Below are 72,089 nucleotides of genomic sequence, written 5' to 3' on the forward strand. Positions count from 1 at the left end.
TATGAATTATTCTATTTTTGGGGCAGTATTTAAACATCAAAATGAATTTATTATAGTTTAGTAAGATTGCCAAGTTTCAGGCGGACAACACACTTGATAACTGATAACCTTTCCATTTCTAGGTATCATCACTCATGGTCACAGCGATTTCCTTAACATATTTCAGAATTTAACAGAGTTCCATCATACCCTTATAGTTGCTTGCCCATTACTTATCATGATTGTGGTGAACGCTAATGAATCATTATTATTGTTGTTAAAAGTTATGCTTTGCTTTACTGGTTCAGATTATTTTTTAATACACAGACTTCTGTTATTCTCTTATTGTGATAAGCACAGCAAACACCCAAAGGCTTTATTCTTCATCCAACTGATAGATTTTCTAATGGAAAACTGAACACCTGACCTGGGCACCTGAGTTAAAACTGTACTGAAACAACAGTGAACCTTTAAAACCAAGAACAGGAGGCACTGCTTTAATAAAGGGCTGTGTGAGTATAGTCATGTTGTTTAATACATTAGCTTAATACGATTGTTGGATTTATCAGTTGCTAACTACAAAATAGGATAAATATATGTGAAAGGCTTTCTCTTGTGTTATTTCTTCTGTTCTTAATTGCTCTTGGGTCTAGGTAGATGCTGGATTCCTGACCTTAATCTTCAGGCATGCCTGTGTACACACCTAATTCATGTAGGAACTTGCTTCTTATTATTAGCCATCTCATTGACAAGGCAGACTCTTAAGAGAGATTAGATTTAAAAAAGGACTTACATATATTGACAGGAAACCTGGATATTGACTGCGTAATTATTCAAAGAAATATTTAAAGTAAAGATTAAAATTATTATAAGATACAAATGCTAACAGTTAAGCACTTCTCACTGCATAGGAAACAAACTTTAAAAAATGGTCATATAATACTGTTAATTTAACGTTATATTAAGTTTTGACAACAGTACTACAATATAGCACGATAATTTTAAAAGATAGCACTGCTATTTGACACTACAAACCAAACATTCTGGGTCATGGGTCATGACCCGATTTGTTGGGGTATGATCATTACATACAGTACATTCATTGTGAGGTTTGCTCAGAGGAAAAAAAACACACACACCTTGGTCATTAAGAGCTTTTAATTCAGTCATACACAGTATACATTTTCACATGCTGAATTATCTCTATCAATATCCATAGTTACTTCCCACAGCACCTACACAATGGACCTTTGTATTGCTTTAACTAATTAGTTTCAGGAGTTTAGCTGATCCAGTACTGTACATAGCAGGCCTAAGTGATTTTCCTGCATGATGTCCTTTAACCTTTTGAATATTTTAACAAGATTGTAGGGAAAAGGCCATATGAAATGGCTCAAGAGATACTCTAAGAAGCTATTACAAAACTGCCAATTACATATAGAAATCCATGGCTTTTTTTTTATAAGGCACCCTGACCTAAGATATTTACATGTGCTGATCCCATCTATGTATACTTTCTGTCTAGTGCTTATGTGTTACTCTTTAACACTACCATTGAGCAGTTTATAATACAACGTCCATGTCAACACACATCATATTTTAGAAACTCATCTGCATGTCACTTGCTGCAGTTACCACAGAAACTGTCTCATCTCATTGCCAAAGTCAGGATATATTCCAAGACCAAATCACAACTAAAACAACTTCCATTTTATTTCATGTTGTTTTCCTTTTCTTTGACAAAAGAGTTGCTCGTAATGTAGCAGAATTGCTCTGTGTTAGGCTTAGAATTCAATGAAAAAGGAAGGCTGGTTTAAGGTTAAATAAATTAAGAAAATATTTACAATGGATTTGCTGCTATAAAACCCAACTAAATTAAATAATCTTTGATGGAACAACATATAACGGTCAATATAATGTTCTAAATAAAAACAAATGATTTTTAAAATAATCTACATAAACATTATTGCGAAATTAACACATTTTATATCTGGCTCCTGTTAATTTCAGCTGTGAATGTTCATCTTATGTACAGTTCCTTACAGCATTAACAAGTATTCTTAAATACAGTGTGAAACAGCACATTACCAGCACATTACAGAATGTGCCTTTTCCTAGCTCTGAGGTGCTGAAATGCTAAAACAGCTACATGGGACAAGTGTGTACTATAATCCTAACGAAATTAGTGTAAAAATGTGAACATCACAGCAGCTTACTGAGAAACTATAAAGTGACCATATCTGTGCTTCATCATTTAGTCTTGCTCACTTCTCTGTAAGAAACAGTTTGAAGTTTGCTGTAAACATCAACCTTACTTTTTTACTCACTTCATATGCATCACTGACAAAAGCTGAAATGTCTGCAATTCTGAACTCTATCAGCTTGAACATAAATATTGCTGTTACAGTACGTACAGGATACAGACTGGTTCTAACACGCAAGGATCTGTCTGTGTCTAGCAGTGCTACTCTGGATGTCATAACAAAAGGGTGTCCTGCTAAAAATGTTACTAAAACAAGTTTCTTTCTTAGAACGTATTGTCAATTCATTTATTAATATTGTATCTTAAAAACTGAAATGTCAGTAGTCCAAGAAGCTTTTCACCAGATCACTCAATTCTCAACAACATTTGGTAATGTATAGCCAGTGTACATTTGTACAGAACACCCTCAATTATTTTTAATATTGATTAGGAAAGGTATTTTCTGCTGTATTCCTATAGAATAAGGCTCAACATTCTTTTGAATCCTTCTGAATAGTTTCTTTTCATGTATTTAAGCCACAAGAACAAATGTATTCTAAGGTACAAATCCAGCCTACAGGAGACTTTATGGGTCTCTTTGTCAGTAGCTTAAGACCTGGACAGAGGGTTAAATAGCTACAGTTAAGCACATACCTAGTTTAATTCTTTAACTAAGAGCTTAAGTGAAAAGAAAAATCAAGACACCGTGCTTCTTGCTGGCCAATTATGTGATATGTATTAAAATTTGAAAATGTAAAAAAATGTGAACACATATAAGCATACTTTTGCTGGAAAGCAAGATCAGTGGATAAAAACAGAAGAGAAATGTTGATTTTTTTCCCCTAGACAAGGATCTTTAAAATATAAAATAGAAAATCGTACAACATCAGGGCCTGAACACGTGAAACACTATTTTCAAATCCAAGTCCTCTCAACAAGAGTGTTATCATTCCCAGACACTGAAACAAGTCTGAATTTGACTTTAAAATGTCCTTTATTTGCTCTGAGATGAAGGAGATTCATTCCTTGCAGAAAAAAGTGCATTCAGCCCAAGAAAAATCTGTTTTTGATATGTCAACGTCTTATTTTTTTCCATGTAATTTAATTTGGCTCAGTATTAATCCATTGTCCATACTCCAAACCATAAACTAAATCTACTGGGTCTCTGAAGCACAAAACCTCGCTGGAAAAAAAAGGCAATCATGGTGTTTTTCACATTCACTGCTAACCTTCACTCATTCCACCATGAACACCACTCTGACAAAAACATGTTTTTTTTTAATGCTTTCTCGGATTGAGAGTCCTGGAGCTGTCATCGTTCATGTTTGGGAATAATGTCACCGCGTTCCACCACAGCAACTCTGTTTCCGTTGCGAATGAGCTCCTTTTGATGGATGTCAGCATAAAACTCTGCGATCACAGGGCAGTGATCTGAAGCTACACCACCCCAGGACCAGTTATCTGGGATCCAGGGATTAGTGAGACCTTCCCTCACGACAGCCCAGTGACCTACATTGGGGGAAGAAACAAGAGTATGAAGTAGAAATGGGTTACATCAAACTCTCAATTCTCATTTTTACAGCGTTATTTTAAATACCGTCGATCAGAGCTGGACATGACTTAATTACAACATGGAAAAAGCAAAACAAGGTTTCAAAAGCAAGACAGAATGTGTCACGGTCAAACAAAACCAAGGTTTTGTTTACATTTTTTAGAGATGACAATAAATAAAATGAGCTAGTCAAGTGTGTAACTTTAAAAAAAGACTGATCTAGAAAGCAGAAATGCCTTTAAAAATGTTTTAATCTATGTGAGTGAAAATCTGGACACTCATACGCACCTGTGCAAATCTTCTTGAGCGAGCGGCTAACCCAAATGTTGTCCAAGCAGCTGGACCCTTGTGGATTCCTGGTGCTGATGTTGGTGAAAGTGCTTGCAGGTATGAGTGGAGAGAGCTTTTCCTTCTTTAACACATCGAAATCACTGCTGTCTGGAGGCAGGCTGAAATCACCCAGTATAACCAAGTCCTTTTCTCCTGCGCAGCAACAACAAAACGTCAGCTAGGCACTCTTCACAAATTAGTAAACTCATGACATGTGTCAAGGGTTTCTGCTATAGAATCTTGTTCGTATTGATAGAGCAGTATACTGTATATACTAGTAGTGACCAAAAGAAAGGACACAGCAATGTTAAGTCACTTAATAGTGTGTTGAGCCAGCACATGTGGCCTATATGCACAGGGGTAAAGAGTCAACCAGCTTCTGGAACTGTGCAGGAGTGAACTTCCACTCACTCTTGTCCTGTGCTGGTGATGTCTTTTCCTCAGAGATCCATGCTGACATCTCCTTAGACACTGATCTCTTGAAACATCAGAAAGTGGAGCTATTTTGTACGCTGAAGCTCCTGCCAAATGCTCCCTAGAAATCACCCTGCTTCAAAGACACCGAGGTCTCCTTTGCAGTCACGGTTATAGGCCATGACCCAAAGCATAACGGAATGATATTTTCTTAATTAATGCCACATCTGTGTGGAATCCCCTCATTTTAATATACACGATGTCCCATATTCATCCAAGTGTTTCCATTTTTGGCTGTATGTGCGAGTCTAAATGCCTGAGAAGGAAAGTTTTTCTTGAAAAGGAAATACATTTCCTTCATTGCACAAACTGTAAAATGATAGCCTCCCTATGAGGTATCACAAAATTGCTCTGAAACCATGCTTCCGTTGAATAACGAGCCTCTTCATGGTTACAGCTGGCTGTTGTTAAGTGTAATTAACTATCTACCCTTGTGAAGTTAATGACCATAATCCTGCTCCTCTCCAGGCACGAAGCACAGAATTGATTTCCAGGTAATGATGATCTCCTGATATAAAAAGGTAACGTCGTTGAGACATTAATTGGTTGCTTTTCTATTGCCCCTTTCTCATAAGCACTTTGATCCAAGTTACTAATATGCAAATCTCAACATGAGTCAAAATTTTTGCCAGTGTGAAGGTGTCTACTGGGGTGGAAACTGGGTTGGTCAGGGGGAAAATAACCAGTTTCAAGAGATGGGTTGGAAGGAGTCGAGGCAGACAAAATGCTACTCTTCTACTCATCAACATACTGGGAAGATGATTCAGTGCATTGAAATTTAAAGAGGCTGCAATTCAGCATCAGAGCAAATAAACCTCTATTTTGCGATATGTTGCTTGTAGGATATGTTGCTTGAGAGAAACCTTGTTTTTTTGTAAAGCAGACGCCTGAACTTAATGGAAACATTAACAAGGGGAAAAAAGACAGAGCGAAACCAATCCACTAACCACCTGGAGTTTTACCTTTCAGTATCTCTTGTACCGTCTCCGTGAAAAAAGAAAACCTGAGGTTCTCAGAATGGCTCTTCCCATTGGCCTCTCCCTCCGTCACTAGTGCTTTCAAATGGATATTCACAAGTGTCACCTCAGATGCCCCGACCTGTAAAAAATGATCAAATGTCTTCCTTGTAATGCCAGCGTCACACTACACGACTTTTTCTAGGATTTTCGCAAGAAAATTAGAGTGAGGTGTAGAGTCGCAGCTCGCACCCTGTACCGCCAGTTGTGTAGTGTGACACCCCCTGCTACTCAGTCATAGCGCTCATAACAGCCCCTACGACAAAATCAAACTGGTTTGATTTTCTCATAGTGAGTTGCAAGTCGGAGGGGTGGGCAGTGAGCCAGATGTGTACTTGTGAGATAATGTGCTCATTATATTACATGTTATAGCGCAATACTAATTTGTTTAAAATATTTGGTTTAAAGGTGTGTCATATTTTTAACTGTGTTTTATTTTTGGAAATTTGTTCTATATTTCTAAAGAAGAATTATATTTTTGAAGATGTTTATTCGTGGAAAACAATGCCTGTGTTACATTTTTCAAGATGTATATGTGCTTGTTCTCCATGTTGTTTGTTTACTTGCGTGCGGTGCTCCTCCTCTTATTCCGGTTCCATGTTGATTGGCTGCCAAAGTGAAGCGACCTCGCGGTACTTTCGCGGCACAATACGAGATTTGGAACCGTGATGAAAAGTTGTGAGTGAATCATGTAATTAATCACCCCCTGTGATTCCTAGTCATATAATTTGACACCCTCAAGGACAGAAAAGGCAGCGAGACTAAATTTGACAGTCATTAAATTTGACATGCTCTCCAACTAGAAGTCATGTCGCGTCCTGTAGTGTGACGCCACCTTAACACCCCTGCAGCGAAGCCAATGAAATCAATCTGCAAGACTAGAAAGACAGGACTATGAAAATTCTTACACTGAAATGAGCCAGGTATGGTCTAGGATGTGCCTGTCTCCCATTCCCATTGACTGCTGGGCTCTCCAGTAAAGCTGCATCCTTGAGCTCTATTCCACAACTGCTGTCCCACAGGAAACCGGCAAACTCAGCCCCCTTCCATGAAATGAAGATATACAGGATTAGTTTAATGAAAAAGATGACAATTTATATACTGTATCTGCAAAAGTACACTTCACATTCTCGAATCAAAGATATATGAGTCATACAACATGCCTGTAAACACTAGCAAAACCACAGTTTAAGTGAACAAAAATCAAATTGGACACTTTAACCTGTGCCAATGTATACAGTAGGTTACCTAGAAGTGATTACCAAACCATAACTTAAATTAGCACCAGTAATAAGAACGGCATTGTCACAAAATACAAAAGCATTAATTCGATCTATTGGCTAAAGATTTGAAGGCACAGTATCACCATTTTATACAAAAACACAAACTTATCGAAACAGAACGATTGAAGCAGTCAAGTGTGAAGAGAGCCAATCAATTTACAAGTCAATTGTAAAAGGAGACCTGTCTAGAAAGAAAAAAGTACATTTAAAAATGTTTGTATCTACAGTATATTCACAAATGCAAATCCTACTCTCCTATGTGTGTCTCGTCGACACACATACGCTCCTGTGTTGGACTCCAAAGTATGTAAAATTGATTAGCTTAGTCTATCAGAATATGTTTCAAGTATCTTTTTTTGGCCACACAGACAATGGTGCAGATGGAAATGTAAAAAACAACCATTCATCTTCAATGTCTTGCTATCACTTTACCTTCCAGGACCTTTACCAACTGTGTGCCACATGAAAAACACAAAATTAAAAACCTGTAATCCATTAATATGACATTAAGTAAACACAAGTGTCAGAGAGTGAAGTAGTGATAAGCCAAATCTATTGGGGAAGTTGCATAACAATAGAGGTTATGACGCACAAATTAAGGACGGTTGCTTTAAAATTGAAATGTCAACATTTTTCATAGACTGAAAAAAGGAAACTAGGAATCACACATTTATGATCTGACAACTTCCTTTTGAAATGTCTTCTAGTCTGTTTTTAGTTTTGTCCATTTCTAACCCTCCTCTTGTGCAATCCTTACAGTGAGGCCCTGATGTTCAACTCACCACTGGCAACCCACTGAAGCTCAGCAGGTGTGAGCCTGGTCAGTACCTGGATGGGAGACCTCCTGGGAAAAGCTACGGTTGCTGCTGGAAGAGGTGTTAGTGGGGCCAGCAGGGGGCGCTCACCCTGGGGTCTATGTGGGTCCTAATGCCCCAGTATAGTGACGGGGACACTATACTTTAAAAAGGCGCCGTCCTTCAGATGAGACATAAAACTGAGGTCCTGACTCTCTGTGATCATTAAAAATCCTAGGGCGTTTCTCGAAAAGTGTAGGGGTGTAACCCCAGCGTCCTGGCCAAATTTCCCATTGGCCTTTACCAATCATGGCCTCATCTATTAATCCTCATCTATTAACTGACTTCATCACTCTGTTCTCCTCCCCACTGAGAGCTGATGTGTGGGGAGCGTTCTGGCGCACTATGGCTGCCGTCGCATCATCCAAGTGGATGCTGCACATTGGTGGTGGTGGAGGGGAGTCCCCATTACCTGTAAAGCGCTTTGAGTGGAGTGTCCAGAAGAGCACTATATGATTGTAAGCAATTATTAATTATTAGTTTAATTAAAAGGGAACCAGCCTTTGTCTATGGGGATCTCAGTAGGTCTAACAATCCTACCTTGTATGACTGTCCAGCAGGCTTGTCAGAGACGACACATTTCCACAGTCCCCTGGACCCTTTCCATTTCCGGACATTTGGCAGGGTTGACTGGTTGAGCTCCGCACAAAACTGAAAAGAGAAGCAACAGGCCGGTCAGCACACAGTCCAGCCATGGGAGAGCCGAGGTCGCTGCTATAGACTCACAGGCAGGGAGCTGAAGTTAGTCACGTATTTCTGTGGAACAAGGAGGTGGAAGAGTAAGTAAACAATGAGTGAATTATGGTTCAGTTCCACTGAAAGTAGCACATTCACCTGCTGTAACTGTAATGTACAGTTTAAACCTGTATCGGGATTAAGCTGATGTTTTGTTTTTAGTCCAGAAATCAAACCACAAAGCAAGTTTGCAACGAATGGGTAAAAACTGCACAAAGTGTGCAAATTGTCTACACGCAACTTTGCAGAATTATTTGCTGACTTTTATTAACAAGGGACCGAGGGGTGAACTCTTATGCAATCATCATACTTCAGTTTAAGATGTTTTCTTCGCAGTTTTTGCTGACATTTAACTTCTTTCACTCAAAAACGTGTTTGGTTTGAGCGTCAGTTTTTTTTATAAAAAATATTTACTACAAAATGTGAATGCATTACTTAATATTCAATGAAAGGGTGCATCATTGAAAAGTGGTGAATACTTTTGGAAAGAACTGTATATACTGTATTAGAAAATGTCACTGCTTTTTTTAAAGGGAGGTATTACAGGGAAACACCGTTGTACAGTATACCTTTAATTAATGGTCTATTTTTAGAGTATTTTTAGAAATGGCATGTAATGTCTATGTCTAAAAGACCAGTGAAGTTGCATATGCTTATCCAGGTTCTACAAGAGGAAGGGAACAGAATCCTACAAAAAATCAACTGCAACCTGGTGCAAAGTATGGATTGCATGTGTACAGCTTGTACTGCTTCCAGCAGTACAGTTAACGCACTAGGCTGTGACTTTCACAGTAGACCCCTCCGCCGACAGCAAATGTCAGCACATTGATCATTCCCTATGCCATGTTTGTTCACAAAATATCAGAGCAACTGCTACAAAAAGATGTTGCAATGGCCTTAATAACTTAATCAATCTTCTGCAGCTCTGCGCTTGATGCTCAGTGACAAGTAAAGCAAATTATGCCATGCCCCTTTTGCATTACAGTTGTCTAAATTAATGACGGCTGAACTTAAAAAAAACGTTTTAAAAAGTTTTGGATTACTTTGCCTATCAGCACACATGACTGGCATCTGCTCTAATCAGACCCAGATGTAATTATTCGTTAGGTCTATTGAGTTGACCAGTGTATTACTTTGATGGCGGTGGCTTGGAAACATAAAAAAGCATTTAAAATGAAAAGATTTAATACGTTTAAGCACATATTTGTTAGTCTACTTAGCAGATAAACAGAACAAAAATTATGTCTTGCACAAGCTGGCTTCAGCAGAGCCTCACAGACTAAAATAACTGCCATATAAGGTAATTTCGTTTTACATGCTACTTAAGTATCTAATGAAATGGTATTTTAGTGTACATGTGCAACTGCCCAAGCCCCACAGTGTTTAAGAACTCATACTTCATCAAACTTAAAACTAAAAAAAATATATAATGTACACAATCAAGTGGTTCTCTATACCTTTTGTGCACACAGAAAGCCCAAGCAAAGCAAGGCCTCTTATCTGTGGGTGTTGCTATGCTACAACACTCACTTGAGACCAGGCTGCATTAAAAATATCTAAAGCAAGAAAATCCCTTAAGCAGTGTTCCCAATCTGGAACACATCTAGTGAAATAATATAAATATGGAACATGGGAAACAAATCGATGGAATGAAACTGGCAGTTCATTGACAAGTATACTGCTTTCGCAATCCGTTCAGTTTAAACCAGATGCCATTTTCTCATAAGAAGGGGTTGTTCTAAGGTACAGTAACTCGCCTCTAAAAGACAAACATTCTCTAATACACAATTTGTTTCCAAGATGGGTTAAGAATATAAGGGAGTCTTACAACTCCTGTGGATCAAATTGCAATGGGCTTTCGTCCAGCCATCCTTTTTCGAACTGCTTCATCTAATTCAGGATCAGCAGGGAGCTGAAATCTATCCTGGCAAGCAACAGGTGCAAGGTGGAATTCACCCTGGATGGGACAAAAGTCTACTGTAGGGCACACACGGACACCAACACACACACTCTCACACCTGGGCCCAGTTTACTAGAAGCCAATTATCCCACCAGTATGTCTTTGGGCAGTGGGAGGAAATCAGAGCACGAAAAAAAAACCATGCGAACACGGGAAGAACATGCAGACTCCATGCAGATAGCACCTCAGATACAGAATTGAACCCAGGGCCCCAGAGCTACAATGCAGCAATCCTAATACCTCTGCCACTGTGCCGCCCGTGTGCAGTTTAAGATTCAAAGAGAAGGTCCCTGCATCTACTATCAGTAGATTTGGTGACAAGATAGGCTATCTACTACACTGCACATGACAGCAGCTTTCATTGAGAGCTGCCAAGTACTGATATTCTGCAGTTCACAAAACAAAGCACAAAAATGAAGTTTGTTTAACTAGATTTACATTACAGACGGTACCCAGTAAACCAATAGAAATGGGTTCAATGAGCAGCAGTAATTGAAACGTCAGCCCCTTCAGAAATTTACGTTTGGATGGCAATAAGGGCAGCCTCTGCAGTATTTTCATCGGAAGGGAAAATGGTAGATGTAAATCTACGTCGTTTCAGGACTCTCTTGCAATTACCATTTGAAATAAATGGTGCTTTACAAAAGCTGAATCAGCGTGCACAGTTGCAACACATCACATAATGAGCCCTCTACAAGCCTGGACAGCACTGCATCCTGACGGCTTTTGGAAACGCTGGATTAGATTCCATGATGTTGATGCAGCTTCCTTCAGCTTCCTTCAGGGAAAGCAACTCTCCATCTACAGTAAATGTCACCCTGGTAGTTCATGTGTGTGAAAGGAGATGGCAAACCTCTTATTGAATACCAGCGCTTTGCAGAATGTACTTTAAATCTGAATAAAGGTCATGCCACAAAGTGGTGATGTCTGACCAATGATTCCATTAGTCCTGCAAAATAGTTGCTGTCTTTTTTAAATCAAAACAAAACAAAAAGTAAAACTTTTTGTCGCCTGAGATCGGCTACAAAATCCTTTTGTTTACCTGTTTTTTCTACATCAGTGAGATCGAGAACCCAAGTTGGACTCTCAGCTCACTTTCTCTCCAATGAAAAATGAGCTGTGAGAGTTCCCCCACTCAATGTTAAATAAATAACAAAGCTCAACATCTGTTCAAAGTATAAAAATATCTGGGAGGCGGCAGTGTTGAATTCTATAAAGGCACTTCACGGGTTTTTTTTTTTAATGGCGTTTTCCTTGCTTGCATTTCAGACTGCATGTCGGCTGCTGGCTCTTGGAAACTATCAGTTTTGTAATTGTTTCTCGTCACACATACTGTACCAACCTCTTCAGACTGACACGGAGCCGTGATTTAACAGCAAACAGTGTAAAAGATGTTTTCCGTTAGTAGGACCCAGTGAGTCAGTAAAACCACAGCAAGCCATTGACGTACCACCAACTGACAGGACTTCCTTAGTAACCCCCCCGATAAACAGAAGACAATGCTTTATGGCCTTAAAAATTCAAAAGTAAATTAATCATGCTGCAAAGATTCATCTTTTTTAGAGAGAACCCAATTATAAGCTAAAAATGTGTACATTTGTAGCATTTTCTTATTTTTTAATGATACAATTTATTAATCCTATTTCAAAAATCTACTTTGAAGAACAGTCATAAAACGTTTCTTTGAGAATTAATGAAGAACTTTAGTTCGTTTTTTATGTTTTCCACTCCAATGTCTAAAAGGTGCTTGTGAATTACCATCAGACGTGGTGCTGTATCTGGAGTTTCTGAAGTTGAACCGACTTAATCATGGTTAACCTGATACCAGCTGTGTGAATAAAAGCACCAGAGATATCTTGGATTTTTTTTTCTTGTGCTTCTTTATTGCTTTAAACAATTTTACACAGGGAGTGGAAATGTATTCTTGTACATTTTCATTTTCACTTCAGGTAACTCTGTAAACTATTAATTTGCTGACAAACATAAGCACACAAAAACTATACAACTAATTGGCCACAACTAAAAAAGCACAAACCTTTGCAAACCTGCCCATACGGACAAAAGACACAAACTGATACAGAAAAAAATAAACTAATGGAAATTCTTGCTAGTGTATTACTTTGGCCTTCAGATGGGTTCAGGGTTTTCTTTACAGTCCCCACGCCTGGTCAACCCGATGACAGATGCATCTTGAACTTGAGAGAACCCAGCTGCAGTCTACAGCACTTCTGAAATCCAGTACAGAGAGTGTTCTTATGTCTATGTGTGGCCTGTGAGATCTGTAAGTCTGATAATGCAGACATAAGTACTGATGTGCCTTTTAAAAACATCAAAAACAGGAAGGAATTGACGTTAGTAAACCATTTTACTACCTGCTGTATATTAATTCTTTTTCCAACATGAGACTGCTAAACAGAGATTTTAGCATGAGCCATCTGGATCACCCAGATTTAGGCAAGCTTAAAATAAAGCCGATACATTAGACATACAATATTACTTGCTCTGAAATCACTGACCACTGGAAAAACTGAACAGAGGTAAACAAATTCTCCTTATTTACAGGTATTTTATTTCTTCTTATTCATCCTGACCAGCTAAATAGTTTTGCAACAAAGCCGAATACACAAATCTTAAACGCATAACAACTAATACAGTTGCCTTTTTTCTGATTCTACCTTTGGAAAACAGGCATATTCAATGGAAAGCCAATGACCTTACTAACAAAACAAACAGAGCAGACGGCCACATTGCCAGGTTTGGAAGCCCAGTGCCCTGACAGATCTCGCCTCACTTTCATCCTGACAATGAGCCAAGTGCTGAGCTTGGGAATCCCTCATGTGTCTCACTGACACTACAGCGACTTGAGCCACACCAGTGACTCACTCATCCTCGTGGAAAGTATGTGCGAGTTAAAAAAAGACTCAACTGATGGAGAACGCACATGAGTCCAACAGCTTTTTTAATAAGAGAGCGAAGTGTCATGGAGGTTAAAGACCTTTGCCATAAATAAGCCAGTGGTTTCGTGGAGGGAAGTAACAGCTATCTTCAAAGGATACACAGAATCCTTGCATCAATGACAGATATCTGTACATTTAGAGGATCTGATAAGGTAAAGCTCGTACCCTGCTCTTGTTATCCTGATCACTAATGTGCATTGCTAGCAGTATGTTCAATTATTATTATTAAATTACTATTATTTAATAGCTATTTTGGTACTTTTTTAATTTTTTGCTACATAAGCAATAGGTGATGGGATAAAAAGAACAGAAATGTAGTGAAGTCTTTGACGAAAGTTTGCAGACTTCCAAGCTGTTGCTGTGCATTCTGTGAAGCCTGCTTGCAGCCCGCCAGGTGGTACATTACCTGTGTTCAAGGAGTCTCTGTCTAAAATACACTGAGAGGCACTAAATCTACAGTGAATGAGTACTGGAACCTATTGAACTTCAGCACATACACTATCAATTTAAGATTCAACAACAATCTACAATGCACAGAGAGAATGCCTACTATGTTATCACCCTTGCACTGATAACATGCTGTTCTTTCAAACTGTGCTGAAGACAAAGGTGAAGCAGCCTCAGAAATGCAGCTACTGTACAATGTCTTATCCATTGGGTGTGAAAGTTGTACAGCCGGGCCATGTGTCAATGTTCAATATTAATCAACAGAACTTATTTCAAAGCAAGCTATTGGCCCTCTTAATCCCTCAATGAGAGTGTACTCCATCCATGAAATTACAAAGGAAAAGATATAAAGTATCCAAGGCATTAATGTCATCTGAACAGACCATATATCTTCCTGGTGCTGGAGCAGCTGTAATTGTCTTTACCCTTGCAAGGTGACTTAATATCTGCTTCTAGTTGCTGTGTAAAATGTAGAGCTCATCTACTTTTATTAACTCCTCTGTCCTCAGCAGCAATAGTGTTACTATCATGCCATCATGCTGAGATAGTAAAAACAGGTATTATGGAGAAGACAGTCATTTCTACATTGTTTAATAACGAAAGATAATAATTTCTTTATCCAAAATGGCTGTAACTACAAATAGCTTGTTTAAAAAATTGATAAAATATTTTTTTTTATAAAAACTGATAGAACAAAAACCATGGACTCTTGCTATACGGTAGGTTGAACTAGCAAGATTCTTCAGAAAGCAAGCTTCCAAAAGTTCTGAGAGTACATATGAGACTTAAATTTGCATCAGAATGTTTAGTTTTAGACTAAACCTTATTTCCTCTTAGTAGTAACACAGTTCTGCATTTATTTGAGTCTTTGTTAGGATGGCTTAAAAAACATATTTAAGGTCCTAAAGAATATATGCTTTCTGGAGTTCTGAGAAGTCCCTGCACAATTGTCTGTACAGTTTTTCTGTCTTGCTGCATCCATTTATGACCAGCTTAAATTCAATATATTACCCAAAACTGTATTCTCAACAACGTGTTTACCTGACTTAAATATTTCCCTAATATCCATTTATTTGGAGACAGAAATTATGCTGAATGCTAAACCCAAAATGTGGCTACACAATTTATTGCACAAAAAGAAGCAGGTTCCTAGTTACCTAATTCAATCATTTTTTGAAATGCAGGAACTGCAAATTAATTTTCTGTTTTATCTCCTCTAGATTCAACATTGCAAAGATGTTTTTAGAAGTACTATGACCTCTGGACTTCATGGGGAAAATAAGGACCTTTGGATACATCCCCTAATGCCCACCTGTCAGAAGCATTTGTCATTTGACACTCTGCAAACACCACAGAACCTTATAGGAGGGCTAACACTCACTGGAGGAATGCTAGGTACTTTCTGAATTTGTTTGTTGAACTGTAATGTTTCTCATAAAATAATCTCATATCTCATATAAACCTCTTTATCAATGTCAAAGGGAGCGAGAATGAGTAGGTGGAAAATGTATTTTAGGTTTCGCTGGCATTCATGAGAAATGCAGTGACTGCAAACTCACTACTATAGGGTGGCTTGTAATTTAAAACTGTATTTCACCTGGTACCATCATCACTAAGCTAAGCTGTTTTCATTCTGTTGATACCCCAACTCTATGTTAATTCTAGAACTTGTAGCTTTTTTACACAGAAGCAAAGAAAAATGCTCCTGTATGAAATATCTATTCTTATCTTATTCTGTAATATTTTTAAATATCATTAATAAATAATTATACCGAGACAAAAGTGGTGCTCAGGAAAATGTCCAATGGATTGTTCAAGCAAAGAGACAAAAATATCTCAAAACATATATCTGAATACAAGAACTGCAGATTTTTTTTCAGAGTTCCAGTGAAAAATGTAACACATTGGTCTTTGGCCAAATCAGATACACAGACCTAGTTGCAGAATAATGCAAAAAAGCTGCTTTCACAAGCCACTGTCACATTTACAGTAAAACCCAGATAACCTTTTTATCTTGTTTTGCATATAATTATACTTTAAACATACCGCCTCCCAAATATAAAAAAAAAACTGATGCTGACTTCAAAACATTAAATTAATCACTACAGACATCCAACCTCAAACAAATGGACACATCCACAAACATGCTTAAATCTTTAGAGGTTAAAAAGTCAAAACAAACATATTTTCACCAAAAAACAGGCTGTCCTCGAGGAATGATCCAGCTTGCTTGCTCAGTGGTGTCAACATCTGCCATCCATAACCTTCAAGAGAAGCATTAAGGCCGGATTCTCCCTTTATAAACCTCTTGGCTCACCCACACAAACAGAACTTAGCCATACACTCGCCCCCCTAAATATTTCTCACCCTTCTGTGAGTGTTCACAGCATTCTTGGCCATCTTTGTGAGGAATGGAATCTCGCCTAATGCAATTTCCATGCACAATGCCATTCAGTCTGGAAAGCTAATGGTCTATAATTAATCAGCAATTAGAAATTGCACCTTCATTACTTATTTGCTTGTGGTAGCCAACCTGACTGTTTGTGCCGGTTGTTCTTTTAATAATACGAATAATTCAGATACTGTCAAATGCCGCTTGAAACACCAACGCTGACCCAATCTTTCCAGCCGGATTTTGGTTAAGAGTATTTAGTTCAGCCAGAGAAATGATCTGTCCATTAATACCAATCAGCAAACAACTGTAGTACTGTATTTCCTGCCCATGTTACTTTGGACATATAAAGTAGTACATTAACTTCATTACAGCTGGAAGATTGAGGATGTTTAAACAGCACAATGTTATAGGTTATAATTTGTGTGTGATAAATCTAGTCTGTATCTGATACTGGAAATGGCATATCTGATCGTGGACAAACGAAAAGGAAAAAAGACTGTCTAAATTAAAATATTTTTAAGTGATGCATGTAAAGAGCATCTGCACAGAGAAGAACTGTTATTGAGAAGAGCTCTTTTTAAAATAAAGCATTAAAATAAAGTCAATGCAAACAACTACAACAGGGATCCATTTTCGTAGTATACACAATGAACTGATGCACATGCACTGATGTATTTAATTACACTTCTTACAGGGTTTTACAGATTATGTTTACTTCATACTGTATATTAACTACTGAACACACAATTTCTTTACTTCACAAATTTTCTTAACGAGGATAATGTCTTTTCTATGGTCGATTAATCATAAGCTACATCAACAAACGTAATATGCACTGTATGTTACGATAAAGTAGCCTTAAACTGAATTGTTAATGAAATGTGAGTCTTGTTTCTTGCTAATTCTTTGTGCTCTGCGTCCTTCTTGTCCTGTTATAATTAGCTTTATAAATGTATAAATTGAACTTTTTAAAAGAATATTATCAGAATGAACTGAAACACCCATTTCTATTTAATAGAAAACTTAAAGCTATGAGTTTCTAAATAAAAAAAATATGAAAATTAATGCTATTGGCAAAACTAGTCTGAAATGCACTATTGGAATATTGGTACAGCACAAAAACAAGTAAACTAAGCTCCCCATTATTGAAAGAAGGCAAAACAAAGGATGAACACAAAGACAAATTTGAATACAGCAAGGCCAGACTCATTTTGTTGATTTGATTAAAGTAATAATCCCACTCATCAAGATGAAATCATTTACCACAATTGAAATGTCTATTGATTTCGTTTTGGGGAAATATCATTGCAGTATTTAAGACTTTATTAGTTTACCATTCATTACAGTCTACACAGTAATGAATGGGACAAATGAGGAATCAATACCTTCTCCAATGCATCTCTGTCAGCCAGATCCTGAACTGCCAGAATCTTGATGCTGCAAAAAGAGAAACAAGCAAGCAGTGAGAGCACAGCCTTCGGGATGTGAAGCCGACAGCTTCTCGCCTTTCCCTGCATGGACTGGACGGAACTGAGTGGTGAAGAAACTCCAGGACCCAGCGTAAACCTAGCTGGCAGGTAGCTAAGATCCCAAAACAAAGCCATTTTTAATAATAATTCCTTAAACTTATATAGTTCTTTTCTGAACACTCCACTCAAAGCCCTTTACAGGTAATGGGGACTCCCCTCCACCACCGCCAATGTGCAGCCCCACCTGGATGATGCAACAGCAGCCATAGTGTGCCAGAACGCTCACCACACATCAGCTATCAGTGGGGAGGAGAAAAGAGGAATGAAGCCAATTCACAGAGGGAGATTATTAGGAGGCCATGATTGGCAAAGGCCAATGGGAAATTTGGCCATGACGGCGGGGTTACACCCCTACTATTTTCAAGAAGCACCCTGGGATTTTTCATGACCACAAAGAGTCAGGACCTCGGTTTTACGTCCCATCTGAAGGACGGCACCTTTTTACAGTATAGTGTCCCCATCATTATACTGGGGTATTAGGACCCACACAGACCATAGGGTGAGCACCCCCTGCTGGCCCCACTAATACCTCTTCCAGCAGCAACCTTAGTTGTTCCCAGGAGGTCTCCCATGCAGGTACTGACCAGGTTCACACCTGCTGAGGTTCAGTAGGCTGCCAGTTGTGAGTTATAGGGTGACATAGATGCCGGCAACTAACCCCACAGGGGGTGGCGCACTGGTCCTGGAAACACTGCAATACAAGGTCAATGTAGGAGTGGAAGAGGAAAGCCCCTGATCCAGCGCTGCATACAAAAAATCAATTTAATACACAGCCCCCCCCGGGGGCCTATCAGGTATTAAACTGATAAGAACAGAAACTACACTTGTCCTGAGCTGTTCTCCTACTTCCCACCTGACAATATTTCACAAAGGGGTGATGCATTTTAGAATTCTGCTCTGCTAGTAAGTTTTTCAAAGGATGTTAAGTCTTCTTTCCTCTCAAATTTTTCATTTTCTTCAACAGCACGACGAGGTGGCAGTGTGCTAAATGCAGTGAAGTGCTTGTGAACTTTGGTCTGGCATTGATGTCTGAATAATAAAAGAAATAATGTCCACAGTCTTCCCTCAGGGGGGTTTCTGTCATCACCTCTGCCAAACAGCACCTTGTTGTACATCAAGATAGCAACTCTGCACTCGTTTGAGATTTAGAACATACATTTGAACACCTTTCTACTGAGAATATGCATACACTGGTGGCAAAAAAAGCAGCAGTAAAAGGAAGGAACATAAAACAGAAACAATAAGACATTAAAGTACAGAGTTAAAGTGCTGCTACCTAAATGTGTTATTGTAGGCAAAAATGGCCATCAAGGGACTATAAGAATGTTGAGGCCAAAATGTCAAGATGATAAAAACTTGTTTTTTTCTGTATATGGTTATATGGCATTTAACTCCAAACATCCTATTTTACATTTTCAAGATTCATTTCCAGTTGAGATGATAACATAACTGTAAATGGCTATGATATATATGAGCAATATTTTAGTCCTATTGTTTATACTGTACACACTGGTATAAATGGTATAATGTGTACTTTACAGACTGTGTTCCATTCATTTTTGAAATAACAAAATAAGTGCTGGTAGACAGTACTACAGAATAGCCTTTTCTGTACAACTGAATGTCTTTAAAGTCACCTTTCATTTTCAAGGTACTTATGAAACTATTGTTTTCATTATAAGCAAGATCCGGGTGGCACTGTGGCAAGAGTGGTTAACATTGCTGTCTCATTGAACCTGGAGCCCTGGGTTCAATTCTGGCCCTGGGGTGCCATCTGCCTGGATCATGTATATGCTCATGGGATTCCTTTATACTGTAGCAGATAAAACAAGAGCATTTCTGCACGACCTTATTCCCTGTCCCCAAAACCACAAAAATCATTATGCCACATAGGTTTCACGCAATGTGATGTTATGGCTTATGGTACAAATGTGAATTCCTATAAGACACAATAAAGCACCGTTGGCATGATACTCGCTGTAATGTCTGATCTTACATGGTACGAAAAACTAAAAATATTCATTGTCGTGCAAATTTATTTTGTTCAGCTGGGGCCCTGGGATCGATTCTGGACCTGGGGTGATATCTGCGTGGAGTCTGCATGTTCTTCCCGGGTTCACATGAGTTTCCTCCAGGTGCTCTGCTTTCCTCCCATAGTCCAGGTAAACTGGCTTCTGGGAAAACCGGCCCTGTTGTGAGTGTGCTCCTATCTCCCCCTGAACCCTGAAATGGATGAAGCAGTCAGAAAATGGATGGGTGGATGTTCAGGCTTAGAGCAAAGGAATTACAGACTATTTGCAACGGAATTGTCCATTAGGGTTTATATTCTAAAAACCGTAAGGAACAAGATTTTCATGATGTAAAAACTGAAATGTGTGAGATCATCTGAATACTAAGGCTAAAATTTCCCCCAAGAATTTTTAGATTCTGGGAGCTGGCAAATGTTTCTTTCTGGGGAAAAGGTTGGGTTTCAGAACCTTTCTGTTTTCCCAAACAATTACAGCTACAGTATGTAGGGCAGAGGAAGGAATAACATTTGATTTCAGGAGTTGAGTATGACAACATCCAAAGGTGGACACCTCGGACTTGAAGAGTAGCCTGGAGGACTATGTTACTACAGTATGCCACTTTAAAAAGTGTGTTCAACTTTGCCAGCAGCAACTGCGCTAAAATTAGCTGACCACTGAGCCAATCTTTAGTTAGAAAAAAAATGAAATATATTCTCATTAGAAAAGCACGTTTTAAAGATTTACACACAGGATATTTAAAAATATATTTAGCAGTTGCTGAATGTAAAAAATCTGGCTGCTGAGTCAAATACTGTGCACTACATTGATTCAATTTTAAAAATGACATCTCTAGACGCTTATACAGCATTGTGTAGCTCAAGAAACCAATTAAAACCAGCATCAAGACAGCACACAATACAAAAGCCAGCATTCAGCACGCACTGAAATTGCTAAGCAGGTATCATTCTGTAAAGCCAAGTGCATTTTAATATCGCATTGCAGTGGGAAGGTTACATCAATTGACCATCAAAATCTGTCCTTTCAGCCTCCTATAACTGTGCTCTTAAAGTTACTACAAGATGTCAGATCTCTGCAGGAAAAACTCAGATGTTTGTATATGGAATACAATTTAGAATGATCTGACATTACAAAAAATGATTCAACTGGGAATCGTGAGAACTTGCATTTAATTACATCTGACGACACAAACATTAAAGACATAAATACATAAATTGTATTTTACACAAAAGCTTTAACCCTAAGGTAAGCAGGAGTTGTGTAACTTAAGATGTCTGCCAAACCGTGCCTTGCTTTTTTTCAGTAAGAAAATTCTCTAAGGACAAATTAAGCTCATTAAGATTAACAAAGCAGGAAGCAGTGGTGCAAACTGCCAATGCAAAATAAAATGTTATTCAGAAATATGCAGAAAAGTTACTGATGCTGAGGTTTTTGGGGCTTCAGCTGGACTGGAAAGATCACTAATGTTACATTTAAATGCAAAGAGCAGAGATTCAGGATCTAGCTGTGTGGAAATAATTCTAGGAAAACAGGAATTCCTGTGTGTTTTTTATTCGCAGATTGTACACCTTGAATTTTGGAAAAATTTCCAAAGAGACATATTCATGAAGAATGAATGAGAAAGCACTAAAGACCCCCCCTTTACAAGCTATTTACATATGAAGGGAATATTACAAAGTTTATTCATTTTATTTAATAATATAAGCATGAGGTTAGAGCAAAAAGTTGTAATTTATCTGGTATGTACTGTACTTTTTAATCATTTTTTATTCCTGTGTCATTACATTACATACTGTATCTCTTACCCACTGTAAAGTGCCTTCCTAAAGTATTCAGTCACTTCCTATGGTGTCTCACTATGTTTAGTGACAAAATGATGCATACATAGTTCTTAAACGTATTTTATTCAAACCCCGAATCCTAAAACTGAAGCCTTCTGAGGGTAAGATAAGTTACAGTAGATTTCAGCCAAAATGAGAAAGAAAAAATAAGGACGCTGATTGCATAAGTATTCAGACCCGTGAGCTCATTATGTGGTGAAACCTCCTTTGGCAGCAATTACGGCCTCAAGTTCTTTTTGGTTATTTACCGATTTTGTACATTGGCTTGGTGCAATGTTTGCTCACAGTCTCTCAAGTTGCTTTCAGGATCACTTATGTACAGCAGTTCCCCCCCCCCCACTCTCAGGGGGATTCAAGTCAGGGCTTTGACTGAGTCACTTAAGGACATTCACTTCCTTATTCTTTAGCCACCCCAGTGTAGCTTTGGTCTTGCGTTTTGGATCGCTGTGCTGCTGAGAGCCGGCTTTTCCATTTTTCTTTCATATCTATTGATTTCTTGTTGGGCTTTTTGTTTGAATGTGTGAAGTAGGCTGTATATATTCACAATATTAATTGCTAATTCAAAGTGTCATTCCTGCAAGCTTTAAAGCAAGAAAATGAGATAACTGTGCTTGGGACTGAATACTTTTACAAAACACTTATATCAGCATTTGGGCATCACATCATCACAGTGAAGTAATTCTGTTATTTATTTGTGCATTTATTGGCAAGCAGCGCACGCTACTGCAATCGTGGAATTTCATTTGGTTTGCAATGCAGAATTTTCCTTTGACTGGAAACTCAGTCAACTATATCACTATATCAACTATATCACTATATCAACTTTATCACATTCAACTATATGAATGTGATAAAAATACCCAGAAGACATAGTAAAAATTATTCTGAAATCCTAATTCTTAAACATTTTGCAGTGTAGTGCTAGTATTAAGTCAAACCAATTAATATACATGGTACTGTCAGTAGGCATTAACTAGCAGAGGCAACAAATTGCTGGACTGGTTGAATAATTTAAACAGATGCAAAGCATTTTATGACACAACAGAAAGGACCAAAAGACATTTGAATGAACCCATTTGACTGCATGATATTTAGAAACAAAAAACAAAAAGGTAATCTGGACATTCAACCAGCACCTACAGTACCTTTAAACCGCTTAGAGGGTACTAAAAGTAATCGACCAAATTTCAAAGCTCTTCAAGGTATTAAAATATTAATAATACTCAGTCTACTGCCTCATGGAAAAAAGTAGTGACGTGAGACAGAACAAAACCAAATTAAATATTGATGAGAGAATAGCTATTTCAATCTAATTAAGATTACAGCTTCAGAGCAATTGGGTTTTTTTGCAGTAGGAAACTTATTAGTATTTTGTGCTTTGGACCAGCACATACTTTATGAAGGACAACTCAGTGGGTTGGCAGTTAGCACTGGGTTTTCTCCAGCTTTTGTTTTATCCAAAGGACATGCTGGCTAGGTTAAGTGGTGTCTCTAAATTGTCCTTGTGTGCCTTGTAATGAACTGCTGCACTATCCAATGTGTGGTCCAGTCTTCTGTCCTGTGCTTCTGGGACAAGCTATGAGCTTCTGTGACCCTGACCAGGAATCATGGATGGATGCGCTGTTTATCATTCCCTAAGGCAGGTGAAACTGGTAGAACCAGTATAACACAGCAGTATTTAACCCATTTTCCTTATGTGCTCCACTTGACTTTCACTACCAATGTATACTCAAAGAGAGAGTAATTTGGCACATACGGTTCTGAAACAAATGAGCACATCAGCTGCTTGTTGTGACTAGAGAAGTTTGAAAGCTGAACAATGGAAACCATGTGATGAGGAACTATGACCACAATCCTTCTCTGCTGGATTGCTGCATGTGTACAAATTAAAACCTTAGCAATTCGGTCAGCTGGCTGTTTGAACTCAAATAGTACTTCACTGGCAAGGATCCAGATGGCTGCAATAGAGGTTACTGTCAGTCAGAGCTCCTGGTGAAGCATGGCTCTTAAGTGAAAAGGGTAAAAAAAACTGGAAGTTTATGTAGTCTATATCCTTAGAATCATCTGTACATTTTGCTTTAATATTATTCTGCAAGGTCTTCACAGAAATACAATAACAAAAGTATAAAAGGTCATAGAAAATCAGCAATATTTGAGAAGTTACACTTTTAAAGTTATTTAGAATAGGAAACCATCCTACCCTTAAAACATATTTATCCATACAAGGTTTGATGACTGCAGGTTCAGATGTGATTATCAGGAGCCCTCATGCAATGTAAATGGACCAATATGTACTCAAATAAGAAAGTGGGTCAGTTGTCAGATGAAACAACCATAAACAAACCACCGGAAACTGGAAAAATTACCCACAGCATTAGAAACCAACAACATGTACTGTGTATGTTTTTGTTTAAACAGCTTTCTTTACAGAAAGCTAACGTAAGGCAAATTACTGTATGTTTGGTATTTATAGTTCAGATTCAAGTTTTTTAATAATGTGTATACATTCTAATTTTCCACACAATGTATATGAAATCTAAGGATATGAAAATGATTTTTTTTACTTTGTTTCTTCCATAGTAAGATTTTTCAAATTGACAGACTTTCCTGTCCAGCACTAGCTATCAGATATGAAAGAACTCTCATGATAAATCTGTGCAGTTTTTTTTAAACCTTTACCCCAAAACAGTGCCATCCTATCACTGCTGGTGTAGATAGGAAATAAAAACTGACTTGTTTTGGCAATGGAAGTCAATTTAAAGAATTACAGTAAATAATCTACTGTGAAATATGAAACAGCTTTTTATTGAGGCGAACACACAAAAAACCATAAACCCTTCTATCTGCGTCTTCATTTCTACATAATGATAAAGCTGGCTGATGAACCAACATTTTTTTCTTTGATATCCTTTGATATCTTTGTGCTTTTCAGCTGAACTATTTTAACAGATCATGCAGTATAGCACACTGTTAAACAAACCGTTTCACAGGAACACATTTAACAATGCTCTGAAGGCTACACAACATTATTTTTTCTTTCCAGTTTAAAGTCAAATGCCAAAAAATAAAGCTTTCTCAATACAAAAATGCTGTACTTAATCAAAACCAAAATCCGAGTTCAAGATAAAACCAGATGGGCCACGAGTTACGAACTGTTCAACTGAAAGAGTTAAGAAAGAATTTTCAGAAAGGATGCTTCTTTAATTCTTACAAATGTGCTTCCATCTAATACAGTATCACTCTGATGTATACCTTTGTCCATGTCCAAGTTTGTTTGATGTTACAGTTTAAACATGCTTACAAAACAAATGCCGAGGGTAGTTAAATCTGCGATAAATGTCATTTTAGAACCACTCAATGAAATGCTAGCCAGAGTATTGTTGCAACAAATGCAAATGTTTACTACATTGCTGCCAACTTTAACAAGTGCCAACTGCTCCAGGACTCTGAGAAAAAGCACTAACCAAGTTGCATTATCAGCCAGGCTGCATTGTGTGACAGCAGTGTATCATCTGCTTGGTAATTAAAGTGCAGGCCACTGTCTGAATTCAAATGAAACAGCTGACAGGATCTGGAACACTGACCTACTGTATATGAAGCCTGTTTTTTTTTTTTGGTGACGCTTCTGTTTGTAGTTACTCTGCTCCCATTTCATCTTAAGAGCTTTGCTTATTTAGGTCAGACAGTGGAAAACAGGGATGAAGTGCCTTGAAAAAAACAAATATGACAAACACAATTTAATAAATATAAGATTTCCTGCATAGAATATCTGATGTTTAATTTTGCAGCATTCATTATTTTAAAAAATATTAAGTACATTGAGCATTTAAAGAAACGCACACTGAACTATATGCATGAGTAGTATGCATGTATAATCACTATACATGTATCCATCAATTTTCTCAAAGTTTAGGCCAATTCAGGGTCCCGAGAGAGCCGATTCCCATCAAGACAAGGAACAGGATACAACCTGGATGGGACACCAGCCCACCACAGGACACACACAGGCACAGATATGCACAGACACCAGGGCCATTTTCCCACATGTCAATTAACCTACCAGCATGTCTACGGACTGTGGAAGACTCCTCTTGTCATTTCTAGTGAAGTGCAACAATATGCAACCAAATAAGAAAGAGGGACAGTTGTCAGAATCACAGCCATAAAACAAATCACCAGAAACTGGTTAAAACCTGACAGGCCTAGTGTTCAAAACTAGAAGGCATCTATGAATGAAATATACCTGATGGAGAAAATCACCTACAGCATTAGAAATCAACAGTATGTACTTGTAAAAAGATGGACAAAATGGGAAAGCCAGAGAAACGTACTCAGTAATATGATAGTAACAAAGGTGCAGCAGACAAAAAGTTATTTAACACTTTTTTTTGTGGTTCTACATGCTCTCCTCTTTTTGTATTTGTCACGATCCTCCTCCCTCCTCTTAAGGGTGCTCCGACCCTTTCGTATTTTAGTTCATTTCGTGCACCTGTCCCCTGTTTGTCTGTCTTTATTTAAGCCTGGTGCTCCCGCTATTCCTGGCTCAACATTGAGAGATGGACACCCGGAAGTCCGCCTACCAGCGGGTCCAGGAGAGACCCGACAACATCGGCTTCATCATTGGCGTCCTGACCATCTGAGTCCGGGGCTCGGAGCGCCTGGCCTTGTTATCCTATTTTTATAGGATCTTTTTATTCCCTGTCCCGGATTTTAAAATTGTCTCATCTCGGATGGATCTCCCAGTTCCTGGACCCTGGACTGCGCCTCGGATTCCCCCTTGGACTGTTTGGACTCGTTTGCCTTCGCCACGCCCCCCGAGCACCAGATCACCACTGTCACGCCCCCCTGTCTGTCAACCCGTCCTGATCCTCTACGTCTTTTCCCTGTTGTCCTTCTCCACTTACTTCCGGATGATACCGTCTGCATAGGGTCCTGAACTAGGCTTCACGGGAGCCTGGACCTGCTCCCCTTACAGTATTGGTATTTTGTGTTTGTTACTGTAAAAAAATAATTACAAAATCTAATGTATAATGTGCTGAAGCAGGGCTCTCACTCAGTACAGGAAACATGGGCCTATAGGCCAAAACAGACAGGATTGTTGTGAAATATAATGGAATATATTAGAGTACCATGATAAAGATTAGACAAGACAGGCAAATACCACAGTGGATCACTGGACCAGAGCTTATCCTGTTTACAGAAGCATTAAATGGACAAAGATAGACAGGATAAGGTTAGGTTTCTTATTTACATTTTAGTTTCGACAGCCTTTCAACATTAGTGAATACATTTTGGACATGGATATCTTTAAAACCATGTGCGGTTTGGCTCATATAAAACATTAAAGAAAGATTTGGCTCATATAAAGCATTAAAGTAAGGCACACCCGTGCGAAAGCTCAATTCTTATCTCAGCTTCTTATAAGCAGTCAGTGTTTAATAATTGCCCGTCCATTCAACACAAGTAAACAGGCTGCTCTGAAACCTTGAAGGACGAACTATATAAATATTTATAAATGTGCAGTCATGTGGCTAAAGAACAGGATGCGTATGACGAGGCACTTCCAAGTCAGTGACATTTGATTGTAATCTAACTTTTCAAGAGCCTTTGTAAACAATAATGTTTTACGAGTTATTTCCCCTGTCAGTCATTGGCCTAGATGCTGTAGATATAACTGTAAATGCTCATATTTCATTAGACATATGTAGATATTTAATGTGAGTGTATCTAGAATTTGTAGGTTCAGGTATTTGTATAGTTCTGACAGGCCAAAAAAAAGACCAAAAACACAGAATCTGAAAGCTGTCATCGACTGTTCATCACTCTCTCGAACCTCTTTGTGGCTCTGAGACACAATTGTTCCAGCCAGACTGCTGTCAGTGCTCAGGAGAGGGCAGGGAATCACTGCTCACCGCTGCATGCCAGGAGCAGTGTACTGTAAATGACTGATGCCCGGCCGAATTCACACCGGAGCTTCGTGAAGTTGACCCCCCTACAAACAGCAGAAACCATGAAACCCGTCGCATTTGTGCTCCGTTTGTGCCGCTCACTGTAGCGTCTGAGCTGCTTTCGTTCCTGAGGTATGTCACCTTCTTTTTTAGGGGTGTCACTCACCCTCCCCCCACAACGGCAACTAGATTCACGTGACTCACTGAAAAAAAAAAGGCTCTTCATCTCGAAAAACGAAAGCATTTCAGATGCTACTTTCAATGGCACAAACCAGCACAAACACAGCATGAACCAGTGAGACAGGTTTGGTTCTCTCTTTGGTTTTGGGTGGGGGTGTGTGCTGAGTGGCATCACATCCCTGAAAAAAGAAGGCCCCATATTCTTGGGAACGAAAGCAGCACAAGCATTACCTTCAGTAGCACAAACCCGCACAATCAGAGCACCAATGGGGAGGCTTTCATTGTTCTTGCTGTTTGTAGAGAGGCTAGCTTCAGAGAGCTTCACACTGGCACTAGACAAGACACTTTTCTTGTCCTGCAGCCTCATCAGTAAAGCAGACACAACAAAGCAGTGCTATTGGAAATGCAATCCCCCCGTCAGACACTTCATATGGATCATGACTACTGTATGGAATTAAAGTGATAATCCAAAGGCAACCCAGTTTCCTTACTGCTACATTTGCTAGCCTTCTGGGAGACTGAGAGTCTAGTTGTATTAATCATAAAGCATAATATGACAGCTTCCGAAGCTGTTCACTCCACTGCAAAAGCTGCTTCCAGGTTTTCAAATCCAGGGGACAAGGTATTATTTTAGATTTCTATCCCTACTATATGTTGTCTGTTATTAGAGTTATCATTAGAAATGAGACAGTAAATAATAAATAATGTCATGTCATTTGCAAACCGCTTTATACCATACAGTGTTGCGGGAAGCCGGAGCCTACCCTGCAAGCAACGAGCGCAAGGCAGGGTACACCCTGGACAGGACGTCAGTCCATCACAGGGCAAGTGCAAGCCAATCATACATGGGGACAATCTGGAGGCCACGGTAAAGGCCTATGGGGGAAATTAGGCCCAGACACCAGGACAACTCACTACTCTTATCGAGAAATGCCCAGGTCATTTTTAATGACCACTGAGGGTCAGAACCTTGGGTTAACGTCTCATCTGAAAAGACAGCACCAGCACAGTAAAGAGTCCCCTTCACTATACAGGGGCATTAGGACCCACACAGACCACAGGGTGAGTGCTCCCCGCTGATCCCACTAACACCTCTTCCAGCAGCAACCATAGCTTCCCAGGAGGTCTCCCATCCAGGTACTGACCAGGCTCAACCCTGCTTAGCTTCAGTGGGTAGCCAGTTGAGAGCTGCAGGGTGATATGGCTGCTGGCTATAAATAATGTGTTATTATAAATAAAAAAAATACATTTTTGTAATAAAGGTACAAAATAATTTGAATACAAAATATTTAAAAGCAGGTTTATATTATATATTAACCACTATGATCACTTAAGTATATACAGCAAGTTACTTAAAAAGTGACTGTGCATTTACCTAGTGTTACGACCCCACCTTATTTTTTCTCACTCAGTCACTAGGGGATGAAGGAGCCGTGAACATAAAATGTTAAAGATAACAGTAGTCGATTTAAACACCTGGACCCGTTCCCCAGGGGCAGATATAGGGCGACAGGACAACTGGGGGTGACACAGGTATTGGAGTCGTTTCTGTTATTTACCAAAATGGGATAATAGTGAGTCCCTGAAAAGAAAACAAGCAAAACCAACTACCTTGCCATAACAGAAAAAAACAAACCTTACTAACTCCAGCCCGAAAAATACAAGTGGCAGATCCAAAGAAAGGTCTTGCGCAACCTAAACTCACTATTCTACCCTAAACTATCTAACATAAATTACAATACGGGGACATCACTAAACTGATTAGCAGAAGGACAAACCATGGAAACACGTAAGCCTTAGTTGCCTAACGAAAGTCCACACTCACGGACACAATTAATGCACACTGCAGATAAGTGAGCAAAAGAACTCAAACTCCACACAAGTCTGAGAGAGAAGCTCCGACACTCATGGACACAATTAATGCACACTGCAGATAAGTGAGCAAAAGAACTCAAACTTCACACAAGTCCGAGAGAGAAACTCCGCTTCTAAATGGTTGTAAAAAGTGAGAGACTAAGTGCTAACTAACTTATTTTACCGTAGCCTGTTTACAGCACAAGAATGAGCTGTTGCAGGTAGCCCCCAGAAAAAACAAACCAGAACATCTCCATATCCTCCAGCCTTGGAGGGCGCATGCTGGCCTGCTCTGTGCTCTGACATATGCTTCTCTCTTTAGTGTCAGGAAAAGGGAGTAGCCGTGGAGCAGACCAGAATGTCCCTTTGTTTATTTTTTTAACTGCGTGAACTCTATCTGAATTCAAATTTCCAAGGTCTTTAGAGTTTTATGAGGACGGCCTAAAAGGACTACAAAATTTCAAATCCTGAATGCTGTGCATCATCTGCAAACGCTTACCTAATCATCTTGATACTACATTTACATTCCTGAATATAGGACAGTCAGAGCGTTTCTCATTCAAGTTCTATCTTTTTTTTCTTCTGGTACACCTTAACCATCAGGGCCTCAGTCCCTCTTGGTCCAGGTGATTCTCCACTGGCTCTTTGCATGCCCACCCTCAATGATGCCATGAAATCACTGCCTCAGAAACAACTGAATTTGGCTTTAGGCTGAGACAGGATACGGGTGTGATCTTTCACACCGCTTGAGAAAAAAACCCACAGTCGCTTAATGGAGAGAGAAGTTCAGTCGTGGGATACTGAAGAAAGAGGGATTTAGTTTGTGATTAGAAAGATGTGCTCATTCACAGACTGAATCAATGTAAATGAATTATTATCGCAATATTGGGAACAAACGTCAATAATGCCATTAAAACTTTACAATAAATGAGGTTCCTATTAATAATGTCCTGTCAATGTGCACATGAACATATCTGTTACACGTAATACCAGCTGAACAACTCAGATGATTCTAAAATGGAAAAGTTACAAGGATATTTCTAAACAAGAGTAGGCTAGCTTGGCTCAGGCAGCACAGTTAGGGATATTTGAGTCACAATGTATAACACGTGAAAAAATGGCTTTTATTTATCTAGAAGCTGTAATTTTAAGTTCAGAAATACTTTATTATATTTGAATTCTGAACAGGGAAAAAGTCACAGAATGAACCTATGAAACTGCTTTTGAAATGCTGCATGAATTTCCTAATTCAATAACATTCTAATATAACAAGATGGCATATTAAAAATGTTTTTTAAACTGGCGTGGATCAAGGATATTGAGGGTTTTTTTTTTCTAAAATGAACTCTGCAATCCCCTGTCTTGTTCTAAACTAGAGAAAATGCCAGAGAACCTAATACCCTGTCTTCAACATTGCTGGTATCATCCTATCGGAAGTGACTTTTGTGATTAACCTTTACCCAGACAGAATTCAGTGTCCCACAGTATGAGGTTGGTGAATGATTGCGAGATGAAAAAATCCTGATCGACTTCCTTTTGTTTTCCACTAACACTGATTATCAGTAGTCCTGAATAAATCCAAGGAAACCAGCAACAGTCAGTCTGCCTGAAATAAAAAATAAATGGACAACTACTCTGAAAACATGTGGCAAGATTTGTGCACATTTATTTATTTATCTAGGAAAGAACAATTAAGCTTCCCATGCATCATGCAAAGCAAATGCATCATATATTATAATGGACAATATATTTCAAGAACTTTCTTCTCTCTTTGTGAAATGCTATCACTATCATATGCATATTCTTAATAATCCGAATTAACAAATCAAACCGCATTAAAACATTCCCTTAACAATCTATTTACACTCACTACCAAACAAATGAAAACTGTGTTGCTAATGCAGGTAAAATAGACTCTGCCCACAGATCAGTCACGTTCCCTGGTGAACTGCTGTTTCAATAGATTTTCCACATGAACTGGTGAAACTAAATGGTCCAGTCATCGGCAAACTCAGTGCCTTGGCTCTCTGCCAAGCAGCCGCATATCCTCACAAAACGGAAACTGCCCAATCCTATTTCTTCAGACATATGCCCTCATAATGTTTGTAGCTAAATCCTTCAGCCCGACTGGCAGAGACACTTGGGATCATCAAAGTATTGATTTCACTGAGGAAAAAACATGTAACAGCCGATTCCATTTTCACTTGGTATTCCTAATCAAAGTAAAATATGATGGGAAAATGCACAATACAAAGTCTTTAAAATGGTGGAGAAATGTCTAAGAGATGCATGACAGATAATTAAGAATTTCACTGAAAAAAAAGCATAGGATAGACCAAAAATGGATGTGCACATAATTTGTTCATTCTACAAGTGAAATATTTAGAAATAACTTTTTCTACACATCTCCTAAAGACTTCTTTACCGCTCCACCAAATTAATAATATAATATAATAAGAATATTAATACCCCTCATAGAATGTTTGTTCACCTGCTCATTGCTCCACTGATTCCTTCAAACATTCTCGGATGTCTGTGGATCAGGGTTGCTCGGTGGTCTTGAGACGTTGTGAGGCCTGTCATTGGATCTTTTAGTTCAGTGGCTACATGGAGCCTGCGTTACACTTCCAGCTCTTATTTCCTAATCTGACAACCATTGACATTAGCCTGGTCTGCTATTGCCTTCAGCAATGCACCAGACGCCCATGCAGCAGCTATCATACAAGACAAAACAATTCAGAAAATAGGTGTCTACTATACAGTCCTCGAGAATCAAGGAATATACCATGTGCTGGGCCATTCCAACTTTTTGGACAGGAAGGATAATACCTAAAGACTCATTCATTAACATTTTGTAGGGTAGCGTAATATCTTCCTCACAAGTGAGCAAAATGCAATAGAAAAGATTACTTATGGAGAAAGGAATTGGAGTGTGATTTTCCTAGTACAGTACAGCAGCTTTATTTCATTGGAAGGAACAGTACCTCAAAGTCTATGCTTGGAAAGCAAGAAGAAAATGAATAATGAAATCCAAATAATTCCCCACCTTTCAACAACTACAACACCTAAACATCAGAAGCTATGAGTCAGAAACGGAAAAGGTCATATTTGGTGCAGTTCCCATGACTATGCAAAAGCAAAACATATTACAGTATCTGCTTTTCCCTTTACCTACTTGCTAAGTGAACAACGCTTATGGTGCACAAGGGCTAAAACTTGGGAATATCTTGAATATATTATAATATGGGGGATTTCTAAGGTATTATTTAATTTTACTGGAAGTGATTTGCAACTTCCTGGACTGGCACGGATGTAACTAAATACAAACTCTAGTACTCTGCTAGCTGAGGGCATTGATGTTCTTTCATAAAAACAAAAACGAATACAATTGGTTATGAGTAGAGATAAACGTCATCCATCTGCTGTCACGGAATTCAAGTTCTTTCAAACCTGAACCTTCTTAATTTAAATTTGCCACCATTATTGACTGCTTCCAGCAAAGTAGATTGGGTAATTATTATAAGGTGAACGCTTATAATAATACAGGGAAATGCAGAATAATCATTCTTTTTGGCCTCTTTCAACAATAATTCACAATTAACTGTACATAACTGGACAGAAGTAGTTGTTTGTTACTGTTCCAATTTAAGGTAAATTATGAGGCCTGTCTCAACAAAACTCTTTTTCACGTGAGACTTTTTTAAAATATAATTTTGGAAAAACAGAACTGCTGTTGGTATTAACTGTATACACAGTAATAAATAACTGACTTCATAGACCAACTGCCTAGTTTTCTTTAAAGATAAAACCTGAAAAGGCATACTGTACTGACACATCATAGCCTCACTGCATTATGAAACATTAAAGATACCGTGCCCAATGAATTCCTGATTCATGAAATAACAACTTGTATAAAGATTAAGCACTTTCAGAATTCATTACAGTAAGATTGCAAGGTAGAGATCACAGAACAGTAGATACAAAAATTAGGAAGATTTTATTTATAAATGTATTTCATTTTTAATCTGCTGTGTGGCCCAACGTCTTTCAGATACTCATTTTATTATTGTACGATGTATGCGTTGAATTATGCCTTTCTCCCACACTTCAGCTTTAAAAAAACATCAAAACCTTTAATGAATTAGCAACAGCTGTGTAGTGTGGAAATTTGATATCAACAGGTTACCATAATCAGATCCACTTCCTTGTGAAATGCGGGCCTGGTAATTTTCTCAAGATTACAGTGAACTGTGACTGAGAACCAAACTGGAAATAAGATGACGCGTTCTCTTAAAAAACAACGTTGTGACAGACAACAACAGATAAAAAAAAACATTAAAAATGATTTTTTCTTCTTCTCAGGCGTGTTGAATTAGGCATGTCACACAACACAGCACGTAACAGAAGAAATATATTTAGGGCAGAACACCGGATTCACTAAAACGATAAACTGTGCTTAATGCACACTTGATGACTCGCTGCACAACAAAGGCAGTGTTACTAGGGAAGGGCAATGTGAAAATGACCTGTACCACTCGGTGACAGTCACCGACAATGGGCGAGTCTCTCTAGATAAAATCAAGCCATTTGTTAAACAAACCCTCTAACACAAGAATTCAGGAAGCAAATTAAAGGCTCGATACTCTCACTGATGTCCTTGTACACCCCCTGAGCCTGATAATTAAATATTTGTAGAATACAGAAAGAAATGAGTAAAGTTTTAAACGGCACCCTATACAGAGTTCATGGGAAGAGAACGAAGAGCCACAATTTTCTGGAAGTGAAAGGCGTTCACAGAGAACTGCTAATTCAGTTGCTTCTGAGTCAGGAATTCTATTTACAGGCGGCTTGCAAACAAAACATCTCTAATGAAATGTTAAAGACTAAATTTACCTGCATAACAGAAAATGTATTATCTTTTTAAAAGTCCAACCATCCATTTTCTAACCACTTCATCCAATTCAGGATTGCAGGGCAGCCTCAGCCTATCCCAGCAAGCAAAGGACACAAGGTAGGATAGACACTGGATGGGACATCAGTCAATTGCAGGACACACACAGACACTGACACGCTCACACCAGGGCCAGTTTTGCCAGAAGCCAATTAACCTACCACTCAGTTCGTCTTTGGACTGCGGGAGGAAACTGAAGAACTGAGAGGAAACCCACCAGAACATAGGGAGAACATACTGTACAAACTTCACACAAATTGCACCCCGGGTCCAGAATTGAACCCAGGGCCCCAGTGCTGCGAGGAAGCAACTACTAACCACTGTACCACTGTGCCATTTATAAAAACTGGGGCAGATAATTACAGAACAGTATACAATATATATATTATTAAGTCACTACTATCATGTCCTGACTTTACAGCAGCATAACTGCAGTAGTTAGCAAAAGATTTGTAAAATGTGAAAGCCCACGTACTAATATTCTCTAATAGGTCTGCATAAAACAATGAATAGCATAAGTCAAGGAAATTATATGTATCATTTCGTACAGATTTCTGGAAAGCTTCTGTTGTTTGGCGGATGAAAGGTATCTGATTTGTTTCTTAAATTTGGAGACACTCATTTGGAGTCACCCCATTTTAATGAACCTGGCCCCTCTGGAGTTAAAAGAAAGAAGTACAGGACACATCAAGAAGAATGAGAGAACACTTGTGACCCTTTGTTTCATTTAAGCCTGAAATTTGGAAATGATAGCCCAGCCTCATGCCAGCAGAGAACACTCAGAAGCCAGGCTTGAAACTGAATAAGTATTTCTGCACAAGAGCATATCAAATGGATTGGATAACACGAATTAAAACAACTAGTCCTTTATTTTAAACTCTACTTTTGGAAAATTTAAGCACCTTCACTTCACAGGCTGATTTCAGTTGCATGAAGCTCCGACACATCTGTACTTTGTTGTAGTAAAACGCTTTAAGTGAATTAAGTCTGGAAGCAAAGACTATTAGCTTTTAATAAAGAGTCTTTAAGAGAGAAAAAAATGCTTCACTGTTGATACCGTGGCACTATTAGGAAAACAAAAGTGAAAAGGAAATGAGCACATGGCATTTAAAATACAAGCTGAAGTTAGGAAATCATAATAGATTACAACTTTGAAAGGGAAAGAAGTGCACCACTGAACACAATCGAAAGTGACAATGCCTCCTATTTATATTCACTTGCATGAAAGGCATTTCAATTAATTCAAAAGCTCATCCACAGAGTACAGTGAAGCGAAAGTTGGAGGGAGAGCAGGACATTACACAGCTCCGGAGAACGGCGTCAACCGGAATAATGAAGTGGGAATGTTGCAGCATGAGCGCCTGCTGATGCAATTCTCAACCCTGACACTCGCAGACGTGATGCTGTATTATGCAGGAAATGTTGTGTGTGTCCCATGGTTACCCTCCACCGCCTAACGCCATAAGCCAAATTGCATGCCACTGCTGAAAACCACACTACCAAATTGCAACATCAGCTGTATCATGGCTACCCTGTGCATTTATACAATGAATTCATTTTAACTTAATGTGTGGAATAACGTTCCAAGACGTCTTGGAGAGATAAACCACGCTGTATGCGGTGACAGATGACCACGCCTCTTAATTCTCCTCAGAATTCTTGTTGCTATTCTCATTTATCTTTAGAAACAGCAATGAAAGGGCATTTTAAGAGAATTTTGAGTTTACACTTATTGTGGTCTTATTATGTGATTCATCTTAAGGCAATACTGTCCACTACAGTTTTCGCACTCTAACAACTGAGCTACTTAAAGGCAGGGCACAGCACCAGAAAGCAAGTGCCCTCTCTTGGATCGAAGTGAAGCTGTAAAAGATCAAAAACAATTTAAGAAAAAAAAAACTAAAATATTTCTCAGAACTCACAAATTGTCCTGTATGTCCTCTTTCTTTAGGCACACCTTCATGATCGCGCTAGTACATGTTTTCACTTTGACTTGTCTTCCAGTCAAAAAGAGAATTCCCACCTCAGTTTAGGTGCCAAGCGAAACATACCTGTAGCTGTGTTCTTTTCTTTTCTTGAACTGAAGTGATCTTTCACAGCCAGCTTAACCAGATACATTCCCTGCCACTACCCTCTGGTCATACAAAAACAAAAGAGAAAAGACTGGGCATTCAATTTTCACACAGTAATTAAGGACATTTTGGAATGATATGCAGAGTAAATGAAGGTGGCTATCAGAGGAGTAGCTTTGGTCATTTGCATGTATCTTGTGCTTCATTTCTAACTACTTACACACCCCACTTTGTGTGCTCTGTACCGAGTAGCTACTGGTGTTCCCTCTGCAGCTTGTTAATTTGAATACTTAATAGCTGCGTCAGCAAAATTCTGTTTTTCAAAAGACTTTTTAGTCTTTAAAGATCAGTGTCTAGTATCTAGTACTAAATTTTGCTCTAGTTACAGGCATGACAGTAGACCTCATAAAACTGTATGCAATGGTATTGTAACGAATGCTGTATCCAAAAAGTAGAGGAAGGACCCTGTGTGTTGTTCTGAGAGTTTCAGGAGATCGTTGGCTACTATTCCAAATCGCTGGGGTGAAGTCAGACTCAAGGGACGAAGGTAAAATGTCAAAGACCAGGGTTTCAGTCAGAGGGGGTCGAAGGCTAGATATCCAAATCGCGGGGCTGAAGTCGGAGTCGAAAGACGAAGGTGGAATATTCCAAGACCTGAGTATCAATCCGAAAGAGAATGTCCCAATAGCAACGGTGAGGTAGGAGCTCCAAGGATAGAGGCTAAGACCGAGCACAGACCTGAGGGTAATGAGGGGTTCAACATCCCGGGAAGTGGAGGGTTTGGTTATTAGTGTGGTGTTGTGATTGGATTATCGATCAGTGTGCTGGCGCTTGCTGGAATTACCCATAGCTGTGGTCGGTTTAGCGAAAGGTCGTTTACGGGAAAGAATACAGTTGCTGTTGGACGTGACAGGTATTGAATAAAAAATGCCTGCTGAAGGACATATGCCTAATAACAAATCCATTTGGACTTCTTTAAACAAATGTCCCTTCCACACACTGTACATCCTCTTCATCTTCTTGTTCTGTAGCTCTGTGTGGCACAAATCATCCTTTAATCCAGAATCACCCTGTAAATATCAGACTTATGTTCTCTCTCACAGTTTACTGACTGGGGACATTCTGCAGTGTATTTTTATTTTCCCAACTCATGCACAACTTTAATATCCCCTGCGTAATTTTTTTTAATTCTTAGACTAAATTAAGTATCCTGCCATTCCCTCCCTTTTGGGATTAAAGCTGGCTGAACTTAATACATCATGCAGACATCAAAGCTACAAGGTACAGTAAACCTAAGAGAAATGTAATTATCGTTTTAAAGAAACTGGCGCAAAGGATTAGCATGCGAAATGGAATTTGACCTGATAATACAGTTCTTCAAGATGGTCATTAAAACCTCATTCAGACTAATTAGAATGGTACAAAGGTAAATGTACCATTTAACTCCACAATTTTATCTTAAATGTATACTGTAAGAAGTAGTTTTACGAATATAAATTATTTCCAGTCCTCTGTTTCTGACGTTTGAACTAGTAAATCACTAGTAAAATTGAGGCATATTTAAATATAATAATACTGTAATAAGCATTTTGTTTTTGCATGTCATTAAAAAAAATGTATGTCTTTATGTTTTAATAGCACTAAATGGGAACATGACTATAAAGCCACTGTCATTTTGTGTCAGGGTCTCGTCAATTGCACACATTTGAGAAGAAAAAGGGTCAGGGAGTGGCTGCCTACTGCCTTCTCATAAATAGCTTAATACAAAGATTCCTTGGCTGCTAACCTTTAATAACTGCAACTCCACGAAGTTCATTGACCTCAAGTTACTCTTGCCTGCATCTGGATGGGAGCCAGCAGGGCCGGCCTTTATCAACTCAGAGCATGTGACAGAAGGACAGCTGACTACAGGATAAACTAAGTCTACCGCTCTGGATTACCTTAACGGACGTACACAGTCAAATACAAATGAAAGCCACATTTGTTTATGGGGATGGTTTACTTTGGAAATGTCGCAGGACAAGTAATGCTGTTTGCAACAATGGAGGGGGATCTTTCCCTTACTTGGCTCAGTCTGTAGTGGAGATATTTCCTGCAGACATGCGAGTGCAGTAACACCCACAACTGTGTATATTTTAAACAGTGAGATCAAAGCTTCAGAGCTCACACCCAAGCCTCTCATAAACCATGGGTATCCCTCTTTAGAACAAAACAACCAGAAACAAAGCATATGAAAAAATAAGACAAAACATTAAACAAGTTATGGCCTGACTTGGGGGTCAAAAAAAGGCATCTGAAGTAGTGTTCCAGGTCAGTTCCAGTTTTTTTTTTATTTCAATTCCCCCTTCCAGGCTAGTTTCCAATTCAAACACCTTTTTAGACAGTAAGTTCACAGAAACGGAGAAGTGGTACTGAAAAACTGGAAATGACAACAACCTTGCGCTGTTCAAATGGATCATTTTGGTTTCAGAATAACTGAAGCCAGAAACATCCTTAGACCTGCCTGATACCTAAGCCACATTCAGCACTCAATGATCTACTAATATCTTTCTAAATTACTCAGATTTTTAGTTTGGTGCCTTTCAAACTTGCTCTGGATGTTGTCGTCGAGATTGCCATCTCTTTAACCCCCATTTCACATCCTAACGTCACAAGGCAGGAGGCAGCAGGAGGTGGGACCCTGTGCGTGGCTACTGTAACTCCAGGGGAGTCAGGTCGGGAGGTAGACAGAGTTCCAAAACAGTGCGGTACCAAATGAGAGACGAAGGCGTGGTCTTAAATGAAAGCGAGGAGTCAAATCCAGTAGGGTTCCGAATCGAAGAGGTACCAATAACGACAGGCGAAGTTGTGGTGAAAAGGATAGAGCAGAGTCGGTAGCCAAAAGGTAATATTAATAATAATGTGTAATAATAATAATGCTTCTTTATTAGCCCTATACAATTTCTTGCATTAGGAATTTGTCTTTTCGCATACCCCGGCTTGCTCTCCATGAGACACAGACACACAGACAGGGAGAGAAGCTTAGGGTCAGAGCGCAGGGTCAAGCCTTTGTACAGCACCCCTGGAGCAGTTGGGGTTAAGGGCCTTGCTCAGGGACCCAACGAAGTAGGATTCCTCTGCTGGCTGCAGGATTTGAACCGGCAACCTCCCAGTCACAGGCACAGCTCCTAAGCCACAACTAGTTTCGGAGCTCAGAGAGGAGACCTCAATAGTGAGCGAGGTACAAGAGTACAAGAGAGTGAGGGTTTAAATAGTGTGCGGTGTTAATTGGTGCGAGGGCGTTTAGTGTGACTAGAGCTCGTGAGAATTCGGGAGCGCTTGCATGCTTGTGTGCGGTCCGTGGCCCCCACTACGCATTCTTTCGTTTGTTTTCCCATCCATACCCCTTTACCTCTTATTCCCTCGCTTCTCTGAAGGAGCTTCCATAGATGATGGAACATGGTGTTTTTTTTTCCTTGCTTTTCAGGACGGAATTATCCTCTACATGTAACTGGCAAAGGTATGACAGGTGGTGAATACAGCCTGAACAAAGTCTTTTTGTTCAGGGTTTTCAGCATGTCTTGAAAAAAGTTAAAAAAAAACAGTAGTAAAAGTGTATTTTTAATTGAAACTGTATTCCACAGCAAGGGTCTCTCCCTACTCCAGTCATATCTTTTAATACAATTGCCAACTGTCATATTATATTTTTAGCATATGTTTCCATTTCCTTTTATGTTTGAAACATTCTGGTTAGTTTGAAGCAATTTTGATTGGTCACAAAAATTTTTATTTTGTTCCCTCCTTCAGTCACCTGCAACCAATACTCTGTAATGTCTGTGTCAGTTTTTCCATAACTGTATGTTTATGAAGAATAACTAAATGCATACTGTAGTCATTTGATTCATTTCTCAGAATTCTAACTCTATATGAGATCAAATTTATCACAAATCTCACCAGCCCTCTCAACTATGTTTTTTTTATTAAAGAAACTCCTATCCTTTAGATAGAGCTTCTCAGGTTGTAGACTGTACTGTACTATTACTTATGAATGTTAACACTGAAAACATTCACAAAAGTTTAATTATAAAAAAAAATACTGTGCTTCTGGAATTTTCCTAGAGTAGTAATTACAGTTCGATATATACTCATTAATTTAACACACCGTATAGGTGATAGCGTAATTATAAATACACTGCACGTGTAACCGCTCTCACTTCAGCTCAGTCATTCAGAATGATGAATTAACACTTATGCGTTTGCCTTGAAACTCTGTGAAAATTAATCACCATCATTGATTACTCCACTATTCCACTAGCGCTAATGCCAGCCATAGTCAAATCTGTGGGTTTTGTTTTGCTGAAATGTAATTTCTAACTCTAACCCTTGGTTGTTTTCGTAAATCTTATACAGTATATTTGCCCTGTTTTAAAGACTACAGACATATTAACACATGCAGTAATATGTGCAGTGACATAACTGAATAATCTATATAAATAATAATAATAAAACACTGCAGTAGCGCTTCCAGTTTCTCAAGTGTCCGTTTTTGAACTTCCGTTAACCATAATGATGGTTACTACTGTTTTTTTTTTGCATTATCTCTAGCTAAAGCCTGCCTGCTTTACTGTACATACAGTACCAAGACCTGCATTCAAGCTTTGCAATGGACAATAATAAACAAGTATTGTTTGTTTTAAGAATGTCGACAGTAACTTAGACATGACATATGTATCCATACTGTATATACATATACTGTAAGTGAAATATATGCCCTGAGCATGTATCCATTTGTAATCATTTAGTTATTTGCAATAATGTGATTTTAGTTACAACAATATAACTTGCCAAACGGTGCACGCTAATGTTCAACTTTGAATGCTAACGGTTTTTGAATGAACTTGCAAAACGGAGCGCAGGCTTCAACGTGCAACAGTTACTTACCCTTTGTACGGCGTTACTTAACTTCTGCAAAGTATTCCTTAGATGACCTCAGTGCAAACCAACTCAGCACAATGCTTATTCAGATCATGATGAAAACTCTTAAATGTTTTCATACAGAAATCCTATTCGACTACAAAGTGGCAAAAGGTTGCAATAAGCACTAGATAATCTTCCGGCTTAGTTTTGGGATCTTTAGCGTGAACACTTAAACTCGAGGGACTTGGGCTCCGACCTAACCGTCTTCGCCAGCGTCCAAGTTTCTGTGGTATATTTTTCAGCATAGTTGTTACTGTATTCACCTGTTTGACTCGCCATCACAAGTTCGCAGAAGGCGATGATGCAACAAATAATAGCTGAAGAAAAACAATGACGAAAACTGTGCATGTCTCTACCGCAAATGATGAAACACTTAAAAATGCTTCCCTTTTTCCCATGGGAGACTCCTGTTTTCTAGCAACCCTTGGCTTCTTCTCTCCCAACCAAGCGTTGATCCCTGCAAGCTGTTCAGCTGTACGCAGAACTTGCACATACAGTAAGTACAGTATATCGCTACACATGTAACCACAACCCAAACTCACCCGTTCTCCAGCAGAGTCATGCACACAACCTCTCTCACTCCGGGGTTGTTCGCCTTCTCAGTGGAGCACCACTGCAAATTCCAGGTGGCAAGCCTGAAGACCGGTTTGCCATCACGCACTCCCGAGAAAGCGTCCACATTAGGCCGTACTGCGATGATCTGCGTCGGGCCTCCGGGTGGGAAATCGAGGTCCTCGCTCTGAAGACTCAGAGAAGTTGGACTGGGATGCGCTTTGCCGGTGTACGTCAAACCACCGTTGGTATTAGTGGAGGGCGTTCTGGAGCGCTCGGCGAAAATCTGGAACCTGACTTTATCCAGAAGGGAGGAGTTGATGTGACTGACTTTAACCAGGTCCTCTATGCTTTTGAAAGGTCCGTGCTCATTCCGATAGGCAACAATGTTTTTAGCGATTTTCTCAGTGATGCCGCGGATGCTCATGAGCTGGGCTGGCGTGGCTGTGTTGATGTTGATGCCGGTGCCCGTCTGGTGCTCGTAGTCCTTACGCAGCGAGGTGGGAGAATGTTGCGAGGAGCCGATCCTGTTGCTAACGCATATCTCAAGCTTGATCGCCTCCAGTTTGGCAGCACCGACCCCGCTCACCAAAGCCAGGTCCTCAACTTTCTTAAAGCCCCCTATACACTCGCGGTACTCCACTATGTTCTGCGCCACGGAGCGATTCACCCCGGGCAGTGTCATCAGCTCCTCTTCCGTGGCAGTGTTGATGTTCAGTCTCTCTTGGTTAACCAAAATGTGGCTGAAGTTGCACGCCGCGCTGAACTTGCGTTTGTTCTGAGAGAAGTCAGTCGGATCCTTAGGGATCGAGCGGTGGCACCCCAAGTTCCCTCCCATTCTGCTTACCTGGGCATGCAGTTATCTCCACAGTCCACTGTCAGGCACTGTAGTTCCCCAGTCAGACTAACTCGGTCAATCCAGTTACATGACCCGCATGCAAAAGACAGCACTGTACGTGGCGAAAATATCTAAAAACAAGTGTTTTACATAGTGCTTTTACAAAATGGCTAACATTCCAAATTCATTTGCTGCTCTTTAAGTTTGTGCCAGTCTGATCACATAACTACGTGTAACACCGGGTTAGGCATTACATTGTTTCATATGCAGTTCAAAATCCTTGCAGATTTCCCCTTTAATTCTTCTGCGTTGCCTTTTTTTTCCAGCAAACCTCCCTATATAGCCCTTGCTTGAGTTCCAGCAGCGTTCCGGTTAGCTCTGAGCTGTATCTGTGTTACCTTCTCACTCAGTCAAATCAACTCGCTGTGTTAGCATCAGACGTCATGCACTGCCTGTGCTGAGCAGAAGGGAGGAGACAAGGCGCCCTGACTAATCACATTCGCCCAGAGACGGGTTATATTGCGCCAGAAAGGATCAAACTTACAACCACGCGTTCTACCAAATAGGTATCTTAACTATACCATACTTGTATATACTTTATCTCAAATGTTGCTGCTTTGACCTATTTAAATATTGCTTTGCAAAGTTTAAAAAACACTCAGTTTAGCTGTATCTATTTGATTTTAAAAGTAGTAGTAAACTTGCCAGCAGTTTCGATTGATTGCTTTAACCTTTTAACCAAAACATAGATAACTTACAAACCCCCAAAATACGTAATTCAGAACTCATTGAGGAGCATCTTACACAATAACTAGAGGTTACACATCTTTTGAAAAACGAAAACAACCTGAATATAACCATCGCTTATGAAAGTTTAACGCTGTGCCAAAGCGCAATTATCGTTAAAATACATGATTAAATCATGCGGTTCGTTTTCATTGCAATAAGGACATTTGTACACCCACTTTAGTTAGGAAATTTTTGCTGTTCCTTAAATTAATCAGAAAATAGGAAAGGTTGTATTAAAAACGAAGAAGAAATAGCATGATTTTAATTTGGGATTCTGAGCAATAACAGCAAAACCTTAAAGAAGATTACCCAAATCCTCTTATTTCCTCTGATGCGAACTACATTCAGAAATAATACGTATGAACATTGGCCACAGTGCTGAGACTGACCGCAACTTGACCAGTTCTTTGTATATTTTTTTCGCAATTCTATTTTATTTGCCTAACCTCGGGTTTTTCCAAAACTATCTCAGACTTGAAAATATTAAAATGTGTGTTTTTGGGAGGGGTGGTTAAGATGTCAAACAATACGATCAATTTAAAACGTTTTGTACCTCCTTCTGTGTACTCAAATCAGCGAAATTCACGCAGTTTGAATAAAGGGACACTGCAACTGCTTTCGAAATGTTCGATAAAGCAGTTCTCTGAGTGGCGAGAACTGTTTTCGCTGTCTGTGACTGTTAAAAAGATTATAAATACTTGGTTTGTGTTCTTTGAAATGTTTTCAAATTGGCTTCATTGCCTAAGTAATTACTTTTTGCGGATATGTTGGAAGTTTTGTTTCACTATCATCGCATTCAAATTTAAATGGACTAATTAGTGAGCCTATTCAAGATGGCTTTCAGACAGGGAAGTTTAGAGACCCTACTTGATGGGTATAAAGGATCATATTCATTGTAGTTAAGCTGTCCTGTGTTTGTTTGCATTCTAGGTGTGTTAGATATTAACATTGTGAGAAATAACTGATCCAAAAAGAGCAAACCTTTGGCAAAACTGGCACTGCCTGCTGGTGAAATCTGAAGAATGCTCTGGGTAGGGACAGACTACTTGCCTAGTCAGCATTACAGACATGCAGAGATCTGTTAACAAATTGTCAAACATATACTCTGAACTCTGAAGTTCTTCCATTTCCATGTGTGCGTTATTTGAATGGTTTAAGTAGTAAACTAAGATTAAGAACGTAGTTGCAATAAGTTCTAAAACAAACTCTTTCAAAAGTTTGTGTTTGTCTCCATTTAATATAACTAGTGATCAGTGTTTTTCAAAATAATAAACCTCGACTCGTTTGGCGAGCAGAACAGAGTGCAGTAGTATACTGTAAGTGTGTTAAAATAAGCCTCGTGAAATGTCTGGCTGGTAATATAATTTTCAAATGAAGTAAGAGTTTCTTCAATTAAAGTTCTGTCAATAAACTTTATTATGTTTGGTAGAGTATTTCATTTAGTTATATTAAGATTTTTTTCTTACAAATTGGAGTGGAAATAGAATAATATCCACCCAGCCATTTTCCAACTGCTTCATCCAATTCAGGGTTGTGGGGGAGCCAGACCCTATCCCAGCAAGCAACAGGCACAAGGCAGGATAGTACAATAACTTAATTTATTTAATTCCCCCAAAAGGGACGTAGACTTAAACATCTCATTGACTGGTCTGCAGGGTCCTGCAAAAGGAAACAGTAGGGAGAAATTAGAAACATAATCATTTAATTAAGTTCCTGTGTCACCGATAATATGACATGAACTCAGGAGGCCCTGCATGAAGAACTTGTACGAGGAAAGACTGGTGACACTGGAAGACTGCCTGATCATTTCCTTCCCTGTCACCGTGCTGCGATCTGTAGTGTCTGCTTGTCTGTGTACTTTCAGGGGCTCAGCAGGCAGGGGGAAGAGAGCCAGAGTTTTAAAACTGGGCTGTGTGTGACAAAGGGAACTGCCGCATTGAAACTAGCTGGCTCCTAACTTAAGAGATACTGTTACAGAATCCTCAGACCTGGCACAGCCCCGATTAAATGAAAAGAGGGCATTAAATAGGATTACCATAAAGTTAGCATGAGAAATACAAAATCCGGCAAACATCCTGCTCTTTATGACTGTATGTCCAAAGAAATGAACTGCATAAATGCTTAAAAAGTGTATTACGGTAGAGTGGAACACCAGTAAGGTGTAACTTAGGCTTCACACGATGGTGGTTGCCTTCTAAAGAGAGCAGACAATGAAGAGATCTGATCCAAGTATCAACAGTGAAATATGAATCAGGGGACATTGTTTTAAAAGCCCAAGTGCTTTTAAAACTGAGAACAGGAGGCACATTTATACACAAAGGGTTGTGTGGGTCTAAAACAAGCTAATTGTTTTACTTAAAACTGCTATGTTTTTGAAACCATCTTTCAAGTGATGAAATGATGGAACCTCTGCTGTTGTAGTGATTAATCATGAGCATATATCTTAAAGTGGAGCCTTCTTCGGGTGTAAGCATTTCATAATACACCCGAAGAAGGCTCCACAGCTGAAAAGTTGTGTTTTGTTTCTTCTCTTTTCAGCATGGAATAAACCTATTACTTGTTCCTTTGCAGCCTACGCATGCTGACACAGCTACCCACCTGAACTACTCATGAGATCTTCTTGAATGTACTGTATACAGCCAAGACTGAGTCAGAAATAAATGTTTTGTATTTGCTATGTTTTTAAACATAAAATCAAGTGTAAAGTGCACTTTAACTACACATTGTTTAGACCCTCTGTGTAAATTGCCTGCATTCTGAATAGCTAAATTAGGTGTCATATGCCTTCTGAAATGTGGACAATGGGAATTTATGTGATGGTGATTAGCATGACTCTAGCTTTCTTTGAGGCAGCAAAATAACATCTTTTTCTTGTGTTCATAAATGATAAGAGAATTAAATGTTTATTTTCTGGCAGGAAGGAAATGAGGAAAGCATAATGGCCCTGCCCTGTATGTGAACTCAAAAAGGATCCTGCTGCTTGGGTGTTTTTATTTGTATATTGGTATTGGCAATATAATATCCTCATTCAAAGCACATTCTTAAAAAATAAACAAAAAACAAAAAAGGATATAAATAGCGGTCAAAAGTATTTTATATTTTTGGTGTCTGTTATTTTCTAAAGAATGCACTTCTTTGAATGTGGATTGTATATTTCCAATACCAAAATATAAATAAAAACATGTTCGTAAGATATAATCAAAATACTAAACAGACATGACTTTTTAAGACTTGCAAAGGAGCTCTCTTTATAAAGTGCAACGCTGTGCCAAACATTCAAGATTAAACATCAACAAAATTTGATACAAACACAAAATACTCTCTCCATTGCTGTAAAATTACACTAATATATTAGAAAGGATAAAAAGCAGAGAATCTTGCAGCACACACAATGAATATTTGATTACACTAATATCATTATGGTACCATAGAAGGTGAAATTACATGAGAGAATATCAGGTTATTGATATATCGCATTAATATTCCGTAATAATGGACCTTAGTAATAAAGTGGAACTGGAAGAAGGTCAGGCCTAAACTGTGATCAGATTCAGCACATTTTATTTTGAAAACAACTTCCAGGCTATGTGACGTAAAATAATTACATTTTTTGTTTTCCAAGAAAAAAAACACATTTCCCTAGCAAAAAAAAAAAGGAGATATCTGTATTATGAACATTCTCTTTTCCTAACATATGTCCTAAAGAATAGGCATCACCACTGTGAACTGAAACAGTAAACAGAGCTGACTTTCATAGATACAACCTTTGTGACTTCTTATTTTGTGTATCGGGTTATTCTGAAACTTGCTCTCATTTCCTTTGTAAGAACAACATGTACGCTGTTGTACTCCTCTGTAAAAAAAAATCATCCCTAAAGCAAGATTGCATTGCATTTACAATGTTACTCCAAAAGAAATGTTCTGTACTGGACTAGCATTCTTTAGCAGTGTTCTTGTACTGTAATGATATGGTAGATGTAATGGATGCCTTATAGCTACTTTCTGCCTCAGCAGGAGCACTGAATGTTTCTCTTCCCTGACAGTCTATCCTGTAACTGCAGCACCAGCACATTAACAATTGTAAAGGAAGGTGTTTAGAACAACGTCCAGTGCCTCTGACATTTTACTCACCAGAAAGGAGCTGTGTCCTCTATTAAATGCATAAAAAAAGGTATGAAACTGACTTTGCTTAACAGCTCAAAATGTTCTCTTTCAGCCTCATCACAGTTGCCAGTAGCACTTGTAAACCTTGTCTGTGATCTAACCTTTCACTCAGTTTAAAGTCTAACCTCTGTTCTGTCTTTGCCCAACAAGTCCTACTCTTTCCTAAAAAATCCTCATGGGATATTTCCACTAGTCCTCATAATGAACACAGTGTTATAGTTTAATTTGCCTCTAACAGCTGCATGTTATCACGATAATGTGTCTTTCAGTCTGGGAATGTGTGTACATTCCTGAAAGTATAAACTCATAGAACTCTTAGGGGTTGTTTTTAAAATCAATTAAACACGAAATCCCCAGTGATGAACCATGGACCTCTTTTAAAACATCCTTTAACCCACATTAGGAACGAGTTATAACAGTACTTCCTTAGAATTGAGTAAACTCAGTGGTTAAGTAAGGAACGTATTTTATCCTCATTTTTTTTAAAGTGAAAATTGCTTTTCCATTTCCTTTCCTGGTTGTTAGTTAATTTGTTGGATTACTCAGTACACGTGCTAACTTGCCTGAAAGAACAATGGTAGTTTGCACAAATCATACAGTATGTGAAAAGCCTTTAGCTTCAGTTTATTCACTATGCCTCAACTAACATCCACTCCAGCACCCAGCCCATCCTTTATTTTTCATGTTTTTTTTTTAACCTATCCCCAGGAATGGTGAATAATGGGTGGCTAATCTGTAGAAATTTGTACAAGATTCTTAAATGACATCCATTCATTTTCATGAGGGAAACCGGAACCTAGCCTGGCGAGCAACGGGCACAAGGTGGGATACACCTTTGGATGGGATGCCAGTCCATCGCAGGACACAGGCATACTGTGCAAACAAACGCAGACTTGTAGCAGGTGGACAATTTTCCCTAGAAGCCAATTAACCAGTAAGTCTTTGGAGCATATTAGGAAACAGGAGCACCTGGATGAAACCCATACAGACACAGACAAAACAGAAACTCCACATAGATAGCACCCTGGGGACTACCCAGGGCTCCAGTCCTCCAAGGCAGCCATGCTAGCTACTGTGCCACCATGCCACCCTTCATAAATAACAGCTTAAATCATCCACGTTTTGGTGTTTGTTAAGACATTTTCAGAAAAACGTCTTAACACTTTACAATAAGAAAATAATATGCACGAATATGCATATAAATGCCCCACATTTTGATTGTAGTGAAACATTAGAAATTAGTACATATATGAACACATATTTTCCTTTGGATGTAAGATTGTGATTCCCTCTGTAATGTCTGTCCGACATTAGAGGAGCCTTTGTCTGAAATGCGTACTACATGTAATGAAGAACAGTGTTCTGATGTTATATCTGTTTTCCCCTTCTATACACTCAAACAGAGAATTACTACATACAGTATATCTGGATCTTTTAAGGTTTTTGGGTTGCAGGTGTCATGATCTTAATCCCTTCTCTTAAGGATACTCTGGCTCTTTCACATTTTTGATGATTCCATGCCTTCAATCCTGCCCCTGCTTCTTTAAGCCAGGCGCTCTCGCTACTCTGGGCTCTGAATTGGAAGATGAAGGCCTGGAGGCCCGCAGGCCCGCCTACTATCAAGTCGCCCTACGTCCATGGCTTGAGGGCATAGGCCTCCTATCGGCGTCCTGACCCAGCTGAGTCCAGAGCTCAGAGCACCTGGCCTCGTCAATCCCGTTTTTATTCCCCATTCCTGTACCGGATCCCGTTCCAGCTTTTAACTCTGTCCTGTCTCGATTGGATTACCCGGTTCTGGACTTTTGGACTTCGCCCCAGATTTCCCCCCGGACTCCTTGGACTTGTTCGCCCTGGCTACGCCCCCCGAGCGTCCTATTCACCATCGTCATGCCCCCCTGTCTGTCATCCCCTCCTGATCCTCATCGTCTCCTCCCCGTCGTCCTTCTCCACTTACTGCCAGATTATACCGTCTGCATAGGGTCCTGAACTACGGTTCACGGGAGCCTGGACCGGCTCCCATTACAGCAGTTTGCAGTTATTTATTCTAGTGGGCTGTTCAAAGAGCTATAGTAAGAACATATGAACAGTTACAGATAAAAGGAGTGTGCTTGGCCCATTTAGCTTGTGTGCTAGTTGTCACATAGCCTTCTCTTATTTGTAACAATGAGTTAAATTGAGTTGCATTAGGAAGCCGTTTGGAATGGAATCCGATGTTTAGGAAGTATTCATTGGGTGAACAAAAGAAAAATAAGTTTTAATGAATAAACTTGACATTTAAAGTAAAAGAACCATTCAAAATCACTTTAAGTTGCAGGTATTGATAGACTAGATTAAGAACCTCATTGACAGTCTACTCACTGACCATTTAATTAGTAATTCAGTGCCTTTGGACTAAATCCACTGTTTTTGATTGATTAATTAATTGGTTATATTAAAGGGAAATGTACAAGGTAGTGTATGTTTGAATATACCAGCCATAAGAAATAAATAACATAAATCAGGAAACCATCATGTAATAGTGTAATAAAAGAGTACTTAAAAGAAAATCAAGTTTGAACAGATCAACATTAACACATCTGTCTCACATTTTCCAAGGGTGCTTTTTTCTGGAATGTGATTTATATTAATAAGCTAGTACAGGAAGACTGATGTCTTATTGTTTATCAAAATGATGGCATGTGTTTTCATCCATTTTTACTATGTGCCTTTGCATACTAGCCACATAATTCCAAAAATGCTTTTTAGATTCTTCCAAGGAGTAGCTATCTATGCCACAAAAAATTCCATGTTACAAAAATGAAATGTAATACTAAAACATAAATAACATTCCCACTTTTTTAACATCTGATATCGTCCTTTTTCTTTATATTTTTTTCATTTTCTGTGTTTTTAAACATGTCCGAATCTCCTTCTTTCTTTATAGAACAAAAATGACCTTCTGCTTTCAAAGATCTTGAAAATAGTCTTTGAATAACTCACAAACAGTGATCTCATCCATGCCAGCTAAAAGCTTTTGTGGGGTTCAAGACATACTGTCAGAGTTTGGCAAACGTTGCCCAACAGTTACATGTGTGAAAGCTGAACAAAAAGTCAGACAGTTTATTTGGACTGATATTCAGATTTTTTTAACTTGAACTCAAGGATCCTGGTAATATAAAATCAACACCACAGAAGGAGAAAGGAGAAATTTCAAGTCAGTTTTCTGTTTTGTAATGTCGCCAATGTATTGTATGTCAGTTTTGGTGGTTAAACACAGCTACGTTCTATCTACAGTAATGGTACCTTGTTTAATATGAAATATTATTTCGGATAGTAGCAAAAAACAATACAAAAGGAATGATTCATTCAAGGTTGTAGTTTTACTTACATTCTTTTCCTTATTCATTTTTATTTTTCAGGGAAGATTCTTGTACCTGCAATCAGTTTTCTTAAGGATACATTTTGAATATCTATTCTGCTGTGTATCTATCCATATGACCTTCCTGACTCTCACTGAACATGAAGGACAAAATATGGAATGAAGAAATCAATTCAGAGCCCATTCTCAGCAATGTCACACAACTCCCGCCGTTGTGTATCAGCTTGGGCAAACACATCAGTGATGTGGGCATGACATCTCGGGGCTGTGAACATGAGATTGCATTTTTTGCTTTGAATGGCTGTTTTAAAAGTCGTAGTGTTGACTCAGCCACAAGGTGAGCATTCTTCTAAGGCAGCAGGTTCACAGTGCTCTGGGTCTGTACATCAGGAGTCCTGACTTGGCTGTAAATCTTGTTTTTTCATCTACGGTGGCTCAATAAGGGTGCTTTGGAAAGACATAATACCTTCCATGCTCATCAAGGGAATGTTTACTACCTGAACAGAGCTTAGTTCAAATTCTTCTTGCTTGTGTGCAAAGGGTGGGGCCTTTTAATAGACAGGAGAAAAAAACACTAACAGAACCAACCCAAGCAGCCTTACTTGGACATCACCAATTTTGTGAATGTAATGAAACACAGTATGACATTAAAATGTGTTTTATTTTAAATAAAATTTGCACTGTGTACCTAGTAAAGGAGTGATGTGCTTTCATACCAAGGCTCCTAAATCTTTGCTCTGGTATGTGAATGATAAGTTACCTGTTTGGGAAAAAAAGAACTTTTTGTTTCGCTGGCTTTAAACTCATCTTCATTTTTCTGGTAATGCTCATTTTACCATGTAAAGGTTAAGATTTGCCTCATGGCTACCTCTTTAATCGACACTTTGCTTGCTCCCAGTCCTACCTCTTTAAATTGGGAATTTATTGCAAGATGGAATCTGGCAATATATGTGGAAAATAAAAAGACTTACTGTATGTCAGGCTTTCAGGACACCCGCTGGCATTTATATTCGAAAAGAAATCAGCTTACTTCAGGCTCTTGCAATCCCTTTTAAAATGGTTTACCCTGAAAAAAATGTTCTGCACCACAGGCATCCACTGCAAATTAGCTTTTTAAATTGCTTGGGACAAAGCACATTAAGACCATAAGTCTTTTAGTTCTGTGATTATGCTGTGCAAGTGTGATGAAATAAAGATGTGAAAACACAAACACAACCATGCGCCACCCTTTAACACATTTGTACTGAATAAAAGCTCAGTTTTTTCTTGTTCTTTCCTAGTGATAACATAATGATGCCATAATATAAATGTCACACTATCTCATATCACCACAGCTGTCTGCAAAGCACTGTTTCCAGGCAACAGTACCAGACACTTCAGTCGCCAATATACTGTAGGGGTGTTCTGACCTGACAAGGTCTCTGGAGAAAAAACTGGGAACAGTTGGAATTGTCATTGGCTAATTTTTCCTTGTTTCTGGTCATTCTAGAATATACTCAGGCCACAGCTTTTGACGAGAAGCATCAGTCCCTGGATAATTAATCTCACAGAACATTGAGAGCTAGCAACACTGATTGAAATTTTAAGTGAAAAATAAATACATAATTACATAAGAGCAGATACGTAAGAGTAGCCCAGCAGCTGAAATTGTGCAATGGCAGATACAGCTGTTTATCAGGTTACAGAGTTCAGCAGCTGGTGATGCATATCATGGGGTTCCTGAACCTTATCTGATAATATTGTTTAGTTTGACTTGGGATGCTCTGATGTGGAGGATCAGAAGGTTAAGGCTACTTCAATGGTCAAGGGTCTCCAATATGAAACTTGTAATTATTAACAAGCTGCACATATCCATGAAACAAACCTAGAAATTGTATTTTCTAAAAAGAACATTTGCTAAAATTTGTAAGTTACTCATTCCAAAATTAAAAAATAAAGTTCTTAATGCTTACTGAAATTTGCTCGCTACAGTTTTAAATGTTACGTTTCACTGGGCTGCAGTGCAATAACTTATGATAAATTATTTTGATTTTAAACTCTGGGATCAATCAACTTTTGCCCAGAGGAGTGTCAATTTGAACTCTTCTTCATTCTTGCTTCGAATAGGTTTTATTCACTCTAAAACAACATGCACAGCTTTTCAGAAAGGTTCAGATTATTCTTAAAGAAGCCATCTCAACCTCACAACACATTTTATGTGAAAAGGAGACTTTCAAGAGGCATGCAGGATCTGGTCTTTACATTTCAAAAGTTTTTAAAAAGTTAAGGGATCATGAACAGATTGTATTTAACAATCTTTCTTTGTTATTTTAGGAAAGTATGTTACCATTTTTCCAGCAGTGTGTCTGTTCGATTGTATAAGAAAGGTTTCTTCCCTAGTGCAGCCAGTGGAGAAAAAGAAACATTACTGAGAAACAATCTCAATGATGTACAGTATATCATTATTCACTCCATCATGCTCAAATAAGGACATGAAATTGAGAAGATCCCAAAAAGTTTATTGCAGGGCTTCCTGAATCCTATTTCTCTGGGCCTTGGTGTACTACACATACAACCATATTCTCTCTAAGACTCTGCTTAAACTTGTTTTAGCTCTGGAAGTGTTTTAAACACCTTACATTCTAATTTAATGAGTCATAAATCTCTCCCAGTTGTAGCAATTGACTGGATACACTCCAAATATCTTGCTTCATAATATGAATTATAAATGCGTGATCGATTTTTTTTTCTTCTGAGGCGAGGAAAATCCTCAAAATATGGTCATCTACCATACGAACATCTGATATTTTACAAGATGTCACTGATTGATCTTTCAGATATGCCCGTCATTTCAGCTCATTTAAGTGTTTGAATGGATGTTCCCTTGCAGGAGACCAGGGAAAAACGGAATTCTGCAAATTTACCCAAGATGATGATGATGATAATAACTCCTTGCATATATATCGTGCTTGTCATGTCAGGCAAATTGCTTTGCAGTCATAGAGAATAATTGAAGGTAGTAAAGAAGATAACTGATGCAGAGATAGGAGATATGATGAAGGTGGCTGGATTCCCAGTGTTTTATTCAGTAAAAAGCCCTGCTCAGAAAAAGCAGGATCAGTCCTGTAGAGTCGAATAATAATACTTTTTATTTCTAACAGGCTTTTCCAATCCCAAGGATGAAAGTGTATAGTATTTAGTATTATTAGTATTAATAGTTGAGTCTATACTGTAGTTGGCCCCAACTAGCTCTGTTGGTAGAGCATGAGACTCATGAGACAACATGTGGTGTCTGCATGGAAACACACCTGAAAATCCCATCCGATCTGTGGAGTGATACTGTACGTCATTTACTTTGCTGTTGGGACTGATACTATGTTATAGTCATGAGTGGGGTTAGATATACAGTAAATATAAATGGTGTGAAAAAGGAGGGTTGATTTGTGTGTGTGAAGGAGTTGGAGGTAGCAGCAGCTGGGAGCTAGGGGCTTCACCAGATAGTCCTCAGCTGGAGCTGGTGTGCGAGAGTGAGCAGGGATGTCTGTGACCAACAGGAGGGGGGTTTTCAGGGCACTGCAGGAAAAGCCTGAGTCATCAGAAAAGAATGCTGACAATCCCTGTCCTGTTTTGCCAGGCTCTGTGCAGACTGGTACATTTCAAAGATGCTGAACCATTTGCTACAGAAGATTGCCCACCGTAAGGATGCCCTAAATTGCCAATAAAACATTTTGGCTCCTTTGTCTTTGTGTATTTTGTGAGTTTGGTGGGTTTTTTAGGATCCCTTAAATTTTCTGGGCACCTTCGTCATATGATGAGCAGAATGTGTTTTTCAAGTAGATCGTGGCAAAGCTGAGGAAGATTACAAATGACAACTTGCAATACAGCTTTCTGAACAGTGAAGACTATTCAAAGAATTCAAAATCCTCAATGTTCACTCCCCAGTCTTCTTCAAAACTTAGAGTAAAACATGACTCAAGGAGCAGAAGTGTTTAGAAAACTGAGCACACAGGGGCAGTTGTGTCCACAAGGAGTTGTGAAAACTGGGAACAAGCTACCCCAGCAATGTTCTTGAAGCTGCCAGTATCGCTTCTTTTAAGAAAAGGCTGGATGAGTTCCTTAAAACAATTAGCTACTAGCTATAGATGGGCTGAACGGTCCCCTTTCATTTGTAACAGTCCTTACTTTCTCATGCATCACCAATAGCTGATGTGAAAAATATATGAATGAAGCTGGACAGCATTATTTTGAGAATGTGTACAAAGGTCTGCAATGGATTAATGATTTATATTTCCTTCATGCGCTACTCCCAGGCAGCTTCTTCTTCTAAGTTGTGTTGTCTAAAACAGTATATACCAGCATAACTAAATTAGCACTTCCTTATTAAGGTAGAGAAGAAGCATGGTTCTCCTGTTGAGTTTTATTAGGGGAAATCACCTGACTGAAGAAAACGATAACATGACTCTATTGACGTGATGGCTCTCAGAAGAAATTTAATCTAATATGACTCAAGACACCAAATAAGCACAATTTTTTTAAAAAGACTGCTCATGGTATTTAGCCAACAAGGTCTGGAGGTGTCAGAGGGAAGGGGTCCCCGCTTTTTTTATTAGTGTGTATAATTCAGTAGAATGATAAGCGAAGCCTTTTTGATTGCTTAACAAGGAAATAGTTTGTTTACTGAATTAAGTTAAATTAATGCCACATTAGAAGAACTTGAACTATAGAAAATGATTATGATTACATAATAAGGAAATGAATGCTTCCACAAATTCCTGAAAAACTGTACAACGTTAGCTTTTTATGAGCTTTGTGAAGTTAGAAAGATTCAGCTGATGAGTGATTTGTTGACGTGATAGTCCTTCGCTCTTTTTCAAATTAACATCAGCCTTTTAAGAAATAAAACGTATTTTGTCTAAATTAGAGATTTCAATGGATTTGTAACATTGCTCATACCACTGAAACCGAAAAAAACCCAACACTTTAGAATCTAAACATCTCTGTGAATTCACCTTACAACACACAATATGGTCTCGAATGTTAAAAAAATGAAATGCTTGTGTTAAATGGAAGCTGAATGATTTACAGGAGGTTACCCCAACAATCCAGCTGTGCAGATTCAACGTCAACATTGTGACGAGGCCAGGCCAAAAAAGGTCTGATTTTCAATCAGCTTGGGTGTGATATTCGCACTTTTTACCAAATAGATCTTGCTGACAATGACTACTTACTTCCAAACCAACTAGAAAGGCCAAATGGATGCCTCTCATTTGTAACCATTCTTATAAAAAATAGCAGGGCACAGTTTGTAAGGGGAATTTTAACCCTGTAAATTCCAGGAAGGGTTTGGACAATCTAGGCTTCGTAAAGTTGTTCATTAATTGAACTGGCAAAGTAATTCCTCACTTTTCCACCTGATCTGTTGTATAGTGGGGCAGCTGGTGTACTGTATAAAAGCTGCCACTTGTCAGATGGGTGGAGCGGCACTTCAGGGGTACATGAACAATATGTAAAGGCCCTTAGAATGAGAAACACTACAGAAATACAAGCAAGTCTTTTGCTTTGTTGCTGTTTATCATTTCATAAGATCATAGAAAGACACATTGGGTGGTGTTTTGTTCTCAGGTGGCATTGCAGGTAATGACATCATCCCCATTTTATGTTCTTTGTATATAAGAATGGAAATACAAAAATTATGTATTTACCTTTCGGTTTTGTCGCTTAAACTTCATTGTACTCCTATTTTAATTTCTTTACTGCTTATGGTGTTAATTAAGTGATCCAAGGATCTCATCCAGCTGTTTCTTGAAGTTACTAATACTGGATATTATACCAGGATCTAGATCATTGAAATAAATTCTGAAGAGCAGCTGATCTAGTACAGATCCTTGTGTTGTTTCACTAATTGCATCATCCCACTTTGAATATTCACCCCTTATCTGTACTCAGTTTTCTATTAACCAGTTCTCAATACAAGCACACATATTTCCCTGAATGCCATCTGCCTGTAATTTGAGAATTAATCTTTTATGGGGAAGTTCATCACAGGCCTTCTGAAAAGTCTAAATACACCATATTGGTGTATATCTATTACTACCACTGTTGATTGAAAAAACTCCAATGAGATGATTATACAAGAATGTTGCATTCTAAAACCATATCGACTATTCACTAGGATGTTATTTCCATAATATTTCCATATCCTCTAAATTAGTTCCAGTAATTGTTTCCATAACTTTACATGTAATAGAAGCCATATTTCAGTCTTCCTGGTACCCAAAACACTTCTCTAAAATGCTGTTTAAATAAAGAACTGTCTTCTGCTGGCTGAATGCAACATGTTGTTAACTTACGACATCAGGAGTTAACTCACTGGTTTGAACTGAGGGGGGATAGCGGCACCTAGTGGCAAACAAATTCATACGAGAGCAGAACTTTAGCCACGACACACACTTTACATGACTATATTTAGGAACAGAGCTATGAGATCTTTAATGACGTGAGATGTCAGCACAATTTCTCATCCAAAGCACAAACATAAACATACGACAATACGACAAACATTAACAGAGAAATGCAGCAAAGAGAAGGATATACATCCTTCAGATGTAATAATAATAATAATTGCTTACACTTATATAGCGCTTTTCTGGACACTCCACTCAAAGCGCTTTACAGGTAATGGGGACTCTCCTCCACCACCACCAATGTGCAGCCCCACCTGGATGATGCGACGGCAGCCATAGCGCGCCAGAACGCTCACCACACATCAGCTATTAGTGGGGAGGAGAGCAGAGTAATGAAGCCAATTCATCAATGGGGATTATTAGGAGGCCATGATTGGGTAAGGGCCAATGGGAAATTTGGCCAGGACACCCCTACTCTTTTCGAGAAACGCCCTGTAATTTTTAATGACCACAGAGAGTCAGGACCTTGGTTTTACATCTCATCCGAAGGACGGCGCCTGTTTACAGTATAGTGTCCCCGTCACTATACTGGGGCGTTAGGACTCACATAGACCACAGGGTGAGTGCCCCCTGCTGGCCCCACTAACACCGCTTCCAGCAGCAACCTTAGTTTTTCCCAGGAGGTCTCCCATCCAGGTACTGACCAGGCTCACACCTGCTGAGCTTCAGTGGGTTGCCAGTGGTGAGTCGCAGGGTGATATGGCTGCTGGATGTAGTCTATCTATCCATATTCTAACTGCTTCTTCCAATTTAGGGTCTCGGGGGAGCTGGAACCTATCCTGGCAAGCAAAAAGTGCAAGGAAGGGATGCTAGTCCATCACAAAGCAGACACACAAACACACATACATACTCACACCTAGGGCCAAATTTCCCAGAAGCCAATTAATCCACCAGTATGTTTTTTGAACTGTGGGAGGAAACCCCCACAAACACAGGGCCAACATACAAACTCCGCACAGACAGCACTCTGGGTCCAGAATTGACCCTAGGGCCCCAGTGCTGCAGAACAGCAACGCTAACTGCTGCACCACCACGCCACCCTGGGGTGTTCTAATAAACCCTGAAGCTCACACACAGATGTGTACACACACAACATAATTAAAATCATGCAAACCTGTGTCTGGATCTTGCTGTTGTTGTCCGTGAATAAGAAGTCTTGACACAAGGACAAACCAACAGGAACTTGAGGATTAGGGTGGTTGGGACATATTTTAAAACGCCGATCTTAGAACAAATATCAGGTGAGATTTTTAATACTGTAACAAAAACACTTCAGCATGGTGATAGAAAACTATTTCAGTTAATGCATTAAACTGTCTATCAAAAGAAAACAGCAACAGCACTAATGATAAAAAAAAATAAACATCAAATTAGGAGACACTAAATTAAAAACAAAAGTCGATTCCATTTCTAGTCCTCAAACAACAAGGCTTAGTCCTCTGCTGCCCTCTTCTGTTCCTCACCCACTACAACAGAATAGCAGTACTTTCTCCATGATTGTGCAAGCTCAGTTTAATGTAACACACCTAAATGTTATATGCAGGCTCTCTTTCGAGTAGTTACTGGAGAGTTTACTAAGACATTCTTTGATTGAGAGGAAAAAAAATCTAAAGGCAATTTTTGAACTGCTTTGAATCAACAACTAAGGCATAATCCATAGCCAACACAATTTGAAAGCCACATCTTCCATTATACAATCAGTGTAGAATCTATTCAGTATATATACTGAAAGTATTGTCACCCGCCAATCTACAACAATGATATATTAACTTGCAGACAGTGGACCAACAAGAATAAGATGACACATCTCTTCTAAGGCGCAGATTACAACTGAAACTATGAAATGATTGGATAGTGTCACTTGGAGGTGACAAGAGTTGGCCATTTCTTTGCAGTTATACCATTTCACCATGAATTAAATCAAGAAATGGGTAATTTGATTTTAACAACATGTTTCATGCAAATCAGCTAATCCTGGATTCTGTTATATTTTTAAGGAAACATTTTTGATCAACATGCATGCTTTTAAGGAAAGTCACCACCATTATTAGTGGAGCTTGGGGGACTGTTAAAAGTAAAAATGTTGCTGAACACAAGGGGAAAGTATTGTTTGGAATGGACACGAACGACATTAGTTCATGGATAATTTATTCCAAGCAGAAATCTAGATACTGAACAAGCTGGTAAACCCGGAGACAGTGAGATGAAATTATCTCATGAAGGAATTAAAATTTGGGCCAAAGCAGTTATGAAGCAGGTACTACAACAGATTCCCAAAATAAATGTGAACTTTCAGAAAAAAATCCCAATATTTTGATTATAGCTAAGAAAAATTCAAGTGGTTTGTACTGGAAAGAATTCAACACTCTTCAGTTTTAAAAAAATGGAAGGGAGGTTAAGCAGAGAAACTAACAGAAGAAAAACTAGAGCATACAAAGCTAACTACAACGATACTGAAAATACTGCTGAACCCCACCAAAAAAACCCCAACGTGATCCTGATCAAAAATCAAAGCCAACTCAAATCCCTGGGAGAATGGTTAAAAAGTAACAAACAGCCTTTTCTTGAAAATTAAGTTACAATGGGGAGATTTTGGTATTCAAGGTTTCTGATTTACTGATCCAAACTACGTTTTTACACAGTACTGTAAACATCAGAGCTTTGGTCACAACTGTGAATGCAAAGGTGTTTTTATCTTTGCTTAAAATGAGTATTATAATATTATAACTGGAAGAATAGAAGGCACACTGATTAAAACGATCATGTTTAAGGTTACATATCTAAAAAATAAAGCCCCATTTACATCATCACAAGTCTGTTTTATTATGTGACTTTGTACAATACAAACAAAAAATAAAAAAAAATACAGAGATGCAGTACATGAACAAAGCTAAATGTGGAAATGACTAAGAGGGCAGCATACCCAACTCTGATGCAAGTAAGGAGATACCAGCTTTATTACAGAGAAATGGGCATTTGTTCTTTGACTCTTAACCGCCTAATGCAGTTACTGAAACAAGTTTACAATGTTTATTCCCCAAAATGCTAACATACAAAATCACTATCATTTTTAGCAGGGCCAATATATGAAAAAAAAACACCTAAATTAAACATTAAATGAAGTTATATATAACGATCCTGGTTAGATTATTTAAATTAATAGAAGTGGTAGAAGCATAAAATTTGGGAAAAGAAAGCAATAACAAATGTTATAAAAAAAAGCCTGAGGTGCATTTTGGCCTATAAGTATCGCCTTTCATCTTGTCTAAGTTTTAAGGTGAGAGATCTCTCCATTGGTCATAATGTGTTAGACTATGTTGTATAGAATGCAGCACGGTATGAAACTCGTGTTAAACTTAACAAAGCATAGAAAAGAATATTTATGGCATTTTGTTTAGAAACACCTTAAGTTATTGACATTGTGGAAGAACAGGTTTATTTTTGTAAACAATCAACCACCAGAACATGATTGTACAATAGTAAAACAAATAGTTTCTCTGCATACAGCTGTAGACATCAGTTAAAATCAAGGGAATAACAATTTAGCATGTTTAAGTGCAGTCTGTCCACGGTTTTTATAAGATGCAACCAAATTAAAATTTTGCGTACAAAGACCGTACTGATCTGGCTGTGTGGCATGCTAATGCATCCGATAATCATGACAGAACGGGTACATGGCTGGTTGACAAAACCAAAAATAAACACCCAACGTCCAGGCTGGAATATTGGCAACTAGTACATCGTTACGTGGTGGTCCTGAAAAACTTTAAAAGATCTTCCCTTTCTTTTGTTTCTTTTCCAAGGTCCTAAAGGAAAGACGGAAAATGACAGGTTAGTGTGAAATACGCTGCGTGCTATGCGAGTGTGTGCAGACTGGTATATCGCAACACTGAAACAACAGTTCCAATGTAATAAAAAGATCCCCAGTCCAACTTGTTTTCCTGAAATGATGACTGGGTGCAAAATGTTCCTTTTAGCCTTTTCACCTGGGATAGCTTACAGCCTCTTTTGCAACAGGGAAATGCTGCACTTTCACCGAATCGAAGCTTCAATCTTGACCTCTTGACCTCTAGCAGGAGAAATATATGCGGTTGGCTGATCTAATGGAAGCTAAAAACCGCTGGGAGCATTCAAACTCACTTTCATGGCACCATCAGGTCTCCCCTGCTATCTTGACACGATTTACAAGGAGCTCTATCCTGCTCAGCCCAGCACGCCTGACACCAGCCACAGAGCTGGTGTTTCTACCATGGTCATATCCTTATCGCATGGTCATTCAATGCACAGCTGCCAGTTTTATTTTAGGACGGAGTGAAATATTCCACCCAAACTACTTCAAATGGTTAATAATCATGACAAGCATGAGTATTGAGGACGAATTTCAGCAATTTACCTTTTTTAAAGTGTATAAGATAGTGACAAGTTGGCTTTGAAAAATGCCTTTTACCCAGCAACAGTATGAAAGAACAATTGCAAGTATATTATTTGACTTTTTGGTATTAATGCTACGACAGCAGAATGTCTAGCTCATCTCACACCTTTTATTTATACACTTCCTTTTGTTTGTATACAAGGTAAAACTGCTTCTTAAAAAGAACGTGGTCAATTACAAGGAAATGTTTGCAGAGAAAAAAACAATTCCGAATATGGAAACTTAGAATGAACTTTCCTGTGTGAATTTGCTGTATAAAACTCATTGCACTTATCATCTCGGTGAAGAGGTTACTCACAGATCTGTATGAGAGGCTGCTCTCAGATCTGCATGATTATATCCTCCCCATGCGCATGAATAAAGGACACTGCTTGACCACACCTAACCTGAGTGAAGTGTTTTCTTAGACAATTTCTAAACTTTTCTTCAACAGTATTTACCACCTGTGCAGAGGAGACTGAGTGCTACAGTTGTTTACCTGGAAGCGTCGAGCTTCTGCTGTTCCAACAGCCGCTGCTGAACCTCCCAGCTCGACTTCTCTTCCTCAAACTGACGCCGCTTCTCCTCCAGCTCCTTGTGCTGGGCCTCCAGGTTCTTCTTCATCTGTTCATGGCGGCGCTGGAGCTACAGAGGCGACAAGCATACAAAACACACAATTTTACCCTCGATAGATATGAGTGTTTTACTTTCGTCTTTCCAAAACGGTTTGCCAGCACATTTCAATGTATTATTTTTCTAAAAAAGTCAACACACTCCAACAGCGATCACTTCAATTGGAAAACGTTAATCAGGATGGCTCACTTCTAGTTAATGGTATTTTATATCAGAAAGATACACAGAACAAACACCCTTTTAGACTTCCTGGAATCTGTAAAATCTCAAGATGAGATACAATTTCCTTAATACCGAACACTACGTGTAGCTGTCCCAAGCTGTTCAGCTTATGGTACTGCTTCTGAAGTGATTGATTTTCCACCAAATGGACCAAGTAGAAGTACTTTAAACACCATACAGTATGTACCCAACATTTTTTAAAAGTATTATGAACAATTCATTTTAACTGTATATACCTCTGCCTCCGAGTCTTTCAGTTTCTGGATCTTCTCCTTGACTTTCATCTCAAAGACCTGCTCCATTTCCATCTCCATCTTCTTCATCTTGGTCACGTGCTCTCTCCTCTCCTCCTCCATCTGAGCCAGTGGGCTTCTACAAGAGTGCCAAAGAACCACAACGGAGTCAAACAAACCGCCCTTTCCAACTTGCTGAGCACATCCTCAAAACTCTGAAGGGATAGAAGTAACTGCCAACAATGATGTGATTTTAGTCCTTTAAACAAGTTTTTTTCCCCTCCTTTTATTGCTATAAGTAAATTTAGAAATGTTGCTACCAAAACAATTTCTAACAGTAAAACTGCAGAGCCGTTTTTTCACATTTGGATGTTTTTTCTTCTGTGCTTCGTACTCCCAATCAGGAGTGAAAAGAACAGAAGTCCAATTCACCCTATTTAAAGAAACATACAGTCAGTGAATTTTGACGGTACTGTGTGTCTATTAATCTTAAGGCAAGATAATAAAAATAAAGCAAAAATCACATCAAAGCTCTGATACAAGCCTGTTGAAGAAAAGGAGGAAGCACAGAAATAGGCACAAGCAAACAATCTATCCCTGTGGAAGTCCCAGTGATCCACAGACAGTTGCACAGCAGCCCTTAATGCATTAGTAAATGAAGCTTGCTTAATTTTAGAGAAATCTGAAAGCAGGCCAACATCGATTTCCAATTGTGGTGGTTTACTGGATCAGCATATCTGGAAATAGAAACTTTAATGCTTAATCAATTTACGCTGGGAAAAAAAAAAAGATCAGTTCTTCTGCTCACCCATACTACAGAATCTCTTCAGCGCCTACACTCATTAGATAATTATAATGAGCACATCGCTACGGTATAAACTTACAAACACAGTATTGGACAGAGTTCTAACAGCAAGGAGAAAGCATGCAAACCACCTGCAGGAGTATCACATATAAAATGAACAGAAGTCAAGTCTCATCTCGGGTTTTGGAAGAACTTAAATGACCACTTACATGCCTTCAACTGTGTCAAATCTAAAAAACAAAAACACACAAACTTAGCATGCTGAAAGTAAACCATGCACTAAGCAACTATTAAAAAGAGGGGGAGATGGGACAAATCAAAACAACTATTTAAATGAAATACAAATAAAATGTCTGCTGTGTGTTGGCACGCTTCAGATTAGTAGTGGCTCCACACTGCATTGCTGAGGGTTAGCTGGCTTTAATTTCAATTAGAGGAGTGGTGTGCAGCAGTGGTGTTAAAGCTTTCATGCCATCCTAGACACCAGCAAGGAGACCACTGAACTCTCCAGTGCTGAACTGGCAAACCTGACCTGTAGGAACTCCGATTAAACCCTTATTAAAAATGCATGAGCACAAACGTCAACTGCAGTGTTAATGTGTAATGTACACAGACACAGAAGATGGGACAATAAAATGCCAACAGATGCAAAATAGGGAATGATAAAGTGACAGGATGTATGGCACTAGTTGTCATAAACCAATCCAGTTTATCAATAACAGGTGTTTAGGTGGTGTAAAAGTTCACTGCAGCATTTCAGATAGTAACACTCTCAGGCAGTGACAGACTGATAGTTCAGGCACTGCTCTTACATTTTTCAAACTTAATTCAACTGCGTCTCCTGATGCCAATATCCCAATATTACTTTATTCCACACAGGAAAGCCACTGGACGTGAACTGGCACCAAATATCAGGGTTCAGCATGAGGTCTGAGCAGCATGTATTTGTAATGTCAACTCAAGTATGAAAAATGTATTAAGTCATCTTCAGATTAAACAGTCATGTGGACATCTAACACCATATCACTGTGGAGGTGACCTACTGCATTTCTTATATATCTAGCATCAAAAACCCTCATCTCTTAAGTAGCAAGATCACTAAGATATCAGGAAAATGACAATCTTTTTTTTAACAGGTGCTATGATATTTTTTTAACAGACATGTCCACAGGTCCTAGATCAAATTAAAATTTATTATCAAGGGATTGATCAACAGGGTGTAGAGAGTGGTGTGTCTGGTCACAGCTGGATCCAATACAAGCTGTAAATCTGTGACATGCAATAAACCAGACTGAAAATGCTAAGTTTTGGGATTCTGTCTCATTCCTCTTATAGAGCCTGGACAAGTAAGTGCCTTCTTGCTGAACTCTGAGCCCAAGATGCCACCAGTCATCTCTACTCATTTCACACACCACCAAAGGGGCTCAAGTCTGGTGAACGGGGTATAACTGTTATATTTTCCATCTCGCAAGACAACAGTTGCTGCACCTGCACAACTAATTTCAGTCAGAAATTTTCAGACCTTTAAAGTCAATTATACAAAATTCACATCAAAGTTCTAATAACTATTTTAACAGGAATGAAAATCCCCAGACCAAAAAGAATTTCACAACATACACTATTATACATTTAAATATTTAAATATTAAAGACTTACTTGGTGAGCTGTCCCTTATTCTTGTTATTATCTACTCCGTTGTATGTAACGGCTGCCAACTTCCTGCTTCTATAGTTCTCATAGTGTACATTATTGGTAACATCCTTCAGATCCTGCATGTGAGTTCTGAAAATGAGCAAACATTTTCCAATTAAAATGTAGTAAAGTTCACAATATTATAAAAATGATAAATACCTTTCAACACATTTGATAATAAACAGTTAATTCTAATTATCTATATTTCCTTACCTGATCAGCATGTTTCTTAGAATTGTGAAATCACAATGCTCCCCATTTTCCACTGCAAACAGGAAAGTTAAAAAAAAGTGAAGTTTAGATTTCAAGTACATTTATTGAACAACGAAATTTGAAAGATGTTTACCTTAAATTAGGAATACATTGAAATAAGTCCAAAAAATTCAAAAAAGGTGAAAAAGTTAATTGATTTGCCAGCTGTATTATTTAGAATTCAGAATTCAGAATGAACAGCTCACTGATTTGCTACCTCAAGGGAATAGCTGCATCTCTGTACCATCTGGAACTGAATACTTCCTTCTCTGTGTGACCAGGCTGTATACTTGCCCTTCTGCATTGCTGATCCTGGTACACATGAAGGAAGACTAGCACTCAAGACTACTCATCTAAGTGCAGATAAATAGACAGAGAACCGTAACATACTGACTTAACTCTTTTTGTTAGATATGATAACCCAAGGCTGCCAAACTCATTTGTGATGGCAGATAAAATTCTATTAAAAATTTCTTTAAGCAGGGCAAACATACCATAAATTTCAGAAATACTACGTAGAACCATTGTGTAGTATTATTTTCTAGAGTTTGGGAATTTTGGAGTTTAACTAAATGCTCCCTTAAAAATGTAATTAATAATCATCAATTAGTATAATTAACAGTGACTTCACAATGTCTGGACATTGTGTTCCATCCATCCAGCCTACCCCAGCAAGCCACGGGGGCGAGGCAGGACACACTCTGGATGGGACACCAGTCCATCACAGGCCACACACAGACAAATATGCACACACTAACACCAGGGCCAATTTTCCCAGTAGCCAGTTAACCTACCAGTATGTCTTTGGATTGTGGGAGAAAACCTATACGAACATGGGGAGAAGATACAAACTCCACATAGAGCACCCCCAGGTTCAAAATTGAACCCAGGGCCCCAGCGCCCTTTTTTCTTTGAAATGTCAATTTTCACTAAAATGACACCACTAGCCTAAACCATACTGCCAGTGATTCAGGTGTTACCTGCCTAGAACCAAGGGAAAGAATTACCCTTGGCTAAAAAAACTTCAAGTGACAGAAAGGACTGAAAAAAAAAGACAAGTGGTTGAAAGACATTTGTACTGCCTCGAAATTAACTGTGCTCTGTACATATTCAACATTTTGTGCATACTGTAAAACTGTATAAACAAGTTTCATGATGTACCAGGTTAAATGGAGTAATTATCAAAATTGTGGAATAGATTTCTTTAGATTTTAATAATACAGTACTCTTAAGGTAATAATCCGAACAAATTAGGTTTGCATGCCAAAAGATGGGTGGATATTTATGTAAACTGCAGAACTGAAATGCAAGTTATACAGGCCCGGGGATTAGTGATCAGCATCACCTATAAATTAAGTTTGAGGCCTGACAACACTAACAGCACTGTGATAAAACAAGGCAAGCTGCTTTTCTTTGTTTTCAGTATAGGGTTATTGTTTTGAACTGGGGAAAACATTTGGAAAAGGCAGAGTTCACTTTTACTGTTGTTCTTTGATAAATAGCTATCAGTTCTAAATAAAGCATGTCACAACCCATCCTAAAACAGCATAACAGCAATTAAAAGTAGACTGAATTCCAGAGCCCAAAGTTCATCTCAGGGTGCTGCATTTAAAAAAACAATACTTAAAATACCCTGCAGGGGGAGACAAGGTCACTCTTTTGAAATATGGAAGAATGACCTCTAACAAATCTCATCAGATTAGACTCTGTGGAACACCAATATTTATGAATACTACAGCAGTGGACAATGCCCAGTTTGTGTTATATAGTCAATAACTCAACCATGGCACCTAGGCTCGGTCCAGCTAAACAAACTGCAAAAATCAGTCCATAATTTTAGTGCTAAATAACAATAACATACAAAAGGAGGATTTAAAACTTTCCCGTTAGTTACAAATTATACTAAGGGTTATACTCAGGGTTACTTTTTAAATACCGATTAGACATAAGAGAAAGTGTAACTATAATTCTGTTACTGTAAAAATTCTAAATCTAGAAAATGTCGTATATTTTTACAAGGACAGTCTTGTACTGCACCTGACTTCAGTAAAAATGAAAGTAAAGTTTTTGGTTATGTTAGAGTGCTAATGCCATTACGCAAGTTCTGCTTTCACACCACAAATCGTGTGGCTAGTGTGGCTAAAATGTTAAAAAGAAAATAAAAGCATGAACAACACTCAATGTCAGTAGTAAAAAATGTTCTTTTGATTGGAAAGAGTCTCTGTGAGCTAAATGCAGAAAAAGTAAAACAAAAGAAATCAGTAATGTTATCTTTTGCAAGGACAAAAGTATTTTTTTCCCTCTGTTTAGAACAACCTTCTCAACCCCAAATTTATCATCTAAACCTGGAATATATGCTTATGTTTGTATTTTTTAAAGAGTCCTTTTGTGCTGTACGAGTCAGGGAAGACAGTAGATGTGTGGTATGATATCTAGGGTATTTTCAGCTAAAACACAGAAAGGGATGGAAGTATAACCAATATTCCTTAGAAAAAAATGTAAGTTTCTTTTCATGAATGAAGGAATGTATGGTCATGTCTGAAGAATTCAGAGCCTGTCACATCTAAAGGCAAAATACCTTGACATCTGGGGGACAGCCTTTATCTCAAGATGAATGCCAGATTCCACAAAACTAAGAAAAAAACCCTTGTATTTAAACACACTGAAAGTATTACAGTAAAAAAGCTTAATATACATAAAAACGTGATCAGGTGTGGTTGTGTTTTTTTAAAGACTTATAATTGCATCTTATTGTTATATAAAGTTAAAGGTCTTATGTGTTGGACAGTACATCACCACTGTTTCTCAAATAAAGTATGATCATTCAAACAAATGGCATTAAATATTGCAAGACATTCATATGCTTATATTGTATTGATATTTTCTACTTCTATTTTAATGTTTATTCATTATTAAAAATAATGAACTACAGACTACAGGCCAGGGATAACATCCCAATTTGTGCCCATGTTAATTGTAAAATGCAGGCTCCCTGCTACATGTAACTTTATAATGACAACAGAACCCAATTCACAACATGATTGCAATGTTGACTTTGTTTATTCAGTTTTAAAATGTGCTGCAGAAAATGCATCAGCTCTGTTTCTTAATCAGTCACATGGAAAGATAGAGAGAGACTTTATTTTGCATGTTTTCATAACCCTGAATACAAATGAGAATTGAGAATGAGAATTATATCCAGACAGTTTCAGGATGGTCTAAGCTCACAGACACTTCCATCAGAGAACGTCAGAGAAATCATAAGGTGCTTACTGGCTCTATGGAGATGGGTGAAGAGAAAGCCACTTAACTGAGGACCATATGAGTAACAGAAATGTAGTATAAATAAAGCATTAGAAAGAAATCAAAATAGTTTAAAAGCTTGATTAAAGAAGAGTGGAAAACTGATTAAATAGGTCATGTTGAGACCGTGGAACGCACTAGAGAAATCAAAAAGAATATTCAATTTATGTCACCTACTAGGAAAAAAACAGCAGAATAAAGACTAATAACTACAGTTTGGCAAGTTTTCTTCAATACAGACAGTATGAAGGCTACTTTACTATCTTTAGCCTCAAACTGTATGAAACTGAATTCTAAAATAAATGATGGATATTAATGAGACACAAATCTCTTTAAGTGAGGTAGTTATAACGTTACATAGATCTGATTATTAATATGGGAAAAACATTACCACTGTTATGTACATTCGAGTGCAATATCCCACAATGAGATATACATAGTTACAGTTACAAACTTAAAATGGACTTGATACCTCTCTCTGCAAAGATACAAGCTCAATTAATATTTGGAATTATCACAGTATCTTCTAGAGATGAAGGAACGGGAATCTAGGTGCGGGTGGTCATTCGCCAAATTAATGTAAAAACAGAACTGTGGCAGAAAATCTGAGAGTTTTGCCATCCGCCAGTTTTCTCTTTCTAGTTTGTCACAGCCTGTTTTTACAGTATGTCAGCACTATGCAAGCTTCCTGTCTGATACATACTTCAAAGCACAGTCACATCCTGTGAAAGATTTTAAAATTAACGATAGTTTTGGTCTCCTGTCAATAGGAAATAACCTTAAAGATCACAATTCTTTTTTTCCCCCCACTTGTCTTTAATAACGGACTTAACCACAAGTCTATGGAGAATACGAGGGGACTAGAAGCTAATTCATACTAGGGATGCTTTTTTGACATTCAATGTTTTTTATGGTCTATTGAACTGAAAGTTATTATCAGTAACATTCAACTGAGAGTAATCAATGTATGAAATGAAATGCAATTCAATTTTGTATTTGTGGAACAATTTATAATGTTTGTAAATGAGGAATGCTTATATAATGTATCCCAAATATTGCCCCTAGTTATGTGCATATAATAAAGAGATGCTACAAAAATAATCATATCGAGGTCCTGACTCTCGGTGGTCATTAAAAATCCCAGGGTGTTTCTCGAAAAGAGTAGGGGTGTAACCCTGGCGTCCTGGCCAAATTTCCCATTGGCCCTTACCAATCACTGCCTCCTAATAATCCCCCTCTATGAATTGGCTACATTACTCTGCTCTCCTCCCCACTGATAGCTGATGTGTGGTGAGTGTTCTGGTGCACTCTGGCTGCCATCACATCATCCATGTGGGTGCTATACATTGGTGGTGGGGGAGGGGAGTCCCCATTACCTGTAAAAAGCTTTGAGTGGAGTGTCCAGAAAAGCGCTATGTAAGTGTAAGCAATTAGTATTATTATTAATTATCATATCATCATTATCCTGTAAAGGTTATCTCTCTGTGGGATTTTGCATTGAAAAAGTTAAATAACAGATCAGGCAGTCTTTTATTTGGAAGAAGCTCTACTAATTTAAAGTAACAATTACAGTTCCTTCTTAAATTCCTCATGAAAACCAAACCTTTTCTATAAAAACCATTGTTAATGGCAAATCTGATATAGAAAGGGGAGTATTCAGAAAGTTATCTATTACGGTACAGCTATAAAAATTGAAGGGAGTTGTGTGTATTTAAATTGATTCTGCTACAGAGACTGACGTCTGGTTACAGAAGTAAACATTTTATGAAGATTCACAAGATGGGGCTGGAAAATGTGGTTTGCATAACATAAACCACATGTACATCTCTACTGAATAAGGCAAACTGGTGAGAATCTCACGCTGGGAAACAGACTGAATATGCACTGAGGTTTTATAGAAGATAAGAATACGGGATGAAATATGCAAAAGGACACCTTATTATTGGAATAATAACCTCAAAAATTAATCAGTAAATCTTAAATGTGGGAATGCCACTTGCTAACATAAGAATCAGGTAAGGCAAATGCTACTTTTGCATAATCCCACCAAGCCTTAGGTTGAACAATGTATACATGCAGTAAATATAGTCAGTGTAAACCCAATTTCATACTGAATAATCAGAATTCTTACTAAAAACTAAATTTTATGTTTGAATGTTTGAAACAGCTATTTTAAAGAAAAAGTACATTAGTCGAGAACCAAAATAGAAGACTCGCATTTTCAAATTTTGTTGCCCTACCTTCAGCAACTCCCCAAGGATACTGTCTTCCTCGCACTCGTTTTCCATTGACTTCTATTATAGTATTGCTGCCTACTACTGCCAGTGGTAAACGGTCCTGTGGAGACATGATGAAGGGGTAATACCACCTGTACTTCCTGATCTTTAAACCTATAATTTGCTAGAAAGTCATTTAGCACATTAAGTAGATCAGAACAGAGATCGGTTACATTCTCATTGTGCGCTAATATTCATCGAATCTTAATTCTGAACAGAAAGCCAAACTAGTCATCAAAGAAACATTTTCAGAAATATATTTGGAAATTTTTAGAATTCTTTCACATCCCTGGTATTTCCTGCACTTAAAAAACACTCCGAAAGAAAAACACCAATAGCTGCAAATTACAGCTGTGTCATGCCAGCGTATGGCACTATACAGTCTGAAGTAAAATACTAAGGAAAAAGAATTTGTAGCAGTAAAGTTCTCCTGTGGTTTTGGTTTAAATGGCTGCATTGACCAACATAAACTAACAGCTTCAAGGTCAGGCACATCTTATTGACTCAACAGTGCTGTATTCCAATAATCTGTATGC

General features: G+C 38.5%; 2 protein-coding genes and 1 pseudogene across 4 annotated transcripts in view; all 3 read right to left on the minus strand.

Moving 5' to 3' along the window:
• Window positions 1-1,119: 1,119 nt before the first annotated feature.
• On the minus strand, window positions 1,120-43,400 carry eepd1 (endonuclease/exonuclease/phosphatase family domain containing 1). The gene is made up of 7 exons (XM_088929603.1): window positions 42,125-43,400; window positions 17,610-17,661; window positions 8,271-8,381; window positions 6,502-6,636; window positions 5,540-5,675; window positions 4,062-4,256; window positions 1,120-3,730 (listed from the first exon to the last, which is right to left on the minus strand). The coding sequence occupies exons 1-7, from the start codon at window positions 42,970-42,972 to the stop codon at window positions 3,534-3,536; spliced, it is 1,674 nt and encodes a 557-aa protein (XP_088785729.1). The 5' UTR covers window positions 42,973-43,400; the 3' UTR covers window positions 1,120-3,533.
• Window positions 18,420-18,632, minus strand: LOC148822678 (U2 spliceosomal RNA; annotated as a pseudogene).
• A 17,124-nt stretch (window positions 43,401-60,524) lies between the features above and the next one.
• Window positions 60,525-72,089, minus strand: part of septin7a (septin 7a) — a 44,343-nt gene continuing 32,778 nt past the window's right edge. The window contains exons 9-15 of one of the 3 annotated variants that reach the window (XM_088929741.1): window positions 71,518-71,614; window positions 65,936-65,987; window positions 65,687-65,812; window positions 64,240-64,260; window positions 63,229-63,364; window positions 62,637-62,782; window positions 60,531-61,532 (exon numbers count right to left, since the gene is read on the minus strand). In XM_088929741.1, coding sequence (XP_088785867.1) covers window positions 61,493-61,532; window positions 62,637-62,782; window positions 63,229-63,364; window positions 64,240-64,260; window positions 65,687-65,812; window positions 65,936-65,987; window positions 71,518-71,614 — 618 coding nt within the window. In that variant the 3' untranslated portion in view covers window positions 60,531-61,492. Of the gene's footprint in view, window positions 61,533-62,636; window positions 62,783-63,228; window positions 63,365-64,239; window positions 64,261-65,686; window positions 65,813-65,935; window positions 65,988-71,517; window positions 71,615-72,089 lie in introns of all 3 variants that reach the window. The other 2 variants (XM_088929740.1, XM_088929743.1) reach the window with 2 other exon arrangements.

This window comes from Atractosteus spatula, chromosome 12, assembly GCF_055471065.1.
Source record: "Atractosteus spatula isolate fAtrSpa1 chromosome 12, fAtrSpa1.hap1, whole genome shotgun sequence".
In the NCBI taxonomy this organism is placed as follows: domain Eukaryota; kingdom Metazoa; phylum Chordata; class Actinopteri; order Semionotiformes; family Lepisosteidae; genus Atractosteus; species Atractosteus spatula.

What these genes read in the sequence shown, in the direction of transcription:
- eepd1 (XM_088929603.1), bottom strand. Translation starts at nt 42,972, where the DNA reads ATGGGAGGGAACTTGGGGTGCCACCGCTCGATCCCTAAGGATCCGACT. An exon ending in GGTACAAGAGATACTGAAAG is followed by an intron (nt 4,257 to 5,539) that starts GTAAAACTCCAG and finishes GTTGCTGCGCAG; the next exon opens with GAGAAAAGGACTTGGTTATA. An exon ending in GCTCAAGAAGATTTGCACAG is followed by an intron (nt 3,731 to 4,061) that starts GTGCGTATGAGT and finishes CCCCCAATGTAG; the next exon opens with GTCACTGGGCTGTCGTGAGG.